General features: G+C 47.5%; 3 protein-coding genes across 3 annotated transcripts in view; all 3 read left to right on the top strand.

Moving 5' to 3' along the window:
* The window catches only part of LOC146645955 (ras-related protein Rab-29-like), a 4,410-nt gene extending 1,003 nt beyond the window's left edge, over window positions 1-3,407 (top strand). The window contains exons 2-5 of the mRNA XM_085393935.1: window positions 750-821; window positions 1,278-1,459; window positions 1,592-1,713; window positions 3,125-3,407. Of these exons, the coding sequence (XP_085250061.1) occupies window positions 750-821; window positions 1,278-1,459; window positions 1,592-1,713; window positions 3,125-3,254 (506 nt within the window). The 3' untranslated portion in view covers window positions 3,255-3,407. The remainder of the gene's footprint in view (window positions 1-749; window positions 822-1,277; window positions 1,460-1,591; window positions 1,714-3,124) is intronic.
* Window positions 3,408-20,118: 16,711 nt separating this feature from the next.
* Window positions 20,119-47,079, top strand: LOC146645954 (cryptochrome-1-like). Its single transcript, XM_085394973.1, has 15 exons — window positions 20,119-20,297; window positions 22,217-22,380; window positions 32,084-32,192; window positions 32,300-32,442; window positions 32,594-32,778; window positions 36,326-36,414; window positions 38,156-38,296; window positions 39,116-39,427; window positions 39,723-39,874; window positions 42,609-42,811; window positions 43,211-43,309; window positions 43,392-43,520; window positions 43,621-43,698; window positions 43,775-43,899; window positions 44,123-47,079. Exons 1-15 carry the CDS (start codon window positions 20,271-20,273, stop codon window positions 44,129-44,131), a joined length of 1,965 nt encoding a protein of 654 aa, XP_085251099.1. The 5' UTR covers window positions 20,119-20,270; the 3' UTR covers window positions 44,132-47,079.
* A 12,373-nt stretch (window positions 47,080-59,452) lies between these two features.
* On the top strand, window positions 59,453-65,064 carry LOC146645953 (uncharacterized). Its single transcript, XM_085392624.1, has 4 exons — window positions 59,453-59,518; window positions 60,291-60,435; window positions 60,835-61,212; window positions 64,958-65,064. The coding sequence occupies exons 1-4, from the start codon at window positions 59,453-59,455 to the stop codon at window positions 65,062-65,064; spliced, it is 696 nt and encodes a 231-aa protein (XP_085248750.1).
* The last annotated feature ends 5,690 nt before the right edge of the window (window positions 65,065-70,754 follow it).

Here is a 70,754-nt window from a genome sequence, read left to right as displayed (position 1 = left end):
AGATAAGATGGGGCCTGATTATTTAAGACCTTGTATGTGAGGAGCAGGATTTTGAATTCTGGATTTAACAGGAAGCCAAAACAGGAGAAATCTGCTCTCTCTTTGTTGAAGGAGCTCTGTAACTTGTCCTCTAGCACCACCGTCAGGTCAAAATGTATTTTTCATCTCAGGACCTCGGCTGTTTTTAACTTTATGATCTAAAACTTTGTTTCTTACACAAATAGCTGGAGTTGATTTTCAGACTTTGTCCTTTGGTTTGCTTTGACTGGCGACTTCAGTCCGCCGGTCTCTACAGCTACATTTGAACCCATCACATCAGGAGCGCTCCTCCTTTTAAACCAAAGCTCCAGGAAATAATGAGGTTCACAGTCTCTCTGCACGAGTTGAATCAAATGAAGAGGAGATCACTGATTATTTCACAGCCTTCAATCTGTTTGCAGATGGGGATTAGTCACTTGATTCAGACCCCAGGTGTACAAAATACTGAATGAATAATTACAGGATGAGACACGTTGTTAATTTCAATGTTTATACATACCTGGAAGCAACTGAGAATGAGTGCAGGTTCAGCTGGACGAAACCAGCTCTCACTTCTTTGCGCTTAATGAATAATTTCACAGAGGTTTCACTTCAGAAGAAGCAAAGTGAAACTTTGAGTTTATTTTCATATTTTCCTGTGTAGATGTGCCTTCAGTGGCGTTTCATTTCTCTCTTGCTGCGTCTCTAAAACAGACTGTTTCCTTCTGCAGTGGATTTCTCCGTTAAGCTGCTGCACTGGTCGGATAAAGAGAAAGTCCGACTGCAACTCTGGGACATCGCAGGTACAAAGAAAGTTTGGCTTCAGCTTTTTTAAGCTCAGTGGGTCAGCTGATGCTAAGACTGGTTAAATGACGTAAAACAAAAACTCGACTTGCAGCAGACATGACACGGTGTGCAGGTAGAACAACAGCAAACGTTTGAAGTTTGAGTCAGTGTGCTCTACAAGCTTCTGGAGGCTTTGGTGCACCTGTTTAGAAACTGCTTTGTCTACCTGACATAAAGGGCTGTGTTTGAACTGAACATCTTCAATCTGTTTAACAACAATACACTCAAACAAATAATGAAACAAAAAAACTAAACTGAACATTTTCAGACAGGAAGAAAACTGAAAGCAATTAAAAATAGTTCAAAATAAAATAAAAATTAAATTCAAAATATCTAACGCCTCTGCATTATTGACTGGGTCATGGATGGATGGATGCATTGGTGACACACTGACCTTTGCCTTGTCTCTTCAGGCCAAGAGCGTTTCATATCCATGACCAGGATCTACTATAAAGGGGCGCTGGGCTGTGTGGTGATGTTTGATGTCACCAGTTCCTCCAGTTTCTCCAGCTGTCGCCACTGGAAAGAGGACCTGGACAATAAGGCCATGCTGCCCAACGGAGACTCCATCCCCTGCATCCTAGTTGCTAACAAGGTGATTGAGTGCATCCAGCTAATGAAGGATCCACCAGGAAGCTTTGAGGTTCAGGCTAATGAGCACAGGCTGCTAACATGCAGTGAGTCACCTGACTATAAACTCAGTCTTTCTGCTTCGGTCTGTTTGCAGTGCGACCTCGCTCACAGGGCTGTCTCTGCAGACACCATCGACAAGTTCAGCAAAGCCCACGGCTTCATTACATGGATGGAGACTTCAGTCAAAGACAACAAGAACGTTGGAGAAGCCACGAGGTAGGAAGAGAACATCAGAGGCAGAGCTCAGAGAATTCATTTTTAGGAATTTAGAGTTAAACCTGGACCAATCCAGTAGAATCCCACATCTCAGTTTTGTGTTATGTGCAGTTTTATTCAATAAAATGTAACATGCAAGAAGGAAATTAGCTTATGTTAGCACCTGCTGAAGCTGGAATCAACCTGAAGAGTCAGACTACGTTCACTCTGCAGGTCTTGATGCTCAATTCAGATTTTTTGATCAAATCAGATTTTTTTGTCTGCTCGTTCACACTACAAATAAAATGCGACAGCAAACGCGCTCTAGTGTGAACGCTCAAAGCGGCCGCATGCGCAAAAGAAGACGTCACACACAACGCGCTCTGTTTAGACCCAGAGCAACAGTATGTTTGACTGATGGTCTTAATATAAAGACTTCGGACCTCATGTTTCCCAATTTTTGCTTTAAGTTATTTTTTTATTTACATAATAATGTAGATAACCTAATAATGATCCTTACTGCTGTTTTAGAGGAGCGGTGCTTCAAAGGATAGCTGCAGATTTCTGTCAGAATCTGCAGATTATACAGTACAAATAAAATGTTCACGTTTCTCCAACGTTGTCTTCCCAGCAGTTTCACTGGATGGACAGGAAGCGTTCACGATGTCTTCTCCGGCGCTGATAATTGGCGTCTGTCTTGTGTCAGTGACGTAAAAGACGGATTTAATGCGACGTGACCATCAAACAGCAGTCGCTCTCTAAAACATCAGATATGTATCGGATTCAGGACCACATACGAAAGTGACCCAGGTCGGATTTGGAAATATCGGATTTGTCACACCATGATCAGATATGGGTCGCGTAGGGTCAAAAAAATCGGATTTGATGCGCTTTCGCCTGCAGTGTGAACGTAGCCATGTCTGTAGCTCCTCTGAGGTCCTCCTCCTCAATAACACCTGTGGGGGAGGGGGCGTTTCTATAACTCACCAGTTTGTATTATTAGGGGCGTGGCCTCTTTCACTGACACAGCCAGCTGTAACTGCTAGCTGTCTGCTAGCTTTTAAATAGCTAACAACTTCATATTTGCTTCCCTGGTTTAAATGGAACGACGGCTTTATTCTTTAAAGATGATGCTCTGAATGTTGGAGGGACGTCCTGCAACAGCTTGTTTTCTCCGATCATTGAAATTACTGAAGCTCAGAGCGAGCAGCTCAAAGAGTTTCTGACCAGGTCATCCTCTCGCAGGTTTTGGTGGTTTTGGCTGGAAACAGCTGAGATGTTTTTGAACATTATCGAGGTATCCAGGCCGTCTTTCCTTTGACACAAAGATCTAAGATCTAAAGCAAGAGAGAAAAAGAGTATTAAACAGAAAATTCAATCTGATCAATCAGGAAAACACATCATTAAAGCTGTGAAATCTGTGGCGTTTCAGGATGCTGGTGCAGGAGATTCTGTCGGTTCAGTCCACCATGGACCCGATTCACAGACCTGAAGTCCGAGTTTATCCTCACCCGGACTCAGAGTTCAACAGAAGCTCAGGAGGAGAACGAGGCTGCTGCTGAAACCACGAGCATCACTCGGAGCACAGCAGGAAGTACTCTTCATGTGCACGTGAAGTGTAGGACTGTGAACTGTCTCGGAGCTGATTCTGGCTCTCCCACCTTTAATAGTTTCATTTTGAGTTAAAGGTGTAAATTAAACCAAGTTCAAATAAAGATCCGGGCCTCGCCTAAAGCGAGAAGCAACACTAAGGACAAACACGGGTATATGTTTCACTGCTGTGATCAGAAACAGGTGAGACACGTTAAAGGTCCGATGACGTGACGCCGAGTGGGGAGCACAGGAAAGGTGCTGGAGACAATGGTGAACAGGAAAAGCTTTTCAAACACACAGCACATGACCTTAGCGTGTTTAGCGGTTTGTACGCTGCACCCTGATGAGAACAAACCAGCCTCACACAGCAGAAACACAGTCGAGGCTTCTGCCACAACTTCACCTACATCCAAGGTGCCCAGAGAAGGAAACTAAGAGATTGAAGCTCCAGAAACACTCACATACATTCATATTAAACACCTTCGTCAATTAACTTTATTCATTTCAGCTTCGTCAGTCCTGATCCACATGAGTTTGAGAGTCCTGGGTGGGGACCCAAACCTGATCTTTGACTAAACCTCTGGAGAGTAAAAGAAGTCGAAGAAAAGAAGTGAAATGATGATGACATACTAAATAATGAATGACACACACCTCCAGCCTCCAGCAGAGGCACACGAGCTAACAAAAGAAAAGGTCTGGTTCAAACCTTTTAAACTGAAAAGGTTAAATTCGTGTTTGGGAATCAGCAGGTGTGCCACCCAGGTAAGCAATGCGAAGCAGAGGCTGAACACGGAAAGGTGGCGTTCAGCGTAGGCGTGGGGACCAGAAGGAGCACATGGAAGGTGAGTGTATCGTGAGAGAACGAGGTGCAGAGCGTGCTCGGTGCAGCCGTCCATCATCTCCCATCACGCTGAGTCGTCCCGACACGTGGCGTCCCCGTGCTGGCGGCGAGGCGTGTGTGAGTGGGTGCTGCACAGCATCAGTGGGACATGCACGGGAGCTCCGACCTGCTGCGAGAAATTCTGCTTTGAATTTTTACACTTTTACTCTTGCTGACAGTTTTTAGCTTCTTTTATTTTTCAGGTTGTCTCCTTGTTTCATTACCTGTTTTACTCTGGCAGTTACCTTCCCTCTGCGTTTCAGTTTGTTTACTTCCTGCCTCTGTCTGTTTCCCTCCTCCTGTGTTTCCCTTCTGTTTCTCAGTGCCTCAGGTTGATTCCTTTGAGCTTATTTGGACTTTCTGGGGGTTTCCAGGATAACCAGCATGCTTTGTGTATTTCCTTTTGCCTGACCTGATGTCATCTGCATTTGTATCCAGTTGTAGCACAGAAACATTTTTCAAAGAAGGCCTTCGGACTGTTTTTCTAGATCTGATTAATAAACATGCTAAAAAGTCAAATACCATCTTATGATTACCCAACTAAGTAAAGTAAAGATAATCAGGCTTATCCTCCCAGGGTGTCATTTGTTTCAGTGAGAGCCAGAGAAACCTGAGAAATTCTTAGCTTGGATTTGGAGCAGGTTCATAAAATGGTCATATTAAGCTTTGGTAAAATTACTTTAATCCCCCAAACAATTGCAGTGAGTAATATCAGGAAACCACAGCCACGTGATCAATAAACTACTTCAGCTTCAAAGAGACCCTCACCACCTCACGCTGTTTTAGTCCATCTGAATTTATGCATAAAGTCAATGTAAATTTCCCCGATGAACATTGATAACATCTGAATTCATGCAGGTTAAAGTATTTCAACTTTAAGCTACTGCAAAAAATGTCCCATCAGCTGCAGGACGACCTAACTGACTCCATCGCCAGCACTCTTTGGTTCACTTTTAAACAGAGCTCAGAAAACATCCAGTGTGACGGGGCGTGGGGCGGCTGCAGCTGATACACCTGAGCTCAATCAGCTCATCACGCCTCCCCTGCATAAAAGGAGTGGACTGGGTCCAGAGTTATTGTTGTTGCCGCTGAAAAGCTGCATCGCAGGCATGTTTAGACGACAACCAGAAATAAAAGGAAACTGCTGAAAAGTGTTGAAACATGGTTGGATCCATCATGCATCTTTTACATGCAGAAAACAGAAACCCTGGAAGCTTCTATAACTTCCAGCTGTGGGACTAATACAGGCTAAAGGCTGTCTTCTCTTATCACACTGGCTGAGTGGGCTTTCAACTCAAATGAATTCTCACGTTAGGCGTGAGGACGTCATAGCGGTGAGAAAACCATTTAATTCCAGAGTCAGAATCTTTGAGATGGTTTAATTCTATCGAAGTATAAAGTTTTTCTTTCCATGTTTTTGACCTGTCTTTGGGTTTAGCTGAAGAGTCCAACAATGATCTGCTCCTTTTCCTGTATGCTTGGATCGACTGGTTTTCCATTACAATCTGGTACTACCTAACGTGTGTGGCTGTTGTCATAGCAACACGTCTCGCATGTGCGATACAACAAAGGTGGACATCAAGGTGACGATATACCTGCTGCTTGGTCGTGCGGGTCGTTTTTAGCTCCTGAACTGGGTTTCAGGTAGTTTTTAGCATCTAAATCTGAACAGCAGTGGAAAGCGACGCAGAAGCCATAAAGGTGGAACCACAGCTATTAGCATCCTGCAGCTTTAAGATTTCATTGTTCGGTACCCCCATACTCCGGGTCGCGGAGTATGGGGGTGCCTACTGGGGTCAGCGGGGGAGGGGTCACTTGCCCCTCCCTTCCTTCCCACCCCATCTCCAGCTGCCTCCCTCTTCCCGCTCCACCACAACCACCCACACATGCAGGGCCTTGGAGTAGGGGTGTGTCACCAGGGGAGGCTACCCCCCCCCCCCCCCGTCCCCCCCCCCCCCCCCCCCCCCCCCCCCGTCCCCTTCTGGCTGCCTCTGCCTCAATTTTATCCCACAACTTAGACATTCACATTACTCACACTCTCATTACACATACATATAGGATCTTGGGGGTGGGCACGATACACGGAGTCCAAATTACCATCAGGGTGTACACCTCACCCCTGGCGTCGTTGCCCACCTCTCAATGTTAAATACACGTAGACATTGAGGGCTAGCAGGAGGGACCATGCGCTTACCTGCTGCTCTCTGGCAGGTAGCTCCATGCCCTCCTGGGTTTTAAATGCACCTTAGAACACACATGCATCAACACTACAATGAGTGGGTGGAGGGAGGTTTGGAGTCTTCTCTCACCCCCGTTCTCTGCGACCTGCTGGAGCGGGAGGGCTAGGAGGAGGAGATGGCCGTCCGACTGCGGTCTGGAGTGTGGGGCCTCCCTGCTGCTGCGGAGTCGGGGCGGTCTGCCTCCCCCCACCGCAGGGAAAAGGGAAACACCACCTGGGTCTGGGTGCAGTTCCCCCTCCAGGGGCGGGGGCACCTAGACCCGGTATGTAGAGTACGCTTGGGGAGTGTGATCGTGTGTACAGCGTCTCTTTATGTCTGTCTCCACGTTGGTTGAGTGTGGAGTAAGTGCATATGAGAGCATGAGGGTGGGAATGGATGTTTGTGTCTGTGTGTGCCTGTATGTCTGTGTCTATATGTCAGGTTGGGTATCAGACGCCACCTCTCTGGGGACATCTCAGGCCCTCCAAGGTTTGGAGGCCTATCTCCCCCCACCACCACTTCCCCTACCAGTGGCGGACTCCCTCAGACATCGGTGCGTTGGTGGTTCTTTGTGTCCGGGGATGGGCGTCCAGGTACACACCGGCTCACTCCTTGGTGGCTGCTTATCGGGGCCTGGAGCCTGGGGCTCGCTCGGGCCACTTCGGAGGTGGGGTGCCCCCGGCCTCTCGGCCTGGGGCTCGGTCACTCAGGCACGGCTGGCTGCCGGCGGAGCTCACGGGCGCGTTAAATAGATTTTAAAATTCTATTGTTTACTTATAAAATTTTGCTGCTGAGTGAGCCCTCATCTGGGACTCTCCTCAGCTCTTTCTGGGACAGTGGCGCGGCTGCCCCTCTGTTGGTCTTCCTTGGTCTCTTGTGTTCTGGGGGCCTCTGGATGTCTGGAGTTTTGATCTCCTCCATACCTGCTTCATGCCCTGGAGGACGGGGCTGTGGCCCCCCCACACCCTCTAGCAGATCATTACATGAAGGAACCTTTTAAAAACAAAAAACAAGCGCGTCCATGCTCACAGGTGTACACACGGGTGATCACACCCACAAACTACACCCTTTTTGGCTCCTACCTCAAAGCACACTGTGTTCTGTTGATCTTATGTGCTGCACAATAATGTTTAATATTTAGTATTTACTGTCATATTCCCATATAGGGCTTTGGAGTTGACGTCACGCCGCAATGCATTGTGGGAGCGCGGCGCCATTTTCGGGGTCTACGATCCAAACAAACTCACTGTTGGAACGGCGACGACGACAAGAAACATGTTTAAAAGCAGCTCAAAAGAAAACGGACGGTATAGAGACCGATTGCGTCCAGAGGCGAAGCAGCGGTATTTGAAAAAAAATAGAGTGCATCGCAAATCTGGACCCATATGAAATACGGCAGTGGAGTAAAGACCCAGACGACTTACCGCCACTGTCCTACCCCGATATCTTCACCTATCTTGTTTGTGGAGTAAGTGCTTACACAGCGAACCAGTTTCGTAATTACAAGTCACTGGAGGCGCACATCCAATTTACAAATGGCTGGGTGCAAGATTTGGCTATTTTCAAGCCGCCAAACTCTGAGTACGTCGTCAAAGGAAGTCAGCTGGAGTGCACCGAGTGAAATAGCCATTTTCCACCCCCCACCATAATTAATGTTATACATTTATCAGTAAACTGCTAAAATATCGTTACCATATTATATGCCCATAATTGTAAAGTAGATGCAAATTAACACATTGATAATCGGGCAAATTATTAACGCCAATTTGTGTCCTCCCTGTCTCCTCCTGCGAATCTTTACATAGCACATATGTCTGCAAAGTCACTCCATTTGATGTTTGATCGCAATTTCTATAACTTCCGAGACCACCAACGATGATATTATTCAGCTATAAAGTGTGATGTGAACATATTTAGAACTTACCGGAATGAAAATGTCTTGAGCACACCAGCTGATATCTGGAGACGTAACAGAACTTGATATCAGCTCGTCTCACGGCTGCTATCCAGGCTAGACGCCTTCGTTTGGTAACATCCGATACATGAGCTCCTTCATGTTGCTTCCAGGTTGGGAAAGCATAAAAAGACAATCCAAACTTATTCCCGTGCCGGTCGTAAGATCGAACATTGCAGCCGACCACACAGCAAGTACGAACCATGGCTATGCTTTGGCTCCTTACTTAGACCCCCAAAATGGCGGATCGGGCCAAAATCCTTTCCACGCCCACCCCCGTGACATCACGCTCCAAAGCCCTATATCATTGTGATGTTGTTTATTCTATTACTCTTGTTCTCTTCTGCTTGTTTTCTTTTTTCTTTCTCAGCAGGTGATCCAGGTGATTGATATATGCATTTTTTTTTCTCTGCCCGTTCTGTTGGTTTTTGTCTTTTGCCCTTCTCCCCCGTCCCTCTTCTCAGCTGTTTCTCTTTCCCTCTTTCTTTCTCCCCTTCTTTCCTCCAGTCAAGTCTGTCCCGTATTCAGTAAGTGAAAATAAAATAAACAATAAAAGGTGAATCAAATGGACCATTACGGCAAGGCTGGGATGGTCAGTTTGGTAAAGTAAATCCGTTGGGCATCTTTCTTTGCCTTTAGACAATAATTCTGATGACAAAAGAGCCAAACGGGACAGGCAAAAAAAAAAGAAAAAAAAATTTCATTGTTCAGACCCAGAAGATTCATTTATGTTTACACAGTCTATGGTTTACTTCCTGTTTTATTTTGAAGGTTTGTTGTGTGGTTTTCTTCCCTCCTTTCGTCTTCCTCCTGCTCTTATTAGCGTGTGATTATTATCCTTCCTTCTGATCTTCTCCTTTGGCTCCTTTAGCTTACTGTTCCACCCTCTCTGCGGTCCTCTTTCTAAAAACAATCAAACTGCTGCAGCTTTGGTTTGTCATAAATCAGGAGGCAACGTGACGGTCTGCAGTCAGTGTGAGGTTTCTGTAACTGATTAAACACACTTTAAATGTTTCCCCGTCACTGGAGGCGTTAATATTCACCAGTGAGCTCTGAGCTCAGAGCTGGAAACCCTCAGAGAGGAGGCCGAATGTTGGACAGATGGAGCTCCTGTCTGTGTGTCAGCCTGTCATGGCCACCCCACAGCTCACAGCAGGGGGGGGCAGTACCAGGCTCCTCAGAGGGGCTCTTTAGCCGTTAATGGACACAGTGTTGAGAGCGCTTTTCTCCTCCTCTCACTGAGGGGGCCCTGCTAAAGATGCTTTCGCCCATTTTACATGGTCGCAGAGGATTCATCATGGCTTCATGGACAGGTCGCCTCGCCCCACATATTCAGGTGGCTGGGCTGCAGGAGGCTTCTGAGAGCCCCAAATACTGGAGCTGATAATTATGGCCTATATTGTGCAGTGACCCGGCCCAATGCACTGAATGCACAGGTGTCATCCTGCTCATCGTCACATGACAAGGTGTATGTAAACAAGCCCACACAGGCAGCAGACTGCAGCTGAAGTACAGTTTATTAGAGGGTTATAGAGGCTGCAGTGCACACATCTGGGGCTTTATGCATTAGCAGCAACGATTTCTGGCACAACTTCAGCTACTTCCAAGGTGCATGGAGAGGATGAAAGAATTCACAATGCAAGAACTCCAGCAACACTTAAGGGAAGATGAACAACTTTAATAATTGACCAACGCGTTTCAGTTTATGGCTGTTACGGGTTCGGAAAAGTTCAGTCAAACAATGGTTTATTGAGTACATGCGTGGGAAGATGTATACTGCAACACCAGCATCGATCTTCCCCGAACAGCTCAATTCAGAATGGTTTCATTCATCAGGGTTACGCCCCTTCATGCGTCACAAATGAACATGATATGCATCAGTTACAGTAAATGGTCAATCTTAAACCCCTAAAATTAGACAAAGAAGGTCCTTTTTCTATCACACCTTCCAAACAAGGCAATAAGTTGCAAGCCTAAATGGTCCCTGAGGGCTTGTCCTTTTCTTGACTTGTCTTCTGTCACCTGTTACAGGAAACAGAAAAAAATTCAAATTAACCAATCAAAACGTCATAGATAGATCAGCTGACATATAACAGGTAGGTATTGGTTAATTGGTTAATAGTAAATACTGGACTAGATCATTAATGATGAGGGCAAGGGGAGGAGACATGACCCCCACCTATCTCAAAAAAACACATGCGCGAAATACATAATAATACTATGACTGTACAAAAGAAAAGGGGGGGGGGGGGGGGACAAAGGGCAGTATTTAATAATAAAAGGAGGTTGGGCCAGCAGTTGAATTAAAAACAAGAGGACATCATCACATGGGAACATATTTGTTAAAAGGTCCTAATTTATGTCTCTAAAATGTAGACTTAAGATGAGATGTAGATGCTACTCCTTCTTTGGCTGAAAAAATAAATACAATTAATTAAATAAACATTACCCGTGTGAGAACAATTTAACTGATAAAATTAGAATAAAAACATAAAAAATAAAAAAGGTTCAGTTCACAAAAACTCATTGATAGAAAAGTCCTCATTCATACCTCTGGGGTGCAGACTCTTAAAGTGGAGCATGCAAAATGCTTCTCTTTTTGTCTGGATAAAATTAATATGACCACCTCTTTGGTTTAGTTTAATGGCTTCAATGCCTAGAAAAAATAATGGGGAATATGGATGTTTATCATTGGAGCGTCTTGCAACAGGGCTGGTTCGATCACTCCTCTTGATCGAACTTTTGTGTTCATTAATTCGATCTTTCAGCGGGCGCGATGTTTCTCCTGTGTATATTTTATTGCACGGGCACTGTATCATGTAGATTACATTTTTTTTTGTGATTAATATTTTATTGTACTTTTAGAACACTACAGTCCACTGCGGAGACAGATTACATCGCATAAAAAAACATCAGCATAGCAGCAGAACAGTAGAGAATACCAAACCAAAATGAGGGGGGCAAACAAAGCAAGAGATAAACAAAAGCATGAAAAAAAAAAAACAACAACAAAAAAAAAAAAAAAAAAAAAACACGAAAGGAACAAAACAAAAACAACAACAAACAAAAAAGAAAAAAAGAAAAAAAAGAAACAAAAACAGCCAGCCTTTGACTATGTGGGTCTTACTGCATGCCACACTCTGACATCCCTGAGAGTGCTTCATCAGAATTCCAATGTCTGTCCCACTCTAAGGTCTAGTCTGTTCGTTTTATTCTGGACAGATATGGATCCCACTTCAGATGGAAACTCTCCACTTTATTCAGGAGCCTGTATGAGAGTTGTTCTAGTGCAGCGAGTCTCCCTAGTTGAATATGCCATACAGAGACAGGTGGGGTGGAAGGGGCCTTCCACTGGGAGATAATGAGTTTACGCCCCAGCATCAATGCAGCCTTAGGTGGAGCATAGTTAAGGAGTGATGGGTCTCCCAACACAAATAGTCTTGGTGAAAAAGGAATATCCCATCGTATGGTTGATTTGATAAAGTCATGTATCTCAGTCCAAAAGATTTGGGTTTTAGGACAGCTCCAAATCATATGGGTCAATGTGCCTACCCCAGTCTGACATCTCCAGCATTCAGGGGACTGAATGAGGTTCGCCCTATACAGTCTGTGTGGCGACCAGTAAATTCGGTGTAGTAATTTGAATTGGATTAGTCTCGTTCTAAGTTCCCTGGACACCTTTTTACTATTCTGCAACATTGCAGTCCATTCCTGATCTGTAAAAGCCACACCAAGGTCAGATTCCCAAGCTAACCGGAGGGCGAGTAGTCCTTTACTCGTGCCCGTAACAAGCATTGAGTAATATTTAGAGACTTCACGACCCCCCCCAAAGATTTTTTTGATGTAGCTGAGATATTCAATATTTGGAGGTGGTGTGGAGGAGGAACCAAAGGTTTTGAGCAATAAGTGCCGGAGCTGCAAGTACCTCCAAAACTGACTTTGTGGCAACTGAAACTGTGCTTTAAGGTCGTTGAAGGACTTGAGAATCCTCCCCTGATACAGGTCTCCGAGAACAAGTATCCCTCTCTGGACCCACAGTCTCCAGAAAAACGGCGATTTATTAATGCAGAGTTTGGGATTGAGCCATATGGAGGCCTCAGTATGAAGGTGGGAGTTAAAATTTAGTAGCAAGGCCACCTTCTTCCAGACCGTCTGCAGGAAAGAAAGAATGGGGTGGGTTTGTATATCTGGTGGGAGCTTGGTGGTTAAAATGTGCATCGGAGGGAGTGGTGAGCACAAAGTACTCTCCAGACTAAGCCATGGGGGGGCTCGTTCTGGAGGGAGGGCCAGTGAACCATGTGTCTCAGACTGAAAGCATAATGGTAAAATAGTAGATTTGGGACCCCCAGGCCTCCCGACTCCACTGGCTGCTGTAGCTTTTTAAGCTTTATTCTAGGGCGTCTGTTATTCCGTATGAATTGGTTGCACAATCTGTCAAATTGATGGAAATATTTTGATGGGATTTTTAGCGGGAGTGTTTGTAGTAGGTAATTAAATTTTGGAGCACAATTCATTTTGATGATGTTAACTTTACCCCAAAGGGTGAGGAACAAAGGGGACCATCTAATTATGTCGGTTCTGAACTTGTCCAATAGAGGTTCAAAATTAGCCTGAACTATGTTGTGCAACAAACGGAGGAATGTAATGCCCAAGTATTTAATACCAGTCTGAGGCCAGCTGAAATCCCCTGGCTGGAACAGGGTTTTGGGGCAGAAGGCTGTCAGAGGGAGCGCTTCAGACTTTGACCAATTTACTCTATATCCTGATATATTAGAGAACTGGTTAATAATTCTCAAGAGAGCAGGTAGAGATCGTTCAGGCTGTGATATTAGGACCAGGCCGTCATCAGCATAGAGCATCAATTTGTGGTTATTATTGTGGACCTGGATACCTGGAAAATCAGGGTCTCTACGTATTGTCGCTGCCAGAGGCTCTAAAGCTAAAGCAAAAAGCAGAGGACTCAGTGGGCAGCCCTGTCTTGTACCCCTGTGGAGGTCGAAGGACTGTGATATAATACGGTTCGTTAGTATTGATGCTCTCGGATTGTTGTAGAGAAGTTTGACCCACCTTATGAATTTTGGGCCAAAGCCAAATGCTTCCATTACACAAAATAGAAAACGCCACTCTACCCTGTCGAATGCTTTCTCTGCATCTAGGGAGAGGGCTATAGCTGGAGAAAAGTCCCCCGTAGGGGATTTATTCTGGGTTGCCCACATAATATCAATTAGGCGTCTAATATTATCGGCAGAGCAGCGAGTCCGAATAAAACCAACTTGGTCGGGGTGTATTAAGTAAGTCATGACCTTATCTAATCTGGTTGCTAGTAACTTGGCTAAAATTTTGCAATCGCAATTGATCAAGCTTATTGGCCTGTAACTCTTACAGTCAAGCGGGTCTTTGTTTTTCTTTAAGACAAGGGAAATAAGTGCCTCTGACAGTGTTGGTGGCAGGCTGCCCTTATCCAGGGCTTCCTCAAACATTTGCAGGAGTAAAGGGAAGAGCTCATCTGCAAAGTTCCTGTAAAACTCTGCTGTAAACCCATCCAACCCAGGGGCCTTGTCAATTGGGAGATCTTTGATTACCCTTAAGATCTCTTCCTTTGAAATTGGGGCGTCCAGGGAGTCCACCTGTGTCCTAGAGAGAGTTGGGAGGTTGAGGGGGGGAGAGAAAACTGTTAATTTCCTGAGAGTTTGCTTGTATTTCTGAGGAGTAGAGTTTCATATAGAAATCTCTGAAGGCTTCATTCACTTCAGAGGGTTTTGACACCATAGTGCCATCCTGTGCTCTAATTGCTGCTATGATAGTCTGAGCTTCTTTTTGTTTAATATATCTTGCAAGCAGTTTGCCAGGTTTATCTCCATCTTCGAAGTATTTCTGCCCGAAATAGAGAAAACTCCATTTTCTGAGTCAAAATTGAGTTAAACTCATATTTAAGTCTAGTTAGGTGGGTCAGATTTGCCGAGCTCATGTCTGCCTTAAAAGCGGCTTCAGCTATGGCAATCTTCCTCTCCAGGTCTATCTGCTTGGACAGAGCAGTTCTTTTCTTATATGAGGCATGCTGGATGATGAACCCTCTAATAAAGGCTTTCAAAGCTTCCCATGCTACACCCGCACTGGGAGCTGTAGAGAGGTTGATTTCTATATAAGAATTGATCTGCTCTCTCAAGGAGTGGAAAAAGTTGGGATCATGTAAAAGGCTTGAGTTTAGCCTCCATCTGGGAGACTTGGGGGGGTACCAAATGAGCTCAGATGCAGGAGCACCGAGGCGTGGTCAGAAACGCGTATACTACCAATAGAGCAGGACATTGCTGAGGGCATGATAGAATTTGACACAAGAAAATAATTTATTCTTGACAGAGTGTTGTGGGGGGCAGAATAAAAGGTGTAATCTCTGGTGGATGGGTTGAATACTCTCCATACGTCCACCAGACCCAAGGTCCTACACATTTTTATAGCGACCGAAGCTGATCTAGAGTGTCGCTGTGAGGGAGTGCTTCGATCCAGTATATCATCCATGACCAAATTGAAGTCCCCTGCTATCAGGATTGGGTAGTCGCCCATATCACTAATTTTGCATTCCAAGTTTCCAAAGAAGGTGGGGTCGTCGATGTTTGGTGCATAGACATTGCTTAAAATCATCCTATGGCCTTGAATCTCAGCCAAGAGTAGCAATGTCCGCCCATCTTCATCCTTAACCATCCGGGAGCATTTAAACTGTAACTGCTTATGAATTAAAATTGCGACACCCCTACTCTGACTGCTGCCACACGAAAAGAATACCTGACCCACCCAATCACGGCAAAGTTTATCTGACTCTTGGGGAGACAAGTGAGTCTCTTGAAGAAAGACAACGTCAACTTTTTTTGATTTGATAAATGTCATGATCTTCTTTTTTTTGATTGGATGGTTAAGGCCTTTTACATTCCAGGTCATCAAAGTAAGGGCCCTTTGTTGCTTATTCGCCATCATGCAATACGTATCAGACGCATAGCAGTGGGGTAACTTATTATTAGAACCAGGAGTTCAGTACCGAGTGGACAATATTTGGAAGGCTGGCTGTAAGAAAAATGGGGGGGTTTGGAAGTAAATAAAAATAACAACTGATAAACATTTAAACAGATACGTCTGGGGCAACCGAGAACACTAGTCACCCTCAGGTGGGCTATGAGCCCCAGAAAGCAAAACATAAACTTCATGGTCCGTGACTCTAACCAGTCGAACAGTCATAAACAGGACCCGTCGCCAGCAGCAGCAGCATATTAAGTCGTCGTAATATGAGGAAAACAGTCATTCTGGGACTTAGCTAACTGAACAGACCTCTATGCAGGTTGGTTAGCACTGTCCCCTGACAAACTGAAAAGGGCTTCATGACAACTGAATTACTAAAAGAGGAATTTAACAGTCTTAGTGAGCTTCTCTGCCAAGCAGATTGTGTTGTATTCTCAAAAGTAGCACAACTGAATAAATCAAATAAAGCTGTGAAGCCCTATAATATTGAAACTAAACAGTTAAGAGGTGCAAAGTATAGCGTGTTAATTAACGCTAGGGCGAAAAGAAAGAGAAAAAAAAAGGGTAGTGTTTAAATCCAAGCCCTGACTGTAAATAACTCAAGGTAAAGACAGAATGTAGTCCTGGGCTTTTTTGGGGTCAGTAAACTCACGTCTGCCCTCTGTCATTTCCATGCGACACGGATGCCACAGGGAATCTTTGAGTGCCTCTGAGAGACGAGCTGAGGACATGGAAAGTCTCAGTCAGTTAATAGATGCTGATTTTGCTTTCATCATGCTTTTATCAAAGATGGCGAGCACTCGCTGATTCCCACCTCTATTTGGAGCTTTGTTTCCCCCCCCAACAGATCAGACGATGACGTGCGGCCTGGCTCGCTGTGATGCTCGGAGGCAGCAGCGTGGGAAGTTCACATCGGCCCGTGTGGGCGGGCTCGCTGAGCCCCCTCGCTCTTGTCATAGTTACATCCCAGAGAGGGAGGAATGGCGAGCCTGAGTCACGATCAGGGCCTGGCTTCAGGCCACAGGAACTCCCAAAGCAGCGTCTGTTCCTCGTCTTATTTTCAGCACGCTTTTCCTCCGGTCTGTCGTCACGACCTGGCCTCAGATCTGAACATACTGGAGTCCCCGCTTTGCTGCTTCTCAGTGAGGGCGCCCATCCCAGACATTGGCCCAGTTTTATTTATACAGCACCAGGAGACTGGAGGTCTTCTCAGGAAGCTTTGCATTTTAAGGTAAAGATGCTGAAATATCAGACGATCTCCTACACGCAGCACAGGAAACAGCAGGAAGGAAGAACTCCTGACCAGCCCAGTGAGGTTGGTTTTCCAGTTCGTACGAAGCTCTGCGAGTGCGAGGGCCCCTGCAGGTTCCAAAGTGCTGGCTGAGCAAAGTTCTTCAGGCGGCCTCTGAGAGGACTGAGAAAACACAAGACTCAAAAACTCCCTCAGCTGTCGAGCTTTTATTCTGAATATCTGAATCCTGCTGTGCTCTCTCGTTAGCCTTACCTGCAAACAGGTGTACGTTTTCAAATTACACCAGGGATATCAACTCATTTGGCTCAAAACATGCCAGTTAACCTAACCAGTGGCTTATTCCTGTGAAGGGCTGCCTACCTGTCCAGGTTGAAGGAGGTGGAGCGCAATCACGCCTTGCGGCCTTAAAGTCTGTGCTCTCTCTGCTGTTGTGTTGTCGGGCTGTGAGCTGCAAAGCTACAGCCGGCTGTGTGCTTACAGCAACCGTGTGTGAAAAGTGGTCATCAAAGAGATGCTGAAAAGCGCGTTCATGGAAACATCGTCGGGTCTGCTGTGATATGTTTACAATAAGACTTATGGTCCCGAACCTCTGCGCACAGCGTCTGCAGGTCGGGGCTTTCATCTTTATGCAGGACTGCAAGCTGTCATCTGTGAGGCGTGAGCGGTGTTTGTTTTTAACATAGTTCACGGTGGAGAACAGCTGCCGACATAATGTGGATCCGAAGATCCATAACTGGCCTACCTGGGGTCGAAAGTCTCGATAAATGCACGGCGTTTCTGCGGGTACACCGGTGTTGTGCCAAAAAGTGATTGTCTGCCAAAAACTGATTTCCGGTATTTGCCAAAAACTGATTGCTCGTATTTAAACTGCTATAAGTAACTTGTTGGGCTATAATATGTGAAACATATGTCAAATGCATCCCTCACGGATGACATAAAGTCATCTTGAGCCACAAACAACATTTGTGTAACAAGGTAGTCGCAATCAGTTTTTGGCAGTGACTTTTATATAACCTTTATTTATGCAGTTAAAAAATCTCATTAACATTAAAAATGTCTTTTGTAAGAGTAAGTTGGCCAAGAGGACAGAAGAAATGGCAGCAAATATTACAATAGTTCAGTAAAAATATTTGAAGTGGGGATAAAGGACCGGATTGGTTATAATGTAAGTACAACAACACAGAGTTGTAAAGATACTTGAAAAACGGATAATTTTTTAATTCTATATATAACCTCTTTGTAAACCCTGTTCACCGAAGTCTATTTACGAACATACGTAAAGATATTACACATAAAAAACACACAGAAACATTGGAAATCAGTTTTTGGCACAACACCGGCTTCCGCAAGCGTGACGCTTATTTTGAGCGATGAAAAAATAATAAGATATAATTTTATTTTTATATTTCAAAATCACAATAATCTTCCAATTTAGAACTACAAGTTAAAAAAGAACTAAACACAAATAAAAGACACTTCAGCTAAATACTTCTAATTTATTTTCCCAAACCACCCGGAACCGCAGCATAAGGACTAAAGAACCGCAGGTTGCCGACCCCTGGTCTAACCCCTGCGAGTCATCGTACAGTTTGAGGAGGAGCTGATTAACGCGACTGAAAAAATCGCACAGTGGCTGTGTCCCAATTCAGGGTCTGCACGCTTGAAGTATGCATTTTGAGTGCGGTTACGTCACCGCCACGCGACGACGGCTGTCCCAATTTGAAGTGTACTCCAAATGCGCCGTCGATTTCCCCAAATATCAATCGTGGTCCGGTGCACGCTTCGTGGTCCCATATATCCCACAATTCATAGCGCGGCGGTGGGTGCGGATAATTTTGCCGCAAAATACGGCAGAAGGGAGCGGCCGAAGAGGGTTTTTTTGTTTTTTCAAAACTTTATTGAAATTATAAAGCAAACAGTCAGTCATTCCAGTTCAGTTTGTACAGTAGACATACAAGGCAAATAAGAGTAACAATATACAGCACAATGAAATAAGAAGGATAAATAAATAAAGGATAGAAAAGAAAAAAAAGGGGGGGGGGGGATGTGACAGACTTCATAACAACTTTGTACTTGAAAATTGTGACAGCTCATTCATTAAACATTTCTGAATGAATTTCAATCAATGATAAACCTTTTTTATTGGAAGTTAATTTAATAGAGTTTAAGTAATATTCAATTTCAATCAAAGACAAATTAAATGATGGGGTTGAGTTTTGAAATTGACATTTATGTATGTGGAAGTTCCCTAATAAGCGGCCGAAGAGTGAACTGTCAAAAGTACTGAATATGACGCCACTTATTTATGTGCGAATGTTTAATAATTAAAGTCAGTCATATATCCACAAACACAACAAGCTGAAAGTCAGTGATTTTATATATATTTATATATATATATATATATATATATATATATATATATATATATATATATATATATATATATATATATATATATGTGTGTGTGTGTGTGTATGCATATATATATATGTATGTATATATGTGTATATATGTATGTGTATGTATATACATACATCATAATAATCTGACAATACTATAATATTGGCCATATTATATTTACATCACCACAGTGAGATGACTTTAGTCTCATGAACAACATTAGCTGATTGTTATTTACTAGCTAATCTTAAAATGAGTGTTCAGCACAGAAATGAAGCCCAACAATCATGTTTACAGTCCTGTGGTCTCAGCCTCAGATACTCAACTAATCAAAGTGATGTCATGACAAAAATTAATGACCAACAAAACATTTTTCTCCTTCATTTCTGTCACACAAAGCTGTATGTAACGTGTCTCGCGGTTAGTATCATGGTTGCTAGGCAACCTGAACAGCGCGACGAAGCGTATACCGTCCCATTTCACAAGCCTCTCATTTCCGCACTTCGCGTACTTATAGTACGCACCGTACGTAGTACGCGTAGTGCGCGTACTTCAAGCGTGCAGACCCTGAATTGGGACACAGCAAGCGTCTGCCCAGCTTAAATGGACTTCCGGATCTCCACGCCTAATAAACGTGACTCGGCGTGGAGCACGTCACTGCTAACCAGCCACTGAGGAAGCCCGGATTTGGAGCACGTCAGCATGCGCGTTCAACAGTGCTTGTGTTGCATTCCAGTGCCGTAGGAAAGAATAGGACGACGGCGTATTAGTGGAAATGTGGAGATGACAGCTGTGGTTTCAGGACGAGCTGCTGTGTCCTCCATAAACGCCTCGTGTGAAACTAACTGATGTGGTGTGTAATACAGCATCGTTATTGTACGAGGCTGGAACCGTCGATAACCTCGCACCTGTCCATCACAAGACAACAAGACACTCCTTTGTAGAAATCCACCCTCCTGACTTGGAGTCTTTGAGTCTGGGCAGCTTCTGCAGCGTCTCTTCAGCTCCTCCTGAATACCACCCCTCATTTATTTTATGACTTTAATCATTTATTTTCTCGGTGCACTTTTTTTCCATCGTTCCATGAACGCAGCCTGAGCTGTGGGTAAGAGGGCGGAGCATGCGCACTGAGCCAAAGTGTTATGAAACAAAGTAGCGCAGCAGCGGCTCGAGGTGCAGACAGTCAGAGGGACCCAGCGCGCAAACACTTATACCCCGGCACAGCTCCCCGCTCTGCCCGAAGACATGCTCCCGTCCCTGGGCCTCACATAGATGTCACCTCCGGGGAGCCAGCACAAGGTGAGCGGGTGGGTGCGGGTTGGGGGGAGACGGAGGTCGGCGTATACAGCGCCACCGGTTACATAAGCTCCGCTCCGGTGACCCCGTTTCTGGGGCCGTATCGGGTGTGCCGTCCCGGGCAGGTGTGTGGGGGGTCTCCCCGGTGTGTGAGGGGCAGGTGGATGTGGTTTGGATTCGCACCGGTTTTATTCAGCCGGAGCTGCGCTGAGGCGGAGAGCCCATTCACAAAAAAACTCCGTGACCTAATTTCCATTTGGAGGGTCCGTGAACGCATCTCAGCCTGTTGGCGTGCCGAAAGCTTCAGCGTTTATGTTTTCATCTTCATCGCGTGGGCTGAGTGTGAGGATGAGAAGTTCAGGCTGGAGCCGCTGGACATCCTGAAGGTCAGAAACGTCTGAGATCCGCCGACTAATCACAAGAGCGGAGCTTTGACCGCAGTCGTCACAACCTGGATCCCAGGATTGATCCCACAGCTGATCTCTGAACCAGCAGCTTCCTGTGCTGGCTGATCGGGGGTCGGTGTGCTGATCGGGGGTCGGTGTGCTGATGGTTTGATTGAGTCGGGGGGAAAGTGGGTCAGTGGGAAGTTTGTGTTGTTGTTAGGAAGAAGTCGGAGCGGCGCTGCGGGTTGCACAGGAGGAGGTTCGCCCCAGAGATGATCCTTGAAGCCGCACATAGTGCAGACCCGCAGCACAGCTGGAAAGTTTACAGACCAGGCTCAGATTATAATCTAGTGTGTTTGGGACATCTGGAGGAACGTCTCCTCTGCTGCTGAGGAGGAGCAGCAGGAGCTCCGACCTGCAGCCCAGCGGCACTCCCTCACCCAGGTGCACCCTGGGAGTGTCGTCATCATTGTTAATATTCTTGATATTGAAAGTGTGATGATGCTGCTTAAAGCTGGGGGAGGGGACAGCTTGGCTTGTCATCTGACCTCAATAAGTTTTGTCTTTGTACGTTTATTTCAAATCAGCCTGCGTGGAAGCAGTCTGGACTCACTGAGCGATGATTGGCTGCTCTTGTTTTCTGGTGTTTGGTGTCGTCTGTATGTTTTTCATGCAGAACAGTAAAAAAAAAACAAAAAAACACTCAAAATATTTAAAAAACAAAGAAACGCATCTTTGTAAAACTGTGTCCTCAGTGAAAATGAGCCCACCACACTACGACTCAACCTCTGAAGCGAGCCTCCAGCTGGTGATTGGTTGAAATATCTCCTCCACGCTGATGACACTGTTTACATCACATTCTAAATAATGGCGTGTGTGTGATAAACAGGTGTGCAGTGTTAGGCGTGCAGCAAACGTCCAGGTGTGGAGACAAACACCACACGCTAACCGTGCGTCCATGTCTCACAGCTCTGTGTGCGCTCTGAGTCTGTCGTGAATCTTCGAGGCGCTGAGTTTTTGTTGAGCACGGCGAGTTCACCTTTGAAGACGAGCTCAGACGAAACAAAAGGCAGTAAAAGTTGTCCGCGCTGCAGGTAAAGCTCACCTGCTGCTTTGATGTTTCAGTGTCAGTAATCGGGTTAAGTTCTCAGCAGGTAAACACTCTGCTCACCGTTTCTCTCGCAGCTGACAGATCCTGCGAGCACCTGTGGGACAGGTGCGATGGAGGGGGTCGGTGCTGCCCGTCCTTCAGCTCTTTAGTCTGATTGGTTGTAGAACTCTGTGATGAGTGAGCTGCACTCACCGAGCTCAATATCAGATTATGAGGTACGACAGGAAGTGAGGAAACAGGAAAAGGTTTGAAGATTTTTTAACCTTGTGCTTTGAGCTTGTTGTGACTGTTTCTACCCACAGCAGAAAGTAAAAGCCTGCTTCTATTGTGGGCCCATCCCACGCCACTGCTCGCCGAGACGCGCCTCCCACCGCTCGGTTCAGTAGACTCACCGAAGCTTCTTCCTGTTTCCTCTTTCCTTTCAGAATAAAATGGCCCTAAATTCCATCCACTGGTTCCGGAAGGGCCTCCGTCTCCACGACAACCCAGCTCTGCGGGAGGCGGTCCAAGGGGCGTCCACGGTGCGGTGCGTTTACTTCCTGGACCCGTGGTTCGCGGGCTCGTCCAACGTCGGGGTCAACAGGTGGAGGTAAGAGGATTTAAGTTACAATCAGATTATCAGTTATTAATCTGTTATTGAGTCCTATCAGGATGCGATTTTAACCATTAAAGTTAACTGGACTTCAAATGATCTGATGCTGAAACTGAGTTTAAAATGGATGTTTTTAAATAGTTTCTGTTTTTCCATCATTCATGTCTTTACTGAGAAACACGCGGCGAGAGAGCGGCGTGTTGTTTAGGAGCACTTCATGCTTCTCTGCGGAGCATCATCTCGCTGTTTCTTCAGTAAGGACAGAAATCACCTCTTTATCCTTCCTGATAACAGCAGAGGTGTTGGAATCATGCTGCTCGTTGTTCCGCGTGCGTTTGACAAACTTGACATGTTTCCATGACGATCTGGTGGTCCTGTCGTTATGAGTCCAGCAGGAGGAAATGAGCAGACCGGTGCTGGGCGAAGCTGCAGTTCCTTAAGGCGCAGCATGATGTCAGCGTTTCTCTGATGTCAGTCACATGAGTTTTATTTAACGGCAGACGTTTTTTTTCCATGGGTCGGTGGTCTCTCTGCGCCGGGTTTCACCCGGAGACGCCCGCTCAGCTGCTTTCACAGTCGCTCACTTCTGCATAATCCCAGGAAAGGAGGTCAGCCGGCGCGATGAGCAGGTTACAGCAGAAGTAGGTTAGAGGATCGCTGTCCAGGCTGCGTGTGGTCAGACCAAGCTGCTCGCCGCTTGGCTTCACGTGCAGACCGGCGGGGTTGAACTGCTATTCATGGTCGCCGCGCAGCACGATCCACCCTGAAGGCAGTGACCCGCTCGTATCCAGCTGACTGCAATGCTAAAAGTGTAAACTGGTCAGCAGTTTCGGCATCGAGACAGGAAGTGCACATGGGTGACGCTCTGTGACTGTTTCTCATGGATTTCCAGAAACTTTCCAGAAATTCCCAGACGGACATTTTTCATTCAAACTAATGAAAATGAATAAATATTAATAAAAGATGGAGTTTAGAGTCCACGCAGAAACTGCTAATACAGGGAGTGCAGAATTATTAGGCAAGTTGTATTTCTGAGGAATAATGTTATTATTGAATAACAACCATGTTCTCAATGAACCCAAAAAACTCATTAATATCAAAGCTGAATGTTTTTGGAAGTAGTTTTTAGTTTGTTTGTAGTTTTAGCTATTTTAGGGGGATATCTGTGTGTGCAGGTGACTATTACTGTGCATAATTATTAGGCAACTTAACAAAAAACAAATATATACCCATTTCAATCATTTATTTTTACCAGTGAAACCAATATAACATCTCCACATTCACGAATATACATTTCTGACATTCAAAAACAAAACAAAAACAAATCAGCGACCAATATAGCCACCTTTCTTTGCAAGGACACTCAAAAGCCTGCCATCCATGGATTCTGTCAGTGTTTTGATCTGTTCACCATCAACATTGCGTGCAGCAGCAACCACAGCCTCCCAGACACTGTTCAGAGAGGTGTACTGTTTTCCCTCCTTGTAAATCTCACATTTGATGATGGACCACAGGTTCTCAATGGGGTTCAGATCAGGTGAACAAGGAGGCCATGTCATTAGTTTTTCTTCTTTTATACCCTTTCTTGCCAGCCACGCTGTGGAGTACTTGGACGCGTGTGATGGAGCATTGTCCTGCATGAAAATCATGTTTTTCTTGAAGGATGCAGACTTCTTCCTGTACCACTGCTTGAAGAAGGTGTCTTCCAGAAACTGGCAGTAGGACTGGGAGTTGAGCTTGACTCCATCCTCAACCCGAAAAGGCCCCACAAGCTCATCTTTGATGATACCAGCCCAAACCAGTACTCCACCTCCACCTTGCTGGCGTCGGACTGGAGCTCTCTGCCCTTTACCAATCCAGCCACGGGCCCATCCATCTGGCCCATCAAGACTCACTCTCATTTCATCAGTCCATAAAACCTTAGAAAAACCAGTCTTGAGATATTTCTTGGCCCAGTCTTGACGTTTCAGCTTGTGTGTCTTGTTCAGTGGTGGTCGTCTTTCAGCCTTTCTTACCTTGGCCATGTCTCTGAGTATTGCACACCTTGTGCTTTTGGGCACTCCAGTGATGTTGCAGCTCTGAAATATGGCCAAACTGGTGGCAAGTGGCATCTTGGCAGCTGCACGCTTGACTTTTCTCAGTTCATGGGCAGTTATTTTGCGCCTTGGTTTTTCCACACGCTTCTTGTGACCCTGTTGACTATTTTGAATGAAACGCTTGATTGTTCGATGATCACGCTTCAGAAGCTTTGCAATTTTGAGACTGCTGCATCCCTCTGCAAGATATCTCACTATTTTTGACTTTTCTGAGCCTGTCAAGTCCTTCTTTTGACCCATTTTGCCAAAGGAAAGGACGTTGCCTAATAATTATGCACACCTGATATAGGGTGTTGATGTCATTAGACCACACCCCTTCTCATTACAGAGATGCACATCACCTAATATGCTTAATTGGTAGTAGGCTTTCGAGCCTATACAGCTTGGAGTAAGACGACATGCATGAAGAGGATGATGTGGACAAAATACTCATTTGCCTAATAGTTCTGCACTCCCTGTAGTAATAGATTGCAATTATATAGCACTTTTCAAGGCACCCAAAGCGCTTTACAATTCCACTGTTCATTCACTCTCACATTCACACACTGATGGAGGCAGCTACAGTTGTAGCCACAGCTGCCCTGGGGCAGACTGACAGAAGCGAGGCTGCCATATCGCGCCATCGGCCCCTCTGGCCAACACCAGTAGGTGAAGTGTGTTGCAGGGGGATCGAACCGGCAACCTTCCGGTTACAGCTGAGCTTCCCAACGCCCTGAGCCACGGTTGCCCTGATAGTGTGTTTGATGCCAGTGAGACAGGTTTTATTCTTATTTTCAGACACCAGTTCTTAAAGCTGTCGTACTTTCCTGTGTTGAATATTCACTTTATGATCGCGTGGCATCAAAGTCTGCCTTGAATCTGAGACATGATGCAGGGACCTGGGATGAAAACCTGGAGAATTTCCAAAGGATTCCCGGTGGGGCAGCAGAGGGAATAGCAGTGAGTTTGTGTTGTTACAGCTAAAATCTGCGTTTTCCTGCCATTTCTGTTCATGTGACCAACAAACACATTTAAGGTTTTTCTGAGTCAGTCGTAAGGGGAGGAGAAGCAGAAGGACTCGCAGGGTTGTGCTGCAGCTGAGGGGATGTGGACTCTGAAGGGAGAAGCTTATTTTGTTGAGGTTTTGTTTTCGCGTCTTAAACTAAATCTGCAGACCGTGGCTTAGAAGTGCGCCGTCGCTGAAGCCTTCTATTATGAGCTGCTCTGAGCTTTAATGTCCTGCTTTGGGAGAAGATGAATGAGAGCCAGCAGATGTCTGTTCAGCTGCTGTGACACCTGCAGCTCTGTGATGGCAGCCCATCATCCCATTAGCTTCGTTATCTTTACCTGAAACCTCGAGTCACACCGGGATTAAATGGCTCCGTCTCCTGAATGAGCATGTTTGAAAGTAAACTTGATGGAACAGAACCCTCTGAAGCTTTCTGTGTTCCCGACCCACATCCTCTGTGTGCTGCAGGACTTCGTATAGAGGTCAGAGACGATCACGTTGGATAACATACGCTGAAACCAGAGAGCTGCCTGAGATGTAGGTTACTGTTAACCCAGATCTAATCTGTGCTGCAAGCTTCACTTAAACAAACCAGACTAAGCTGAAACGTCCTAAGATTTGACAGAATAAACACTTAAATCAGTTTTACAAACGACTTCTTTACAGATCATAAAGGTTTTTATATTTTCCACCAATAAACACAGATTATAACAAACATGTGTCAATCACATATTTAAGAGAAGAAGGATCCTGTGCTCATAATTATACATAGATTAGTGTGTAATTATTCTCCCAACAAACTCATTCATTCAACGTATATTTAATATAGGCAAAATACTTGGCAGTGTGTGGAAGCCGCCATGTTCCCCCACCATATTTGAAGGACATCTCCCTTCTCACTAATAACGTTGACCATCCAGCAGAGGTGATGGAGAAGAGGTTGTAGGCTTTGTGTGCCATCTTCAGACTAAAGGATCATATATTTTATTGTTGGATTAAACGTCTTCAAGAAACTTGAAGTCCAGTCACTTTCTCTTGCAGCTCCTTAGACCCCCATGACCTGGATGACGAGCCTGCACAGACATCTGGATAAAACGTCTCCAGAGAGCCAGCTGAACAACCACTGCTGGTTACGATTTAACATTATAACAGCTAATATTCGGCTGTAGTATCGTAGAAGTCACTCTTTCCCCCAATAAACAGTTTGATTATATTCTCAAATCCTATGAAAGTTTATTCAGTAAGAGTCCGAGTCCAACAGTTTCACTAAAGCCAGCTAACAGAGGCTAATGCTGGCGAACAGAGGCTAGCGCGGGCGAACAGAGGCTAGCGCTGGTTAACAGAGACAAGCGCGGGCGGGCGAACAGAGGCTAATGCTGGCGAACAGAGGCAAGCGCGGGCGAACAGAGGCTAGCGCGGGCGAACAGAGGCTAGCGCGGGCGAACAGAGGCTAGCGCGGGCGAACAGAGGCTAGCGCGGGCGAACAGAGGCTAGCGCGGGCGAACAGAGGCTAACGCTGGTTAACAGAGACAAGCGCGGGCAAACAGAGGCTAATGCTGGTTAACAGAGGCTAGCGCGGGCGGGCGAACAGAGGCTAGCGCGGGCGAACAGAGGCTAATGCTGGTTAACAGAGGCTAGCGCGGGCGAACAGAGGCTAGCGCGGGCTAACAATCCGGTTGTTCAGTGATGACGCGACGAATCCTACTTCCGGGTCTAAAGTAGTCTGCGTTTAATATGGCTTTTGTGTTGTTAACATGTTTAATGTTATGTATTTTCTTCTATTTGATCTCAAAAAGCTCCTAAAACAGTCAGTGATCCCTGTTGACCTCCCTCGGCTTTTATTACCGCTAATCATTTATTTAAGCTCAGTCTTTAAAACCTTAGGATGTAACTACAGCCCAGCCTATGCAGCAGTATATGAATGACTAACCTCGTATTGTGGATGGATTATCTCAGTTGTTCTCCTGGCTGAAGTTTGGTCCTTTTACAGCATCCTGCCATGCGATTACATTTGTTCCTGACCACCGAGAACACTCACGGTAACTTTTATCGAGTGGAAAAAAAGTTAGCTTGTTTATATTATGCTAACATAGCTGTGTCGCTAGCGGTCACCTAGCACATCGTTATATACCAGCTAGCCCAACTTAAGTAACCCTACAAACGTCACTGCTGTTTAGTTTTCCGTCTTCATTTATGCTGGAAGTGATAACAGAGCTGTACGTTTTAATTTGTTTCCAAAACCCCGCAGTCAGGACATGCTATATTGTATTTAGATAGAAGCTAGCGAGCTAACTCCCTGCTAACTTCTAACTCCGTTAAATGTCATAAATTCCGTTTTCATGGATGCCTGGATGTTAAACTCAATTCTTACACCTGGTAGAGCAGAACGCTGATCATTTTATTAAAGATGAAAGACTTTAGACAGTTTTTCAACTCTCAGTAATGCCATAGTGATCGTTTGATATATGGACCTGCAGCGGAGTTTAGACCCAGACACGGCTAGCGACGTCAGACTGAACAACCGGATAGTGCTTACTGATTCAGCGAGTCCTCAAAAGCACACCTCAGTATCGCTGTCATTGGTCAGAAGTGAGCTTCTGACTGTGTAAAGAAAGATGGACGCTGCTCACGTGCATTGACAGCTGAGGTAAACAGCAGACTGCCAGCCCACACAGCTGGGAAAAACACTTGGGGGTGGATCCAGATTCAGAAGCACGCCGGTGGTCATTAAAGGGCCAAGTTTAACGTGTCAGACTAAAACATGTTTGTCCTGTAGCAGCCACCATAGCTTGAATTATGCACTTGAGCTGCTGAGAGATTTCACACTCACCAGCCTGCAGCGTCTCATTCACACTGCTCCTCCGTGGCTCCTCTCCTCCTCTTCAGCTCACTTCTGCTCTGCTGCTGCTCTGCTCCACATTTCACTCTTTATTTGTTGGCATTGGTTCTCTGGACTGTGTTCAGCTTTGCCTCCCCTGCTGTGCTCAGCCAGAAACCCACTGGCACATCCACGACCCGTTCTGCAGCTTTCATTTAACTACAGTCCTCTTTGTATTTATTAATCAGTCACAACTGGCTCATGTTAAAGCTCCCTTTATATCTCAATGTGTGTAAAAAGTCACGCCATCCCTAAAAGTCCAGGATGTAAGTGGACGTTTTGGGGGGGGGCGGTCTTCCTAAGATTAAATCTATAGACAGTAAAGAAAGTGTCACATTTTGTATATGGACTCATTTTTACCGATACGCTTCTGTTACAGGCTTTTATTTTTCTGATGATCATGGAGATTTTTCTGACATTACCATCATCCTCACAGTAAGAGGCTCAGACACTTGTTTTCAAAGTCCTCGAACGTGCTCAAGTTTCCCGCTCGGTTCTGGTTCTGCTTGGTTGGCGAAGGACCGAAGAGGCGGAGCAGTCAGCGTGCACCAGCGCCGTGTGAGTGCAGAGGCTGAGCAGTGGCCTGTTAATGTGGGACCAGATATTTTGCCATTTTCAGGGAAATGTGAGAGTCTGTGCAGACATGTAGGTTAGTGTGCCAGTGCGGTAAACTTATGAGCGGTTATGTGATGGTGACCTACATGAGGGGAGGCTTTCCCACGTGGCTCTTATTCAATCGTACACACAGCTGATCGATGCTGGAGGAGCAGGAAAAGATAAAGGAGCATCAAACTAAATAACAGTCTGTTAAACTACGTAAGCGTCGGGCATGCCGAGCATTCCCTCTGAGCGAGGCTGGCGGCTACTCCATCAGGCCTGAGTCTCCCTCTCCCTGATGAAGAGCCAGCGAGCTCTACTCGTCAAACACAGCTGCCATACTGTCAAACTGGACTTGCTGCTTATGGGCTGCGAAGCTTTCCAGAATGAGTCCTGATCTGTTTCAGGTCTGTGATGGTGCTCGTAGAGCTGGGCGATATGGCCTAAAATCCATATCATATCTTCTGTAGAACGTACTTTACACACTATAAGGCGCACTTAAAATCCTTTAATTTTCTCACAAATCAACAGTGAGCCTTATGTGTGAATTCTGGTTGTGCTTACTGACCACGAACCGATTTTGTAGCACACGACACGCAGAGCTGTCAAAAATGTTTTAGTATGACGTTGCTAAGCTACGAAGCTGCACCGCTTGATTGCTTGTCCGAGCATTACAGCTGCCGTAGTCTGGAGCCTCGCGGAGTAATCTGGGTCCTAAACTCTGTCTGTTTCAGGTCCCAAAGTCAAACCAACACTGCGGCGTCACAAACTGTATGGCAGCCTCGCTTCTGTCAGTCTGCCCCAGGGCAGCTGTGGCTACAACCGTAGCTGCCTCCACCAGTGTGTGAATGTGAGAGTGAATGTGAGGGTGACTGGGTGTGTAAAGCGCTTTGGGGTCCCTAGGGGGGACTAGTAAAAGCGCTATACAAATACAGGCCATTTACCAGGTGTAACAATTAAGTTTAACATCCATGAAAACAGAATTTATTACTTTTAACAGAGTTAGAAGTTAGCAGGAAGTTAGCTCGCTAGCTTCCACCTAAACATGATATAGCATGTTCTGACTGAGAGATTTCTGAAACAATTCATCCTTACTGAACCAAGCCTGGGAACTCCAACCAGAGCTGGAGAGATACAGCCAACGCACTACAGCACATGAGCCCACCCAAACACAGTGGGAGGGTCTTTGTGCTCTTAAACGTGTTTGTGGCGTTGAGCGGACTATGGAGGATGAGAGTGATCAGGTCAGAGTTCACTCTGTCACCTGACTTCCTGTAGTGTCTGTGTTCCTGTTACTGCTGACAGAGAAACAAATGCTCTAAAACTCACACCTCCTGGACAACAATGATGTTACGCACAAAGCTCCAACACCTGATGAGGTTTCTACAGTTTGTGAGCCGTTCAGGCCTCCAGCTGATCAGATCTTCTGAAGTGTTAAAGTGTGAGCCTGCAGAGTGACTCGTGCTGAAGGAATCGGGGAAAACACAACGTCTGGATTTATTTCATGATAATTATCCTGAAGGTTTTGCGTGAAAGTGTCAAAGCACCAAATTCATCCAGTCAGGACAGTGTTTCTATTTGCTCTCGATTCAGCCTGTGACTCATTACAGGTGTGTGTGTCTCTGTGTGCACGCGTGTGTGTGTGTGTGTGTGTGTGTGTGTGCGACAGGAATGAGGTTACTGGGCTAAGGGATTGTGTTGTGGAGCGGTCGAAGCTGAGTGTGTCTGCTCTGACAGATGTAGGCCAGAACAGTTATATAAGGATGGCTGTACACACACACACACACATACATACAGTGACACACACACAGCGCCTCCCTGTGTTTTCACCAGCATGTACGTGAGCAGCAGTGCGAGCTTCCCCATCAAAGATACCAGCCTGCTTGAGTGCACGTGGTCATACAGGTTCACTCTCTGCACGTGTACGCTCATGAGGGTGCTCACGTGTGCACACATAACAGCTGATGGCACGAAGGAGCCGAGCGTCTGGCTGGTTTTCATCCAGTCAGATGGAAATGAGGATTTCCTCAGAACAGTCTTTTACTGTCAGTGTTCCTCCTCCAGGGGGCGCCGTTCTGCCATTTGTCTTTGTGACTGCAGACGCGTGGCTCAGGGTCAGGACTCGGGCTCGTAGCCTCTTCACTGTTTTGGTCATTGTCCTCTTTATTCTCACCATCTGAAAACGCAGAAACCTCAGTGATCAGAACGTGTTTCACTTCCATGGATTCAGGCACAGAATAACGGAGGCCACACTGAGGGCTGCACTGAGCCTCTGAGTCCCTGCACACATGAGCGCCGACTGCAGAGAAACCACAGCGCTGTGCTGTGTGAGCACCGTCGTCTTTAGCTCGCTCACAGTCGTTCTTGGACATCAGGTCCGGGGGACTTTTGCGTTTGACTGACTGAATCTGATGACTGCGCTGGTTTTGCGGCCTTGGTCGAGCCGTTTCTGCGCTCGTTGTAAAGTCAACGTCGGGCCGGTTTATTCTCCTGAAATCAGGCATCATGTTGCTCGGAGGCCCGAGTGGCTGCAGACTGAACCGAGCTATAAAAAGAGCAGACGGTGATTATAAAACCTCCTGGCTGAGTGTGTGCAGGCGCTCACGTGCCGCCGCACACAGATTGGGAGCAGGCAGAGCTTTGGCGGTTTAACGATGGGGTCAGACGGGGGGACGGAGCTGTAACGATCAGACTCTGTCTGGTCTGTTGGACCTGCAGTCACACCTGATCAGAACCCCAGCACGCCCTCAGAGCTCATCAGCTTCAAACACTACACACATGAATGCACGCTTTCTTTTCCAAAAACCAAGAAACTTCTCAGGGTTTCGCTGTGGCGCCCCCTAGAGGGGGCAGCTGAGAGGATTTGTGGATCATAGCCTGTCTCATTACAGCGAAATGATTTTTATCTGGGTCGGGTTTTAAAAGCGCGAGTTTCACCTGTAGGATCCAGCATCTTCCTGTGAGCTGTAATTATTACTAAAGTGTTTTTGTAGTGGATAACTCTGAGAGGGCATTTCCAGCTTCGCGGCCCAGCGGGGCAGGGGCGCAGGTGTTGGGAATCCCTGGGTTCCCGTCCTAGATGAGGGTCAATGATTTTCGCTTTGTCATGCATCTCGTTTCTGTCCTCCTGTCTCTCCTCAGGTTTCTTCTCCAGTGTTTGGAGGATCTGGACGCCAGCCTTCGCAAGCTCAACTCTCGCCTTTTCGTCATCAGGGGCCAACCAGCCAACGTGTTCCCGCGGCTCTTTAAGGTGAGATGCAGGAAATCCTACTCCGGGGTTAGGGCAGACATGTGACCAGGGCGCTCTGCTCTGCTGCTCCTGCAGCCTGTTGGGAATCCTCTCTCTCTGTTTCTCAGGAGTGGAAGATCTCCCGGCTGACCTTTGAATACGACTCAGAGCCTTTTGGGAAGGAGAGAGACGCCGCCATCAAGAAGCTGGCCATGGAGGCGGGCGTGGAGGTCATCGTCAAAATATCGCACACCCTGTATGACCTTGACAAGTGAGTGAGCTTTATTTAACGACAGCGCGGACCCTTGAGAACACAGCGACGCTGTAAGGACATTCAGGGAGGGTTGTTTCAAACCGTCATGGAGCCTGAGGTCACATGATCACGGTCATGTGTCATGAGATTCCTCTTTGCTTCTCCGCAGGATCATCGAGCTGAACGGCGGGCAGCCTCCGCTCACTTACAAGCGTTTCCAGACTCTGATCAGCCGGCTGGATCCTCCGGAGATGCCTGTGGAGATGCTGACGGACACACTGATGGGGCACTGCGTCACGCCCGTCCTTGAGGACCACGGGGACAAGTACGGCGTCCCCTCGCTGGAGGAGCTTGGTGAGAAATCAAACACACTCACGAGAAAACAACCACATAGATGGCCGACAGCGTTTCTCGTAGTTGAAGCACCAATCAGAATCTCCGTGTACTTATTCATCCACGCCCTAAAACCAAAATCCAACAACAAACAGGCGAAGATCTATGGGCTCAAATTGTGGTCATAAATATTTTGTACTTGTAAATCAGGATTTATATGTGTAAAAAGAATTTGTGTGTGCGTAAAAAAGATCTGTGTGTGGCCAAAAAATACGTGTGAAATTCTGCACTGAAGTTTCAGGTTACAAGTATGAATTTTGACCCTACTTTTCTTCCTTTCATCCGGTTGGTCAATGTCATGTCAATCACAAATTTAACAATCCAATCAGAGAACAGATGGGTTTGGCTATTGGAGGGGTGCTTTATGGAGCTTCAGGTCCTTGAAGGGAGTAAATGCCCTTTTACATGCCAGCCCAGCTTTTTCTGTCTGTGGCGGTCCGAGTTTGGTGATTTTTGTGTCACAGGTTTACGTGCTTAATAAAAGGACCTCCAGAGCCTTTTCAACAGTGCTGCAGACCTCAGGGGGGCAGGCAGTGCTGTGGAAATGACAGTCTTCACTAGTGGGGATAGTTACAAAGCTTTCTTTGTTTTGAATTAGCATACATGTTTTTATTGAACATTTGAAGATAAAAAAACTGAAACACTTGTAGAGGACGTAAAGTCAGAGATAGAAACGACACGGAGCAGGTGCATCTAGTACAGGTAAAACCCCACAGAGCTCAGCAGCCAGCGCAACAAATTCTGGATCCTTTGCTTTTAGTTAGCAGTTAGCATTAGCAGCACATGTTACGTCCGATGTGAAAGGACCTTCATGCTGCGCATTGTGACTCACAGCCATGGTCCCGGGTCAGCCCTGACTTTGTGTTAAACTAATCCTAAAGTAATGATGGTGTTTCTAACCACTGATATAGCACAACTTTATCCTTTCAACAGCTGCGGAAAGTTAGGGGACCTGACTGCTATCGGATATTTATACAGAGATCCTCCAGCTTCAAACTGTATCACCCTTCAAGGACCTGCAGTTCAAAAAAAGAACCCCTCCAACAGCCAAACCCATCTGTTCTCTGATTGGACTGTTAAATTTGTGATTGACATGACATTGACCAATCAGATGAAAGGAAGAAAAATAGAGTTTCACGCGTATTGCTTACACACACACAAATTCTTTTTACGCATACAAACCTGATTTACAAGTACAAAATATTTATGACTACAATTTGAGCCCATAAAAATCGACCAATGATCAAATCACACACACACACACAGACACACACACTCTCACAGACACACACAGAAACACTCTCACAGACACACGCACACTCTCTCACACTGAGTGTAGCTGAGCAGGCCTGCAGCGCCCCCTGTGGCAGCTGTGTGCATCACAGCTTCGGTGCAGTTTGATGGCGTTCCTGCACAGCGTCCGTCAGTCAGCTGCTGCTTTCACACCTGCAGGTTTTGTCCCAGAGAGTTTTAAAATCAAAGTAAGGGCCAGGAGACCTTAAACGTGGCTCCTGAGTGAAGCTGTGACGCTTGAAGCTCTTGAGTGTTGCACGTTCATCCAAAGCTGATGACACACATCAGCTTTGGATGAGTGTCTGGAGTGAAATAATATAAAAGATATTTGGCTGAAACTTTTTTCACTTTGAAACACTGATTTGTTTCTCAGACGACAGGGACCAGCCCACCCCAAACAGGGCTTTGGCTTAGTTGTCCTCTCTGCTGAGTCCCTCGACTTCATTGTCATATTTTATTTGTTCCTGTGTGTGACCCGGGCACCGAGCCTGAGCGAAGGCCTCTGCAGCTCCACAAACAGACATGAAACACTTGTTGCAGCGCCCTCTGCTGGAGCTGTTTTAAACGCAGGAAAAGAGCTTCCAGCCTGGTGGATCTGATTCTGGACTCATTCAGCTTTAAGGAGAAACTGCAGTCAGCTGATTGATGCCGAAAGAAGAACTCCTCCCATAATTAAACCCCAAACCTGTCACCTGCTCTCTAATTTAAAGCTCTGAGTCGGGTGAAGCCATCTGTCTCTGTCCATTCATGCAAGCACCTGCTGTGGAGCACCTGCTGTGGAGCACCTGACCCTGAGACATTTAAGGAGCTCTGTGCTCCTGAATGAACGTGCTGATCCTCAGTCTGCTCCCCATTCAAAGAAACCTGCTGCTCCACAAAGCTCCGCCTCCATCTGCCACTCACAGCTGCCGCTCAGGTCACTTGTAGAGTGATGCACACCTGCCCAATATAACTCTAATCTGATCCCAATTAAGTAACTTCTGGTGCTCGTTGATGACTTCTCCTCACTCAGAGTTGAATCTGTCACGAGTCGTAGCGTCAGGCCCACGCCGCTCTCTCAGTCCGAGTCGTCCTCGGGTTTGGCAGGTGGGGACATGGTGGGTTCGGTTTCTGCTTCATCCTACAGCAGGTTCACTGACGGGCCGCATCTGAGCAGATCTGATCAATAACGTCAATAAAGTCCAGAAATGAAATATTGAACTTTTTATTCTGGTGATAAAACATGAAAATAAATCATCTTCAGTCTTTATTTTCAAACCAATCAGACGTTTACTCTGAGCTCGTTCTCAAGAGGTTACAGAAGTGAAATGACGGGGTCGTTTACCCATGGGGTCGTGACGGGTTAGTTTAATCACGGGGTCGTTTAACCACGGTGTCGTTTACCCACAGGGTCGTTTAACCACGGGGTCATGGCGAGGTCATTTACCCACAGGGTTGTGACGGGTCGTTTACCCACGCGGTCGTGGAATGACGGAGCATCGCTCTTTTGTTCCTGAACTAGTCAGTTCAGTTCAGTTCATTTTTATTTCAAGCATTTCAAACATGTGGCTTCACAATCATTACAAAATATCATTCCATTATTTGTTTGAAAAGGAGTAGGCTGAAGTATTCACTTATTTGTCCCTACCCCCTCAAGTTTTACCTCTCATTCATTTATTTTTTTTGTCTTAAATTAAACAAACAACATATGAAACATATGAAGTAAAGCAAAACAAAACAAAACATACATAAAACATACATACTGTAACTTCGGTCGTTGCTGTGCTTTTTGGAAGTCGAATTTCCCAGAGGAACCCACCCAAGGGATTAATAAAGTTCTATCTTATCTTATCTTATCTTATCTTATAAATCAAAAACAAGAAATTAGCAAGCCCCACCACAGTATAGTTTCTTTCATATGAAAAATACAGAATGTGTATATTTGCAGATACACAAGTTATGGAAAAACAAACAAACCAAAACAAAAGAAACAAAAAAGAACCACAACACCATTACCAACAACCAGTCGAAGCTTATTTCTTTGTGTCTCTGAGTACCTTGGGTTTAAATTTCACCTGTGCAGGTGTGACTTAAAGGCACAGCGAGCAGGTTCAGGTAATCCAGCAGGTCTGGGATGGGAGACAGGTGGGTGGGGTGCCGAGTTCTGATTGGCTGTGTGTGTTTATGGAAGGTTGACCTGCTAAGGACAATGATGAAGGTGAACCGTCTCTTTCAGGCTTTGACACGGAGGGGCTGCCGTCAGCCGTGTGGCCAGGAGGAGAGACCGAGGCTCTTACCAGGATAGAGCGCCACCTGGAGAGAAAGGTGGGTACTGCAGCTGATGGTGGGCTGTGGTCATAGAAAGCTCTGAGGGGATGACGTTCAGCAGAAGCGCTGAGGACTTCTCAGTGACGCAGCTCCTATTTTCATTGGCTGTTATCTTTGATGGGGAAGATTAAAGATCTTCAGCATCACAACAGAAGAAACGCGCACTCATCTGTTTCAGTAAACACATTAGTAGGGCTGGGCCATATTATACCGTTCACGGTAATACCGGTACAATGTTAGGCAACGATAAGAAAATGAAATATGGCGATAGAATGTGGGTAAAATGCACATGCGCAGGGCCTTTGTTTTCATATGCACATGGCCGAAAAAGCATGGCGGCGACAGAGAATGAGAAGGGAGAAAGGAACATGCAAGCGGCCGTCGTTATTGCCGTATTTGTCGGACTAAGGTGCTCGTAAATCTGGGAGTAATCTGGGTCCTAAACTCTGTCTCTTCAGGTCCTAAAGTCAAATGAACACTGCGGCATCAGAGTTAAAAAACTGTCTAAATTCTTTCATCTTTAATAAAATGATCAGCGTTGCTGCTTTACCAGGTGTAACAGTTAAGTTTAACATCCAGGCATCCATGAAAACAGGATTTATTACACTTAACGGAGTTAGAAGCTAGCAGGAAGTTAGCGGAAGTTAGCTCGCTAGTTTTGCTAGTTACCTAAACATGATATAGCATGTTCTGACTGAGAGATTTCTGAACAAATTCAAACGTACAGCTCTGCTGTCACTTCCAACATATAATAAGACAGGAAACTAAACAGCAGTGACGCTTGTAGGGTTACTGAAGTTGGACTAGCTGGTATATAATGATGTGCTACGTGATCGCTAACGACACAGCTATGTTAGCACAACAAACACAGTGAAGCTGGAGGATGAACGCTAACACTTTTCCACTCGATAAAAGTTAACTTCAGGGTTCATCATGGTTAGAGACAAATGCAATCCTATGGCAGGATGCTGTAAACAGACCAAACTTCAGTCAGGAGAACAACTGAGATAATCCATCCACAATACGAGGTTAGTCATTAATATACTGCAACAACATGGGAATAGAGCAGCTGCCAGAGAATTCAACATTAATGAATCAATGGTACAGAAGTGGAGGAAGCAAGAAGAATGAGTTTAATAAAGTTTGATTTATCTGACTGCTTTGTTTCGCTTAATGTGCCTTATAATCCCGTGCAGTTTATGGTCCAAAAAAATACGTATTTGACGTTTTTATTTGGCACACTGCAGTTTAATATTGCAAAGCACCTCTTTTTAACTTTGGTGGATATTATACATGGTTATGCTCAGGATATGTCAGCCCATTTCTACTGGAAATGGCTTTTGGTTAAACCTTCAGCAAGGAATTTGCATTTGCACTGTTCAATTTTTATATAGCTTTAATGCACATAAAAAACAGCTGCTTGTTTAAGTGAAAATAAATGGATGGGTTTTTGCGCTAGTAAAGTTGTGGAGTTGTATTTTGTCTCTTGCGTGTTATCGCAAATTTTCAAATATATATCGTGATAAATATTTTTGGCCATATCGCCCTGCTCTAACAAACACTGTTCGCTTTCTTTTCTTGTCATGTTCTTGTCTGTCCGAAAACGTCTTTTGTTCAGGTTCACAGACATGTGAAACACTCCCTGCTTCTTTCCAAACCAGCCGCCTGTGATTTGGTGAATACTTTAACGTGGCCGTCTTACTTCCCCTCCTTTCTCTCTCCCTCTCTCTCTCTCCAGGCGTGGGTGGCGAATTTCGAGCGTCCGAGGATGAACGCCAACTCACTGCTGGCCAGCCCAACAGGCCTCAGCCCATACCTGCGCTTCGGCTGCCTCTCCTGCCGCCTCTTCTACTTCAAGCTCACCGACCTGTACCGCAAGGTCTGCGTCAGACCCACACGTTGCTGTTGCATATTTGTGCTGCCCCGAAGCATCGGTGCGACTGCACCGCAGCGATGATCTCATTTATGGACGTGTATGAAGCAGAGCCCATCTGCTACTCTGTTTCTGTACGAATGAACTCCATAGACGAGACAATGCTGTGCAAAAGTCTTGAGCCACCCCTCATTTCTTCACAAACGTTCCTGTAATCTTTGAAGTGCTCTTGAGCAACAGTTGTCCAGAGGTCTTTGTAATGTTAAACTCTGACCTCTGAATCATTCTGAACCAGTGTTGTAGTGTTAGGTTGTGCCTGTTGTGTGCAGACACAACCTAACACTACAAACACATTTGAATCAGAAGCTAAAACTAAAGAAGGCAGGCTGTCACACAAACACGTTATCTGTGAATCTATGAGACACGCCAAATATAACGCAGTTTGACATGAAATGGGATTTTTGGCCCAACAAGGCGATTCCCAAAGAGGAATAATATCATTTTATTATTTCCAGATCATTGCATATCAGTGCAGGTGTGAGCTATGAGTGCACTTGCCAGATGCAGTGATCTGATTGGTCAGATCTGAACCATCAGAGATGAAATATTGGCATGAAGGCCCCACCGAAAGGGCGGTGACATCACCGCTGGGCTCAGGTCGGTGCTGCTGAACCCACTGAGACGGTCGAACGGTGACTGACTGCTGTGATCAACAGAACGTCGTTGAAGTGAAACACTTTTATAAAACCGATGGCCGAGGTTGAAAGAGTTAACCCCCCCGAACGCTTTTAACCCGATGCTTTTGTGATGTTTCTACTGATGCAGGTGAAGAAGAACAGCTCTCCTCCACTCTCGCTCTACGGACAGCTACTGTGGCGCGAGTTCTTCTACACCGCCGCCACCAACAACCCACGCTTCGACAAGATGGAGGGAAACCCCATCTGCGTCCGCATTCCCTGGGACAAAAATCCTGAGGCGCTCGCCAAGTGGGCTGAGGCGAAGACGGGCTTTCCCTGGATCGATGCCATCATGACTCAGCTGAGGCAGGAGGGGTGGATTCATCACTTGGCCCGGCATGCCGTGGCCTGCTTCCTCACCAGAGGAGACCTGTGGATAAGCTGGGAGGAAGGAATGAAGGTGAGCACATGGGAAGCGGTCATGGTGCGGTGACGTGCCGATACTGAAACATGCCGATGAATCAGACGGGAACAGCTGACCGCATTACTGCCTTTATTTTTGTGCGTCAGGGTTTAATGTCGTAGGTGTTTTTCCTTCTTCGTGTCGGCCTTATTATTTTGGCACGTTTGCCAGTAACTTCCGTTCATGCTTAAGGAATAAAAACAACCGAGTTAAAACAAAGTGATGTTACTCACTCAGGTGTCGGCTTATTTTTGCACTTCCTGTTTTAATGGGCTGTGGTTACCTGCTGCAGGTGTTTGAGGAGCTGCTGCTGGATGCAGACTGGAGCGTGAATGCGGGCAGCTGGATGTGGCTGTCCTGCAGTTCATTCTTCCAGCAGTTCTTCCACTGCTACTGCCCCGTGGGCTTCGGCCGGCGCACCGACCCCAACGGGGACTTCATCAGGTGGGTACCTTTCCTTCTATCGCCCCTTGGTGCCAACAGCTGAGCCCGCACCTGGTTGGCGCCCTTCCTCCCTCTGTCTCTCAGGACTGCACAGATATTAGAGCGTTGAGGGTCATCAGAGGAGAGCAGTGAGTCACAGGGGAAGCACAGACAGATTTACCTGTTTTAAAAGTAACACCTGTTACACCTGATGGAACCTGCCAGTTACTGATGACGTCAGTGTCTCACACACAGTCAGCTCAGGGACAGGTCAGCTGAAGACAGCAGAGGGGGAGAGAGAGATGGGGGGATAAAGGGGACGTCCAGATCTTAGGGTAAGTCAACAAACCAGCGTCCTTCCCTCCTCGTCTTTGTCTGTGTGTCATCAGCTGTTTGTAGCTGTCTGTTCACACCTCAGCACTTAGTCTGGGATCCAGGATGCTAACGACCTCACAGTGTGTGTGTGTGTGTGACTCTGAACATGTATGCATCAGTAGACGTGTACCTGCAGCAGCGTGTTCATTACTGCTGCTCTCTCCCCCCTCCTTCCACTCTGTTTGTGATTTTTGGGGGTTGGGGGGAAAGTTCAGCGGTCCCTCTCCCCTTCGTAGATTGTAGCTGATTGCTTTTAAGGTGATTGGCCGGTCTCTCGCCCCTCCACCCAGGTGCAGCCTGCGCTTCCAGCCGGGGCTGCCGTGGATGGACGTTGTTGATGGCGGTTTGTTTCATGTACCTGTGCAGCCCTGAGGCACTCGCGCCCCAGCGGCACCCTCTGAGCAGGTTTATGACTCGGTGGCGTCTCATTTCGTCAAAAGGGATTCTGACCGCTTGGTAGGGAAATGCAAACGCCTCGCCTGCATTCGTTAGGTAGAGCGTTATGAAGCATTCCACGGAGGGTAGTGAGGAGAGGCGTTGGACCAGCTGTAGCTCTGCCATCGCAGTGAAGCACGATTGGCGCCGGTACTCGTTACCTGCGCTGTGCCACGCGAGCCGGTCCACTGTCCAGGCGCTGGGCAAAGCCCCTCATCAGGCCCTTTGTGAAATGTTCAGTGGCGCTCTGCTTTTGTGAATGCAGCCCTGCGGCTCAGGCGGAGCTGGAGCGGCGGCTGGCTCACTCAGACACATGGCGTGGATCACTAGTGCACATGTGCATCACGTAGGGTAAAAAACAGGCCGAGATCAGAGATACAGATCTGACTGCAGAGGATAAGCAGCCCTCGCATGGCTAGGCTTAGGCTTTTCCCCGACCATCATCCACCCAGTCACATCCATCCAACATCCAACCACATGCAGCAGGGAGAGTCAGCCCCACCCTTTATGTTTAAAGATGTCTGCATATCTGCCAGTGTAGGCGTGAGGTGAAAATCCAAAGCCGTGACACTAAATGTGGACAGCAGATTGAAGATTACATCATCAAAGATTACATGACAGGAAGAGGAAGCCCTTATTGCCCACGCCACCCGCCGCCCTCCATCGGCTCGCGTGCTGCCGGCAGGTCGCGGATCTTCCTGGCAAAAGGGTTGTGGTCCCTTTTGGTGAAATGAGGGGGCTCCCTAGTGTGCCGGCCCAGAGTATGGCGCTGTGGCGATGGGAGAGGACAGTCAGCAGAGGCTTTGGGCCCACTGACCACTTAAAAGACAACCACCACAGTCAGAGGGGCAGGGGGGGCAGATTTGAGCTCTTTTCTCAGTCCACTGCTGTTTGAAGGGGATGGAGGTGGGGTAAGGTTGGGGGAGGGTGGGGCCAGAGCTGGGAGGTACGGTGGAGGACTTCTGTCATCAACGGCGAGCTCACAGGAGAACTTCAGCTTCCTCTTCTGTTCAGCTGTGAGGAATGAAACCGAAGAAGAGCTTTGAGCGATGGACGGACAGGAAGCTCGATGGCAGATCTTTTCCACCGTACGCCAGCTCTGGTCCAGGTGGGGTGGGAGGGGTTGGGCGGGTGGGCTCAAAACTTTGTGCTTTCTAATGGCGTGTTGCAGTAGACGTCTTCCTAGCGGCACCAATCAGCAGTGATGTCTCTAACGACACGGCGCTCTCCGTCCGTCGAGCACGCGTGCGTCCACACGGCCGCACCGCTGCCTGCCCCCACTGTGCCGCTTCCCACAGTTCCACTCGCCCCTCTCCTCCGCCCCGCCTGTGTCCCCTCCTCGGACTCGGTAAGGTCGGACCAAGCGCAGTAGGTAGGTGGCTCTCTTTCCACGACAGTCCAAGGAATCTTCTGCACGTTGTGAGATGTTGACCTCTTGCTGCAGTCTGATTGGCTCTCGCAGCGTCGCTCTGCGTGTGCGTGGCGTGGCTGCCGTCACACCAGCTCACAGTAAATGTTGTTGGGACCACAGCCCCTGGTTTTCCACCACGTTTGGCAGCATTAACGTCTCTCTGAGCGCCCTGTGACGGTTACTGCCCGCAGTGCTTCTGACTCATGTCCTGTAGCCTTACTGTGCAGTGTTGTGCTTGTTTGTAGCTTCGTTCTGCAGCAGCTGACTTCCTTAAAACTTGTAAGCACGAAGGGCTGCAGACCAGCGTGCTCCGGCTGCAGGCCTAAACCTCAGCCAGCTCTTCACACAGCAGCAGCTAAAGTTTGGAAACACACATTTCAGCTCATATCTGAGACGGTAGCTCCGAAACATTCAGACATGACATTTTTTCCTCTTAACCCTTTACCTCCCTGCATCACCACCACCCCAATGCACTTTGTACCCCTCCTCGTGCTGACAGAAGCCAGCATGTCTAATGTCTCCATCTGCTTCCAGACGATACTTACCTGTCCTCCGAGGTTTTCCTGCTAAGTTCATCTACGACCCGTGGAACGCTCCAGAGTCTGTGCAGGCGGCGGCCAAGTGCATCATTGGAGTCCATTACCCGAAGCCCATGGTGCACCACGCAGAGGCGAGCCGGCTCAACATCGAGAGGATGAAGCAGATCTACCAGCAGCTGAGCCGATACAGAGGACTGGGTACGAGATCAGAGAACATGAAACGTTAGCCTTAAACCACAGCACAGCACGCCCCGGTCGCTCCAGGAACTAAAGCTATCAGTAACTTTAGAATATTTAATGAGGCCAAGTTCTGTCTTCGTGCTGCGCAAACTTTCAGTTCACACACTCATGTGATTCTTTCCAGAGGTTTGAGTCGTCGTAGCTTCAGGAGTTTAAGAGAGATGCACATGAAAAAAACGAATTCAAAGCTGAACCTAGTTTTTATTCTGCAGGAGTGTTTTTCTCCTCCAAACAGGTTTTATGTGATGGAATAACCTGCAGTAGTTTGATGTCTGTGACGTGTAGCAGCAGTGTTCAGATTTATTACAGTTTCAAATTGTCAAAGTTACGAGTAATAAGTGTGTGTGTGTCTTTCAGGTCTGCTGGCATCAGTGCCGTCCACCCACGGGAACGGGAATGGAGGAATGATGGCCTTTTCCCCTGGAGAGCAGCACCCAGGGACCAACAGTTCACACAGTAAGGCCTCTGGACACAGTCCGAGCTTCCAGCTGCTCTGGCAGCTCTGTTGTTGAGTCACGTCTTCTTCTGTGGTCTTCAGCGCCCGGAGTGTCGGGGAGCCCCGTTCCAACAGGAAATGGCAGCGGAAGCATCCTTCTCAACTTTGACAGCGAAGAACAGACCGGCCCCAGCGGCGTTGGACAGCAGCATCAGCGCCTGCAGCAGCATGGTACATGACGCCGCAGCTTCCTGTGTGGACTGAGGTCAGATTCACAGTTTAGTGGCACGATGTCGTATTTATAGTGTGTTTGTGTGTGTGTGCGATGCAGGATACCACTCAGTGCCAGACACCAGCCAGAACACCAGCAGCCGACTCTACCACGAGTTTGCTGTGCCTCAGCACCCAGGTACGCCGCGGGCAGGAAGCATTTGAAGTGTTTCACGTCAGCTTCGGCTCAGACCTTTCTCCTCCTTTTCCTTCAGGACTCCTCCTGCACCCCCGGGGCGGCATCACAGGGAAACGGGAGCGCGAGTCGGAGCGTGAGGGGTCGGGGGAAGAAGAGCCGGCGTCCTGCTCCGTGCACAAGATGCAGCGACAGAGCGCAGAGGTCAGCCCACCACTCGGCAGAGCTTCTGTCCAAATGCTGCCAAAACAGTCCTGACACGTAAAGCCAGGCATCCCGTATTTCAGGACTTATTCCTTGTTGAGGGAAATTTAGGCCGTGTGTGAAACAGGAAGAGAGAGCGGCATTCCACCCCGCAGATATGAAGAACTCCTGTGGCGTGCTCGGTTGCCTGCCAATAATCCAGGTGTGTCTCGTCTCATTGCAGGCAACCTAGAGCAGATGGAGAAGAGACCGTGCGGAGTCCATGGAGCCGGCAGAGAGAGGAACGCCCGACATCACCGCCTGTCCTCCAATCACAGCAGCTCCAGACAGGCGCCTCCTCCTCTTCCTACTTTTCCTCACACACAGAAAATCCCAGGGAGCACACACAGAGGTGAAAATGTGTCAGTTGGCTCGAATCGGTTGACCTCTGACCTCAGAGGAATGTGCAAAGAAACAAATGACCTCAAACTTTATTTCTAATAAAATAAATAAACCAATAAAAACTTTATTGTCTTAAACGGCAGCCACCGCCACGCAGCTGCCAGGCTACGACGCGGAGCCTTCGTCACAGGCTTCGGAGAGTCTTCTTCTACTCAAACAGGCTTAAACAGGGAAACGCAGCTAAAGCTCCGCCCACGAGCCACGCCTCGAACAAAGAGGTCATCCAGAGGAGCGCAGCTGTAACACGAGTGACCCGAAGCACCAAACGCAGCCTGCCAACTTCACTTCCTGTCTGTGTAAATAGAGCCTTTTTTTAATACTGGAGGTGCAGCGGGTTAATAAACACGAAACCTCCTACTTAACGGCACTGGTTGTGATTCCCCCTTTCACCACCTGGGGCAGCATTTCACCAGCACGTGTCTTCACGCTGTAAATGAGCGCGGCTCACCGCTCCATACATGCGCACGCACGCTACGCTGGGGCTTTGGATGTGGAGTTTCTTCACATCCTGGTGATGCTCCAGTTAACTTTGAGCATTTTTAAAGCAGTTTAGAAAAACAGGATGTTACACGTACTACCTTTATTTCCGACGCTGGCTTCGTGGGAACGTCTTCGACTGCCTGGTTTGTGCTCACTCGTATCGGCAGCTAACATCGAATGCAAGTGAAATTTGGATGCATTAAAGTCACAAGTGTCAGAGGTCTCTATATATTTATAGCCGAGCCCGTTCCTGGTCTTTGAGTCGTGTTTACAGTGACGTTCTTAGATTAGAGCCTTCGTGCCGTGGCGTCGTTTAGCCCTCTGTGTGACGCCGTCATGCACGAGGAGGCGAAGCATGGCTGAACACTCAGGTCCTGATCTGAGACTTGTTCTGTTTCTGTTGTTGGACCATCGTCCTCGCAGCTTTTCCCACATTTTTACTGAGGTCGCTGCGCTTTAGCACTTGTGTTTGGTCCGACCTGGCCAGTCACATTTTCACCTCTCTGTTCCCCTCACACACACCTCCTTCTGCAGATGTGGTGGTTGAGCTAATGGCTGCGTTCAGACTCCTCTCCAAGGCATCACATTTTTCTAAGATTTCTTATAAAAACCAAAAACCTGCTAAACAAAAATGAAGGAAAAAAGACTAAAAACCAAGTTGAGTCAACGCGCTGAGACGGGCGACCCAAACGAGCCTCATTCTGTCACAGACAACATTCCTCACACGGTTTCCTGCGGCGCTGCACGGAGGGACACGTGAAGCATGCACGGCTGTTCGGGATCATTAAAACTGTAAATCTGCCCAACATCTGCTTCATGGCCGACAAACAAACGGTCGCTGGCGTCCAGGGGGGTGGGGATCCTCCACCCTCCACCAGCACCGCCACTCCCACTCAGAGAATGTATGATAAAATCCACACAACAGCATCGGTGGCTGATGTTAGCACCACCAGCTACACACACACAAACAAAGATCTGCACATACACAAAGATACGCACACCTGTTATTACTGCGCAGTTTCATTACAGTTACCCTGTTTTCTTTTGAGTTTACAGTGTGATTACCCGAGTATTTCTCATGTCATTACAGAGTAAATATATACAGTAAATATGCTTTTTTCCCACAGGAAACGTAGTAAAGTACAGAGTAAATACTTGTAAACATCTGGTAATTTCACTGTATTTGCGTACAGTTACATGAGTAAGGACCAGGCTTCATGTGAGTTTGAATCCGGGCTAATTTATCTGTATTTAAACTGTAATCACACCCACAACTGTAAACTCAGATAACTCACTTCCTGTTGTTTCACAATAAAAGTCTTCTTCTACTGAACAGTCAGAGGCCTTTATTGTGAAAAGTGTTCATTAAAAAAACAATAGTCCATATCTCTCTCTCTCTCTCTCTCTCTCTCACACACACACACACACACACACACACAGCCTTCTTGATGATTAGCCAGGAGAGAACATCCCAGCCTGCCCTCTGATATCAGCGCCCCCTTTTGTTTAAGCAGTGTAACTGCGATCGCTGACGAGCAAGTTGGCTGTTTGGAACTTTGTCGCATTTATGTGTGCGTTGTTGGCCAATAATGCTAACAATAATAATAATGATAATAAAATATATGTTTGACCTAAATGCCCAAACCGACCTTGGTATTGATGATATCTGACGTGTTAATAAAACAAGTGTGGGAAATGAGGCAGCATTGCCCCGCCCTCACAGAGCCCAGGTGTTTGAGGTGTTTTACAGGATAAATTAAAGTTCTTTTCTGGCTAGTACAGGAATATAAAGCATGTGAGGCTGAAATCAGAATGTGGACTCGAGTCGGTTAAATGTCCAGCGCACAGGTGAAGAACTGAAGACGCGGCGGGGCTTCACACAGCACCGTTACCGGACCCAGGGGAGGGGCGGGTGTACAGTAGTCGGCATTAGTGCGTCGTGGTCGTGCGCCCTCGGCTTCAGCAGTCACGTGGGGGGCTGATATCGGGGAGGGAGGGGGGGCCTTTAGTATTGTAGTGTTTCTGTATTATAGCTCTGTCTGAACATTGTTAGGTTTGATCGCTTTTATCACTGTGGGGGAAAAGTTGATCCAAGTTTTTATTCTCGCTCTTTGTTATGTTTGGTTTCCCTTCGCGAAGGCGAAGACGGACGCCATCCTTCGTCTCTGTAACCTTCTGCTCTTTCTGTCTCCTCGTGATGTGAAAGGCTTTTTGTGATCAAGTTCATGGCAGGAAATTAAAGTTATTACAACCTGAAAACGTCTTGTCATTCTCCACACTGATCCCAAACACCAGACGCACTCGTGGCCATCCAGTGTCATTCTAGGACGGTGAACATGGCTCATGTCTTTCCTGGTAAATCACCATGGTAACTGATGCTAAAGACCTACCCTGTGAAGAAGGGGTAAATCTGTTATTTTCTCTGCCCTGTTGGCCCTGACGTTAGATCTGCACTCGCACTCATCCTCATTTCAAACACCTGAAGCACCTTCAGGCTGATGATCTGAAGAAACCTGCAACCAGGAGCTCTTTGATGTGGACACACCTGTCTGTGATAAACATGTGACCCAGAGTTTACCTTTATTCAATTCAGTTTTATTTATATAGCACAAAATCACAGCAACAGTCGCCTCAAGGTGCTTTATATTGTCAGCAGGACCTACAATAATACATACAGAGAAAGACCCAGACCTTACTCTGGGAGCTCTCACTGAGCTACATTTACAGAGCAAAAGCCTGCAGGTGTGAATAATGTTCCTGACTAAACTCCAGTGTAAACACTCGTTTTTGTAAGTCATGACGCGCACCTCACGTCGCAGCGTGGAGCTGCACAGGCAGGACATCTACTGCAGAAAGTGACTTGGCTCATACACATCAGCCTTTCAGCTTTCAGCCCGACTGTGTTTCAGAGGTGTCTTTGGGCAGACAGTGCTGTGGCTCTGGTTTGAAGGAAACACCGGGCAGAATGTTAAAGCTGTGTTTTGTAGAGTGAGTACAGGGTTGACGTTAGTCTCTGTGGGGTTTCTCCATGGCTGACCTCTGGTCAGTGATGTCCATGTGTGATGTGCCTCTGCCTGTCGCTGACACAGACGTGTGCAAGTTTACTGTGAAGCATCTCTGTTGGAAAGGCTGTCAGCTGTGGGGGGGGCTTGTGGCGAGAGAGCACAGTTGCACTATTGAGCACATGTTCAATTCAATCACAACATAAGTCGCCTCAAGGCGCTTCATAGATACAGAGAAAAACCCAACAATCATATGACCCCCTATGAGCACTTTGGCAACAGTGGGAAGGAAAAACTCCCTTTTAACAGGAAGAAACCTCCGGCAGAACCAGGCTCAGGGAGGGGCGGGGCCATCTGCTGCGACCGGTTGGAGTGAGAGAAGGAAGACCGGATAAAAGACATGCTGTGGAAGAGAGACAGAGGTTAATAACAGATATGATTCAATGCAGAGAGGTCTGTTAATACATAGTGAGTGAGAAAGGTGACTGGAAAGGAAAAACTCAATGCATCATGGGAATCCCCGGCAGCCTACGTCTATTGCAGCATAACTAAGGGAGGATTCAGGGTCACCTGGTCCAGCCCTAACTATATGCTTTAGCAAAAAGGAAAGTTTGAAGCCTAATCTTGAAAGTAGAGATAGTGTCTGTCTCCTGAATCCAAACTGGAAGCTGGTTCCACAGAAGAGGGGCCTGAAAACTGAAGGCTCTGCCTCCCATTCTACTTTTAAATACTCTAGGAACAACAAGTAGGCCTGCAGAGCGAGAGCGAAGTGCTCTAATAGGGTGATATGGTACTACAAGGTCATTGAGATAAGATGGGGCCTGATTATTTAAGACCTTGTATGTGAGGAGCAGGATTTTGAATTCTGGATTTAACAGGAAGCCAAAACAGGAGAAATCTGCTCTCTCTTTCTAGTCCCTGTCAGGACTCTTGCTGCAGCATTTTGGATCAGCTGAAGGCTTTTCAGGGAGTTTTTAGGACTTCCTGATAATAATGAATTACAGTCGTCCAGCCTGGAAGGAATAAATGCATGAACTAGTTTTTCAGCGTCACTCTGAGACAGGATATTTCTAATTTTAGAGATGTTGCACAAATGGAAGAACGCAGTCTTACATATTTGTTTAATATGTGCGTTGAAGGACATGTCCTGGTCAAAAATGACTCCAAGGTTCCTCACAGTGTTACTGGAGGCCAAGGTAATGCCATCCAGAGTAAGAATCTGATACCATAGATACCATAGATACCATATTTCTAGGCTTTTCAGGGCCGAGTACAATAACCTCAGTTTGATCTGAATTAAGAAGCAGAAAGTTAGCGGCCAGAACTGAGTAGACGTGGAGCCATGCCTGAAAAGGACAGTTTTAGTCTTTTATGCCAATTAGACATTTAGTGGATGTAGAAGTGCAATGTGTATCGACCTGTTCGCTATGTGGCTAGTTCATGCTACTAATGCTTCCTGTTATGCTACATACCTGCTAGCTGTAAGCTAAACGATTTGGTGTTTGTGATATATTGTTGTTGGGTGTATTGGCAATCAATGTCATGTACTGTAAGGGTTTGGGAGTAGTGTATGAAACTCGTGCATGTAGATGTTCATATAGGAATTCCCATTTGTAGTTCTGGTGAGATTCGAAGAACGCTAATGCATCATAATTCATGACTTCGATGTTTATTACATTCAGTATTCTGTATATGTTCTGTTCACAGACCACACACACCCCTCACCACTCTGTAAGCCTGCGGTTGCATTACTGTGTTGCTGTACTGTGCTGTTAAGCTGAGGAATCACAGTAAAGACGGTACAACCTTTATCTGTGCGTCCTGTGTGTTCTGACCGACACCCCAAGGTGAACACCACTGCTATTCAGCCAACGCCTATACAGTCCTGCGTTCAACCCAAATGAACAATCTCATCCCTTCTGCAGGCGGGCAGCCTGGTTGTTCCTGTTTTCAGGGCCGCTGCCCGAGGGAGATTCGTTATTCATGTTTTTCTTCTTTAGATATGAACCATTAGATGTTCCCAGGTATAAATTAAAGACAAAGGGAGAGAGGGCGTTTGCTGTGGCTGCACCCAGACTGTGGAACAGTTTACCTCCTCATGTCAGACTCTCCAAAAGCCTAGAAACTTTTAAAACCGCTCTTAAAACTCACCTCTTTTCATTGGCTTTTAGAAAGGTTTAATTTATTTGTTTTATATATTTTTATTTTATTTTTATCAGCGAGGTGTTATTACGAAATTGTGTTCTATTGTATTTTTATCTGTATTTACTGTACAGCACTTTGGTCAGCCTTGGTTGTTTTTAAATGTGCTCTATAAATAAACTTGACTTGACTTGACTTGACATAAACTGACACATGCAGGGAAGAAGTACACTGTTGATTAACAGCTCCATAAATGCTACAGACGTGTGGTCAGTGAGCCAGTTGGAGGAACTGACAGCATATCAGATCCTACGGCAACAACAGCTGTGGCTTTACTGATGTCACCACACCTGCACGAATGGGAATGTGCACGGTGAGAGCAGCAATGAATAACAAACGGGAGGAATATATGTGAAGAGGAGAAAGGCACACAATGGGACAACTTCCAAAGGACTTGGTGTTACTCTTTCATCGAATGTGGATGCTTTGATTTAAAAGAATCCGCTCACATAAACAATTTCACTGAAACTGCGGCGGCTGAATCATTCGCTGTAAACGAGCTGAGACGGGTTGCACGGTTGCAGTAGATCTGATCTGCCTCCACTCACGATTTCAAAATCACGTTGGATCATAAGAAATGAGCCGCTTTCGTCAGCGCCTCATCACAATTCGCCGATGTCAGGATGTTATTGCGCCTGGAGCAGCACGCCAACTCGTTCAGCAGCTTGTAGTGTTAAATCACCTGAAACCAAATACAGAAGCTGCGGCTTCAAGCTGGTGTCAGATTGCACACGTGTGCTTTCATAACGTTATCTTTGTACTCAGCTACAAACCATTGTGCTCATTTAAGCTGTGAGCTGATAAACCACGGCATCAACACTGCACACGGTGCTTAAAACAAACACAACTGCTATGTGGTTTATATATGTTTATATACTGTATATAGAAAATAGCAGAACACAGAGCAGCCGATGAACAGATTGTGCACAGTGTGAAGGTCTGGGGTGACTTTTCGTTCCCTAAACCGAATCACTCCTGTAGGTGTATATTTATACATTCTTCTGCTTGTGTCGGTGATGGCCTGCAGTCAAAGATCCTGAGAAACAAACAGCCAACAACATTCGTGTTCCTATTGGAGTCATAAAGTCCTGTGGTTTACTTTCCAAGTGCGTGGGAGTGTTCGGAGGGATTCCCTGCCTGCACACAGGCCTCATATCTGGACAACAACACAGAACAGCGCTGTGGAATATGCTTTCCATGCTGCATGTGGGATCGCCTTTTGTCCACTCTCCCATTGTCCAGCCCTCTCCTGCTTCCTCCATCCACCCACCTGTTTACCTTTCATTATGCAAATACGACATTCGAGGTCTTCCCCAGGATTCCCGAACACAGAGAGCAGCGCGACATTTGAGGAACAAAGGAAGGGAATACACAGAAAGATGTTTCCTTTATTTTATTCTTCCAACGAGGGGAATTATCAACATGTTGACATGTTCTTCAACACCTGAAGTGTTCAGAAAACACCAGCACTTAGAGCAAATTCAAATCCACAACATTCGTTTTATATGAGAAGCTGAAATTCAGTTTTTGTAGGTTCAACTTTACAGATTCTTTATGTTAAATAAAAGGTAGTTACCTGTGTATAAACAAATCTCTGCTTTCAAGATCAGGCTCAAACTTTCCTTTTTGCTAAAGCATATAGTTAGTGCTGGACCAGGTGACCCTGGATCCTCCCTTAGTTATGCTGCAATAGGTGTAGGCTGCCGGGGATTCCCATGATGCACTGGGTGCTTCTTCTTCACTCACTATGTGTTAATAGACCTCTCTGCATTGAATCGTACCTGTTGTTGATCTCTGGCTCTCGTCTTTGAGCCTGGTTCTGTCGGCGGTTTCTTCCTCCCCATATGATTGTTGGGGTTTCTCTGTGTTATTGTAGGGTCTTTACAATATAGTGCAGCTTGAGGAAAATTATTCTGACTCCTGCAATAGATAATTACTTCAGTTTATGAGTTTGTGCAGGACAACTGAGCTGAAATGTCAGGGAGAGTTGCTGTTGGAGTAATTCCAGGTGTGCTGTGGGGAAACCCAAAGAAAGGACTGATGTACAAACAGAGGGACTAATTCAGCATCAGGAGAATCAATGAAGCTAAAAGAAGGGGCTGTGCTGTGAGGAGTGTGGCTGTTACTGTTGTTCAGATTTGGTAAGCATCTTGGCCGTCTTGTACAAACGTGTGTTTATCCGTCTCCATGTAAACTGGAACCATACAAGCTTTGATTTAGTCATTCGTTGTTTCCTTTGCCTGAGGAAATCATCCCTGGATCACTTCCAGATGGTCCAGGATGCTGCTGTGAGGCTGCAGAAGGCTTCGGCAGGTCCTCCTAAAGGTCCCACGTGACCCTGACTGTGTCCTCTTTACACCGGCTCCCCATAAAGTTCAGGGTTACTGTCAGATTTTGGCGATCACTGTTACAGATCTTGGGGAGTATTAATGAGGTCCTACATCCACTCCTGACTGCGAGGTCTCTGAGGTCTGCTCATCAGGACTTGCTCGGTCCAGGTGACTAAAGGAGACTGTGCTGCAGACCCAAAAGCACTTTGCCACTTTAGTTCTTGAATAAACTTTACTGACTTCCTACAGAAGCACAGGTCACACTGGCTGTTTGGAGGCTGTGTGCATGTTAGTCAAAGCACACTCACCTCCACTCGTCTGCACTGATGAAGCAATCGGTGACATTCAGGAGACACCCGAGCGATGAAATTCATCAATACTGTGCTTCATGCTAAGAAAGGTCACAGCTATGACATCTTACAATAAATATGTCCAAATATGAAACTATCGTGAAACCGCAATCACTCAGAGCTCACAGGAGGATGAGCACAAAGGTCTGATTACAAATACAAGTCGGATCATTGCAATTATTTTTATGACAATCCCAGTTATTCCACAACTTAGACATCCACATTACTCACACTCTCATAACACATACATATAGGGCCTTGAGGGCGGGCACGTTAACGGCGTCCAGAGGACGGTCTGTGTATTCAACCCCACCTCTGACGCCGGTGCCCACCTGTAGGCATTGAGGGTTCTCGGGAGGGGCCGTGCTAACACCTGCTGCTCTCTGGCAGCAGCACCATGCCCTCCCGTGTTTTAAATGCACTTTAGAACAACACGCAGCAACACTACACATGAGCGGGAGGAGGGAGGTATGGGGTCCTCACACACCCCCGTTCTCTGCTGGCCATCGGGGCGGGGGGGCTGGGAGGTGGTGTTGGCCGTCCGATTGGGATCTGGGATGCGGGGCCTCCCTGCTGCTGCAGAGCCTGGGGCGGTCTGCTTGCCTCCACCCGGGGGAAAGGGTAACATCTCCTGGGTCTAGGTGCCGAGGGTACCTGGACCCAGGGTATAGAGTTTGTTTGTTTGTTTGTTTGGGGAGTGTGATTGTGTGTACATGTCCATTTATGTCCATCCTTACGTTGGGTGAGTGCTGAGTGTTTGTATATGTGTGCATGAGGGTGGGAATGCATGTTTGTGTCTGTGTGTGCCTGTTTGTCTGTGTCTATATGTCAGGTCGGGTCTTAGACTCCACCTCTCTGGGAACTCCCAGGCACTCCAACGGCCTGTCTCCCCTCACCACACTCCCTGCCGGACTGATGCCCTCAGGGGTCGGTGCGTTGGTGGTTCTTGGTGTCCGGGGCTAGGCGCTCAGGTATGTACCAGCTCACTCCCGGTGACTACTTGGCGGGGCCTGGTGCCTGTTGCTTGGTCAGGCCTCTTCCGGGGCGTGGGGGGCCCTCGGGCCTCTGGGCCTGCGGCTCGGTTCACTCTGGCACAGCTGGCTGCCGGCAGAGCCGATAGACGCACCAGTGCAGCCCCCTCTGGCTTCTGCTCCGTGGCTGCTGGGTGACCCCTCGTCTGGGGCTCTCCTCAGCTCTTCCCAGGAGGGGGGCACTGATGCCCCCCTGGTGGTCCTCCTTGTGTCCTCGTATTCTGGGGCCTCTGGATGTCTGGAGCCTGGACCGTGCCTGATTCATGCCCTGGGAGACGGGGCTATGGCTCTCTACATCCTCTTGCAGACCGTTACATGGGGAAACCTTTTGAATACAAGCGCGCTGATCCACACAGGTGTGCACACGGGTGTTCACTGTTCATAGACATAAACTACTACACAAGCACATTGTGCGCTGTCGGTCCTGCTTGCTACACAACAACATTCAGTATTTAGTATTTACTGCTGTTTACACTTAGCTAGATTAACGTGACGGTGTTGTGTTTAGTATGTTGCTCTGTTTTTCTTTTCCTTTATCTTTCTTTCTCCCTTTCCTGTCCCTCAGTCATGTCTGTCCCGTCTGTAACAACTGAAAATAAAATAAATAATAACAACAAAGGTCGATCAAATGGACCAATACGGCAAGGCCGTGATGGTCCACTTGGCAAAGTAAATCCATTGGGTCTCCTTGTTGGTCTTCAGACAACAATTCTGACGGTTAAAGAACCAAATGGCACAGGCAACAAAAAAAAGACAATCCCAGTTAATCTGGGGATTCAAGTTAATCTGCACTATAAGGTTCATTCACAGAAAACTGTTGCTCTCACTGTAAGGTGTGTGGGATAGTGATGAAACTCAGCGTGTGCAGCTTTGTTCATGAACACGCACATTTCCTGAATCCAAAGCTGCTTGGCTCCAAAGCCTGTATCTGCTTGGCCTCCAAGATTTCTATTTATAGCTTTGCCTGTTTGGAATTTCATTAGGTGAGCGCTTCAGGTGTTGTGAAAGTAGTGAGAGTAGGCAGCAGGCTTGTTCCTACTTGTTCCAACCCACACTTGCATCAGGACTTCTATCGGTGTGTGGGTGTCAGGCCGGGTCAAATTCCAGGAAAGCTGCGCTTTGGTGATGTAGCAGAAGACGAGGAAATCCCTGTCACGGTGTCCCGAGCCTGGGAATTTTGAACCTCGAGGGAAATGATTGGATAACGAGACATTTGAACACTGACGCTCAGTTTGGACATGAAACCAAACGCAGGTCGTATCAGTTGTAGCTGCATCAGGTCAAATGTCGTTTCCCTTAAGCCGTGATAAATGTCAGTATTTATTCTGACTGATCATCCCAAAGGCTGACTTGACAAAATAAGAGCCTGAAAACCAGAGAAGAAGTCTGAAAGTGCTCAATAATCCAGGATAACTTCAAACTGATCAGCAGGTCAGGAAGTCAAAAGCCAACTACAGGATATGATAACATATCTAAAAGAGCTCAATTACATGAAATAATTAAATGTGTGTTTAATTCTGTTACAGCCTTTTTACCTTTTGAAATATCATGTTATGTTTTCACCTTTGATTTTCTCTCTTTGCTTTGAAACTTGAAAGTTTCCCTCGGGAACAATGAAGCTTAAAGCTGACTGAAAGCCTGCAGGTTCAGACTAAATTTAGCCCCGACACAAAACAAACTTCAACCACGTACACACTCGCTGACTGATGTGTACGCGCGATGATGACATCCCGCTGACACGGCTCCGCCACCTCCCCCGCACAATGCAAATGAGCTTTCATCAGCGAGTGACAGGATAAAACAGGTGTGCTCAGACAGGGAGACACCAGCAGCTCTGTGCCAGCAGAGAGTTTACACAGGTGAACAGGAGGAGACGCATTCCAGCTCAGCAGCTTCAGCATGAACTCCAGCGCTATTCTGGTGAGTACGAGCCGTCACCTGGAGAACAGGTGTGCAGATGCTTTGTACGCTCTGGCTTCACCTCACAGTGACAGCCTGGAAACAGCTTTGGACTGCACAGCTCATTACTACACAAACCTGTGTGATGTGTGTGTACAGAGCAAAGCGTTTTCATCGAGCTTCTTTTGGAGGGACGTTGGAGACAGATCAGTCAAAGCCTCTGATCGGTGTCATTGTGTCAAAATGTGTGCTTGTCTTCCAGCTCTTCCTGGGACTGATGGGGACAGCGTTCAGCAGCCCGGTTTGTCCTCAAAACTGCAACCATGCTCAGCACTATCACAGGCAGTACTTCACTCATGTGTCCGACCTCCATAATTCTTCAGTCGCGCCCTGGAAACTACAGTGAGTTTACTTACTTAAAGCCAGGAAAGAACAAAAGTTTAGGCTTCATTGATCATACAAACACAGCTGTATATATACGACTGGTGCTTCAGGAGTGTAAGGATGCACTTTCAGTGGGGGCCACTCTAAACTGCCCTCATGACTTCATGGTCTCAGTCGCTGGTTTCAGGTCTTACTGAATAAAACACAATGTTCATTTTGTAAATTATGATCTCATTACTGTCACAAATGAGCAGGAAGTCGTGGAGGATTACTGGGTAATGCCCTGTCAGTCCAATCTTGCTGCAGACTTTATGCCACCCAGCCATAAAAACTGGATTTCAACATTGATTTTAGCAGAGGAAAGGTTGGACACAGTGCTGGGACAAGCACATGTGTTAGAGCTAAAATTCACAGGCTTTTGAGTCCAGCGTGAGCAGATCTTAATGTCTGACACTGTCACACCTGAACACTTCCGTTTATCCGTGGACTTTGTTTTCCTGTGTTTCAGAAACAACTCTAAAGCAGGCCGAGAACCACAGACGATCAAGGAGGCCAAATGCATGCCTTGCAGTGTGGAGAACATGGTGGCCAGACCAATCTTCGTACAGATTCAGGTGTACGAGAGCATAGGCACGCATGGGTATTGCAGCTGTCCGTTCGATCTGGCGGTCGGATGCACCTGTGTCGCGAAGGAATGACGGCCGGACGCCAGGCTGTGCTGAATGTGCCGTAACAACCTGCTTTTAGTTGCTGGCTGTGCCTATATTGAATGTATTTATTTGTAACTAGGAAATACTGTTTATCAGGTTATATATGAGTGTGCATGTAAAATGCGACCAAGTCATCGTTTTTTTAAACTTACCTATATGTCAATGACATGTTTGTTTACATGAGATAAAACTTCATGAATTTTGTGGCAGTGTTGCTCGTTTCAAAGCAACCTGAATCCTTTTTTCTAGAAAAATTCAGTGTACTGATCTGTTCAATGTGCATCTGAATATCACATTTTATTCTTTACATGCATCATGTAATATGCAGTAACTTGATAATATCATAGTCATTTCAGAATATTTCTGGTCAGTACCAATGTGAAAATGTTTGTTTTGTATTATCAAAATGCTGGATTTTTATGTACCTCACTGAGCTTCAGTAAAACTATTAAAGCCTCGTATTCATCAAAGGATTTGTAGTGCACTAAATGTGTTTTAATTGCTGATGCCTGGTTTTACATATAAGCACAGTGCTAATAGACAGATAAAGCAATGAAAGTGTATATATAGCGTTATATAATAATATTGCTTAGCAGAACCTAGTTAAATGTAAAAATAAATGTTGTTGTAGCACTGAACCCTGTGGAACTTGTAACAGTCACAATGGTGTGGTGTCTCTGTAATAATAACATAAGTCAAGGGGTTATGAGGTCATTAGTGTGCGCCACTGCCCTCTCTGTGATTTATGGGAGCGACGTGCTTGCACGCGAATACATGGAGAGAGACGGACTTATATGTTTCCCCCCCAGAAACCTTTTGGTTGTGCAATAGTTTTTTTAAATCTTTTTTTGCTAGCTGGCAGCTGTCTGCTCCCACAGGCCAGGATCCATCCTTCAACCCCTCATCTTCCGGTTCCGGTACGATGGCGCCTGTAGCTGTGTCCAAATTCATGGGCTGCATCGGCCCTGTCACTACCTGATCCGTACCGGAAACCCGATCCGTACCCCGCATGCGCCAAAGGTGTCTACTTCCAGTCGAAGCGTTTTACGATAGTTACGGGTCAGAGTACCTGTTGAGATGTTAAGAATAATAAGTATCTCTTAAAATGTTTCCGATAATGAAACATTTCAATATAATGTAGACAAAAACGAAAAATAAAAAGATAGTGACAGATCAGGACTCTCGATCCTTACTGCGCATGTGCAAAGTCTGACCGTACAAATCGGGTCTACCCGATCCGTACTGCGCATGTGCAGATGTTTTCTTCTTCTTCTGTTCGTTTAATGGCAGTTTACTCCCAATGTACGAGGATACCGCCACCTGCTGACTGAGCGAATAAAGCCTATTATAAACTGAATTAGCGTCATTACAAACGTGTGTTAAATCTGATTTAGTGATAGTCGAGTGTGTTTATGCTTGTCTGTGAGGAGAGGATTGTTGGAATAGTGATGATGATGTGCGCTATCACTGTCAATTGTCAGTAAATACTTAATCTGGCTGATGAATCTACACGTGAGATATTACAAAATCTGTATTATTAACTCTGTAATTAGGCGCCATTCTTCTTATTTTACGGCGCTGTTGTTCAGTCGGGGGACGCTCTCTGTTGAGGAGAAAAGCATGAATTTCTTTGTATACGGATTATCCATTGCTTAAATGTCCCGGTAGTCGAAAAGGAGGCAGAGCTGTTGAGAAATGCTAGGAGCTAACTGGGCGCTAACCGTGTCATTCAAATATATTGAATGTCGCAATGTTGGCAAAGAGAGGAAGTGACGTAAGATTTGTGCATGCGGGGTACGGATCGGGTTTCCGGTACGGATCGGGTAGCGACAGGCCCACACAGACCGCGTAAACTCTCGACCGTCTCACACGTCTGTTTAATCAGTTTTCTGTTTGACGTTTATTCAGCTGTGTGAAAACCAAGGAGGAACCCACCCGATGGATTAATAATGTTTTATCTAATCTAATCTAATAACTTTAATCTCAGCCAAACCGATTTACTCACGAACAAACAAAACACTGAAAAAAGCCCAACAGTAACATTTTAGGTTGTCTAAGTGACTTATATATTACGTTTAACCCGAGTAGCGAAAGACCGCGGTGATCTGAAAATGATGTGCCGGAGTTGTGGCGTTCTCAGCGGCTCCAGTGACACTCGAGCTCTCGGCTCGCTATCGAGCTGGTGGGTAGCAGACGTCTCCAAAAACGTCGATATGGTGGATATGGCGGGCCACGAAGGACACACCCGACCCATCCTTCAAATTCGGGGAAAAGGAGGACGCGTTTGTCGGCTGCATTCAGAGGAGTCTTTGAATTTGGACAGCCTGCGTCACTGTGACGTAATCGGCCTACAAATGCGTCCTCAGGAGGTTGCAGCCCATGAATTTGGACAGCTTGTGTCTGGCTTTGCCGCTGCCGGCCGTAGTTTCTGTGCTGTTTTTCTCGGCCTTTCTTCTTTTGCTTTTTGTCACTAATGTGTTGGCTGCCCTTGTCTGTGATCGCCTGATGCTGTCATCCACCCGATCCTTTATGTTAAGTCAAGATGCCTCATCCTCCTGCGGTATTTTCCATCCTCCGCTGCCGACACCAGTGTCTGGATCTTCGTTAGGTGTCATCTGTGGAGCCTTTCTGGGTCCACGCAAATCACGGAGGAGGAGAGGAAGAGCAGGTGTCCAGGTAAAACTCAGACTGTTCTGGAAGCGGGGACTAGCTGTGCCTGGATCTATGAGGCGGCGCTACCTCAGGAGTGTTCATCCAGACTCTCCGGTTGTTTGGCCTTCCATCCCCGCGGTGAGTGGAATTTATGAGCGTCGCGGATCAAACTCTCTGTTTCTTCGTCCCCTAAATCGGGCCGCTTCTGTTAATGAGATGTCTTCTACTTCGCTGAGAGTGGCGCTTTTCAACGCTCGATCAATGACTAATAAAACGTTCCTGCTGAACGATTTTATTCTTTCCAAAAAAAACTGGACTTCTTATTTCTAACTGAAACCTGGCAGCGCGATTGTCACGGTCGGACGGCCCTTTCCGGACGACCCTGCTTGTGTTTATGTTTTCTGTATGTGTGTTTGCTTCTCCCTCCCTGGCCCTCGGGGTTGTTTACGGAAGTGTGCGCCGTGGGAGAGGCGTGTCCTGGCGACTGTCGTCATTGGGAGTCCCTCTTCACTGTTGCCGGCCCACCTGCAGCTGATTACCTGACCAGTGGTTGGTAATCATTCCTCCAGGCTAGAAAGGGGTATTTAACCTGGACTCGCGGCGACAGTCGACGTGGGATTATTACTCCGAACTGGTATAGTCTGTGCGAGCAGTGTGAGTGTGTTATTCGGCTAGCGTGTGGCTAACGCTGGATTTTCCTTCTTCCTCCAGGAGGGGCGAGCGGAGAAGCGAGTTGGGGAGCACACACACTAAGGGAGTTACTACACGGAACGCACTGGGAGCAAGGGACGAGCACGATTGGAAAATTGCACTTTTGAATGGATTGTTGGACTTGTCTGTTTCACTGTAAATAAACGCACTGTGTTTCTGTGAGCAAGAACCGCGCCTGGGTCCCTCTTTTCCGTGACAGAATAATCCCACCACCGTGGACCCAGCGGATTCTGCTTCACGCCAGCTGTCTATCCAAGCGGAGGTTTTGGAGCGACACGAGGAAATGCTGAAGCACGTTTCAAAGGAACAAACCGCGCTTCTGCAAGCCATGACAGAGCTTAAAGGTATGTTGATTTCCTCACCTAATACGGCTCCAACGCAGCCCGCCCCTTCGCTGGAAGCCGCGGCAGCCTGTCCGCTTCCTCCTTCACCTCCACCGCGGCAGCGAGAGTACTCACTCCCCGCACCTGAAAAATTTGACGGCGAGTTGGGGAGGAGCCGGGGTTTTTTGACGCAATGCTCTCTTGTGTTTAGACAGCAACCTTGTGCCTTTGCCTCTGATTCTGCTAAAATCGCTTATTTGGTGCAACTTATGACTGGGCGGGCGCTTCAATGGGCTCAGGCAGTTTTAAATACCCAGCCCTCTGTGTCATATGACGTCTTTCTCAGCAAGTTTCGCTGTGTGTTTGATAAAGGCGCTAGCTCGGATGCTGCAGGTCATCGCATGTTTTCTCTGAAGCAAGGTAGGAGGAGTGTTGCTGACTTTTCCGTGGAGTTCTGGATCCTGGCGGAGGAGTCGGGCTGGGAGGAGAAAGCACTGCGTGGAGCCTTCCTCAACAGCCTTAATGAGAATATTAAGCGTGAGTTAGCAACCAAGGAACTGCCTAAAGCTTTGTCTGCTCTAATCAATATGTGTATTGACTTAGACGACCACATGCGGGAGTTCGGCAGAAGAGCCGGGGATGGTCGGCGGCCTGCTGGGGGCACGGGTACATCTAGGGACCTTCCTACTCTGATGTGGAGAAGTGAGGAGGAGGAGCAACACGGGGATGAAGAGCAACCCATGCAGCTCGGCGGAGCCAAGCTTTCCTCCTCTAGACTGGGGCGCAAACAACGGACTGGTGAGTGCTTTCTTTGTGGAAAAAGAGGACATTTTGTTGACTCCTGCCCAGACCGAGTAAAAGAGTCGGCCCGTCAGTAATTGTGGGGATACTGGCGGGCGCCACAACAAAAGTGTTCCCTTACCTCAGCTGCCCTGCTAAATTAATGTCTCACTCCCTCACTCACTCCTGCTGCGCACTCATTGACTCTGGTTCTGAACAAAATTTCCTAGACGAAGAGTTAGCCAACATCTTAGGCCTGCCCCTACTTCCCCTTCCAGAGGTCCTGAAGGTCTCAGCCTTAAATGGCGGCCATCTAGCCTCCGTCACACATCGCACTCAGGAGGTTACACTCATTATTTCGGGAAATCACTCTGAGAAGATCAGTTTGTTGGTATTCAAAGCCCCCCACACCCCACTGGTACTGGGATTTCCTTGGCTCCAACATCACAACCCCCAAATCGACTGGAGCACGCGGTGTCATGAACAATGTTTACTTGCCGCTGTCCCGGACAATCCTGGGACCGCCTCTGCGAAAAGCTCCTCACCCCCCGACCTTTCCTTGGTGCCCGCCGACTACCACGACCTCGGCCAGGTATTCAGCAAAAATAAGGCGTTGTCTTTGCCTCCACATCGGCCTTACGACTGTGGAATCTACCTACTCCCAGGCGCTCCCCTGCCAGCAAGTCGGCTCTACAGTCTGTCTAAACCGGAACGCGAGACCATGGAATGCTACATAACGGAGTCTCTGGTCACAGGTATTATTCGCCCATCTACTTCGCCTTTAGCAGCAGGATTCTTCTTTGTAAAGAAGAAAGATAAGAGCCTGCGTCCCTGCATTGACTTTCGAGGGCTGAACAAGATCACTGTTAGGAATAAATATCCACTCCCCCTGCTGGCCTCGGCATTCGAACTATTACATGGGGCAGTCCTGTTCACCAAACTGGATCTTCGGAGTGCCTATCATCTGGTTCGCATCCGCAAGGGTGACGAGTGGAAGACGGCTTTCAACACCCACCTGGGGCACTTCGAATACTTAGTGATGCCCTTCGGTCTCACTAACGCCCCCGCGGTCTTCCAGGCCCTGATTAATGATGTGCTCAGGGACTTTATTAACCATTTTGTCTTCGTGTATCTGGATGACATTCTGATTTTTTCCAGGTCGCAGACTGAGCACATCAACCATGTACGTCTGGTTCTACGGCGCCTATTGGAGAACCGCCTTTTTGTGAAAGCGGAGAAATGTGAGTTCCATGTGGAAACTGTTTCTTTTCTGGGTTTCATTGTGGAACAGGGGCGTTTGCGAGCTGACCCGGCCAAAGTCAAAGCCGTAGTGGAATGGCCTATTCCCAAGACCCGCAAGGAGGTGCAGAGGTTCCTGGGCTTCGCCAATTTCTACCGCCGCTTTATCAGGGATTTCAGCAAGGTAGCCCTTCCTCTAACCAACCTAACTTCTCCTAAGTTGTCTTTCCAGTGGTCCTCCGCAGCCCAGCAAGCGTTTGATCGGCTCAAGCACCTGTTTTCCTCGGCTCCGGTCCTCGTCCAGGCGGACCTCGGCCGGCCTTTCGTCGTCGAGGTGGACGCGTCCGATTCGGGCGTGGGGGCGGTTCTCTCCCAACGGATCGACGGCAAGTTTAATCCCTGTGCGTTCTTCTCCCGCAGGTTGTCTCAGGCCGAGAGAAATTACGATGTGGGCGACCGGGAGTTGCTCGCCATCAAGTGGGCCCTCGAGGAATGGCGACATTGGCTGGAGGGCACTGAGCAGCCTTTCGTGGTGTGGACGGACCACAAAAATCTGGCGTATCTCCAGGCAGCCAAGCGCCTCAACGCCCGACAAGCCAGGTGGGCCTTATTTTTTACTCGTTTTCACTTCTCCATTACTTACAGGCCCGGTTCTAGGAACACTAAGCCAGACGCGTTGTCGCACCAGTTCGCACCCGTGACCGATGAGGACGAGAAGGAAAAACCCATCCTGCCCCCCACCTGCATTGTGGGTGCACTAACATGGGAGATTGAAAAGGTGGTCAGGGACGCCCAGCGACAGGAGCCCGACCCTGGCACGGGTCCGAAAGGGACGCTTTATGTTCCGGCCGCAGCGCGTAGTCAGGTCATTCACTGGGCACATACTGCCAAGTTTTCGTGCCACCCAGGTAAAAATCGCACTGTCTCCTTTCTACGACGTTTGTTTTGGTGGCCCTCTCTTGTTCTCGATGTCCAGAACTATGTTGCGGCATGCCCGGTGTGCGCACGGAACAAAACCTCCAACTCACCTGCTTCTGGCCTCCTGCGACCGTTACCCACTCCAAAACGCCCGTGGTCGCACATCGCCCTGGACTTCGTCACCGGCTTGCCTCCCTCTGCAGGTAACACCTCCATTCTAACCATTATTGACCGTTTTTCCAAGGCCGCCCACTTCATTGCTCTGCCCAAGCTCCCTTCTGCCTTGGAGACGGCCCAGTTACTGACGCAGCATGTGTTTCGGCTCCACGGCATACCCCAGGACATTGTTTCCGACCGTGGCCCTCAGTTCACCTCGCGGGTTTGGAAGGAGTTCTGTGCAGAATTGGGAGCTCAGGTCAGTTTGTCCTCCGGGTTCCACCCCCAAACTAATGGTCAGACCGAAAGGGCCAATCAAGAGCTGGAGGCCATGTTGCGTTGCGTCGCATCATCGAACCAAGCGACCTGGAGCGAGCAGTTGGCCTGGGTGGAGTATGCCCACAACGCAAGCACGTCATCAGCGACTGGACTCTCGCCCTTCGAGGCGTCGCTGGGGCATCAACCCCCTCTCCTCTCCATCTCTGAGGGAGAGCTGGCGGTTCCCTCGGTCCAGCACCATCTTAGGCGCTGTCGTCGGGACTGGCGGGCCAGGCGCGCAGCACTCCTGAGAACGGCCGAGCGGAACAAGGCATTGGCGGATCGCCGTCGCACTCCTGCTCCGGATTAACAGGTCGGCCAGCGGGTGTGGCTCTCCAGCAAGCACATCCCTCTTCGGACTGAGTCCAAGAAACTGGCCCCTCGGTCTCTTGGCCCCTTTGCCATCCAGGAGGTCCTGAACCCGGTGACGGTCCGGCTGGCCCTTCCGCCTGCTATGAAGGTACATAACGTCTTCCATGTTTCTCAGGTTAGGCCCGTCCGGACCAGCCCTTTGTGCCCGCCCCCTGGGCCCCCACCACCCGCCCAGATTATCGACGGCGCCCCGGCGTATTCCATTGCTCGCGTAATGGATGCCCGGCGCCGCGGTAGGGGCTTTCAGTTTTTGGTGGATTGGGAGGGGTACGGTCCGGAAGAACGTTCTTGGGTGCCGCGGTCTGCCATTCTCGATCATCGCATGGTGAGGGAATTCCGCCGCCGGCATCCGGACAAGTTTGCCAGGTCGCCCGGAGGCTCCCGTTAGAAGGGGGGTACTGTCACGGTCGGACGGCCCTTTCCGGACGACCCTGCTTGTGTTTATGTTTTCTGTATGTGTGTTTGCTTCTCCCTCCCTGGCCCTCGGGGTTGTTTACGGAAGTGTGCGCCGTGGGAGAGGCGTGTCCTGGCGACTGTCGTCATTGGGAGTCCCTCTTCGCTGTTGCCGGCCCACCTGCAGCTGATTACCTGACCAGTGGTTGGTAATCATTCCTCCAGGCTAGAAAGGGGTATTTAACCTGGACTCGCGGCGACAGTCGACGTGGGATTATTACTCCGAACTGGTATAGTCTGTGCGAGCAGTGTGAGTGTGTTATTCGGCTAGCGTGTGGCTAACGCTGGATTTTCCTTCTTCCTCCAGGAGGGGCGAGCGGAGAAGCGAGTTGGGGAGCACACACACTAAGGGAGTTACTACACGGAACGCACTGGGAGCAAGGGACGAGCACGATTGGAAAATTGAACTTTTGAATGGATTGTTGGACTTGTCTGTTTCACTGTAAATAAACGCACTGTGTTTCTGTGAGCAAGAACTGCGCCTGGGTCCCTCTTTTCCGTGACAGCGATGGTGACTATTCATCCTTCATCGAACTTTGCCCGAGTGGGTACTCCTTCATCAGCCGGCCTCGGACGTCGGGTCGAGGAGGTGGTGTCGCTGTGCTGTTTGGAAGCTGGTTTTACTGTCGCTCAGTAATGGTCAGATACGTTTCATAGTTTGAACTACAGCTGGTTAGAATTGGAAATAAAGATCCGTTTTACTGCGCTGTAATGTATCGTCCACCTGGCCTAAACAGCATGTTTTTAAAGGAGTTCAGTGACTTTTTATCCTCGACTTTGAAGCTGTCCAGACTGGTTATAGTCGGGGATTTTAATATACACGTTGATGATGACTCTGACCTCTTTGCCAGAGGTTTCCTTAGCGTCATGGATTCTTTTCATTTTACTCAGCATGTGTCTGGTCCCACACACACCCAAGGACACACACTGGACCTTGTTTTTACTTTAGGTTTAAACATTGATTTTTTTTGTACTGAGGACATTTTTATTTCAGACCATCGCTGTATTCTTTTCATCTGTCCCTCTCTCCTATTCGACATGTGGTTAGCTCTCGCATCTTAAATTTAACTGCTGTTAAATTTTCCGATGCTTTTAATTTAGTTTTATCTCCTTATAACAATGTTCATCTGTTAAGAAATCTTTTTAATAATCATTGTCTTTGTATTTTAGACAATGTTTGTCCTGTCAAAACTAGACTAGCTCCGGTAAATGACAGCATTCGCTTCTTAAAGCGTTGCTGCCGTAAGGTTGAGCGTTTATGGAGGAAAACGCGTTTGCATGTCCATCTCCTTCATCTAAAGGACCTTTTAGTCTCTTTTAACACTTCAGTTCGAGATGCGAGGGCGGCCTATTTCTCAGATTTAGTGTCTAAGAGCAGAGGTAACCCCAAGGCACTATTCGACACCATTAGTGATATTGTTGCTCCTGCTCCACTTGCTGTCCCAATTTCATCAAATGAAGATTGTGAAAAATGTCTTTCTTTCTTCGTTGAAAAAGTGAGGAACAGTTTCTCTCCTTCTGTGTCTCTCTTGTCTGCTCCAACTCAAGCTAGGCCTGTAATTTTAGAAAGATTTTTACCTGTGTCCTTACCAGAGCTGGTCAAGTTAGTTAATTCGATGAAAGCGTCCTCCTGCTCTCTTGATATTTTACCTGGATCTGTGTTTAAAAATGTCCTTCAGTCTATCGGTCCGTGTGTTTACAATTATCAATACCTCACTGGTTTCTGGTCAGGTCCCTGTTTATTGTAAGAATGCTGTCATTCACCCACTGTTAAAAAAAACCTAAGCTTGATGCTTGTCTTCTCAGTAGCTACAGACCGATTTCAAAATTACCGTTCATTGCTAAGATTTTAGAAAAGGTTGTTGCTAAGCAGCTTATAGCTGTTCTGGATGAAAACAGCATTCTGGATAAATTCCAACCTGGTTTTTGTAGAGCTCACTCTGCTGAAACTGCACTCCTTAGAGTCTCCATTTTGATGAGATGTGATGCAGGCGAATGCTCCGTACTGTTGATGTTGGACCTGCGTTACAGAAAAACACTGAAATATACACTACAATGGGAAAGTACAAGAGGAAAAAAAGAGACCTCTGCTCATGCTGGGCTCCTGGGAGGACAGCATGAGAACAGGAAACAACAAAACTCCTCTGCACAGAAAGCACATAAATGTCCACAGCACAACATTATGGAGCACGTGACCAGCCACAGGGTCGGGTGGGGGGTGAGGAGTAAGCCAAAGCAAACACAGCAGCCATCCTGCCCTGCGCTATTATTCCAGCACGGGCTCAGACCCGCCGTGTTCCCAGGAGGGAACAAGCATCGAAGGCGTTTGGAAAGGGAGGGGGATGAGTGCGTATCAGTGTATGTGTGTGTGTGTGCGTGTCCAGAGTTCAGCTGAGACAGTGTCCTTCGCCCTGCCAGGCTAAGTAAACAGTCTTCCAGCCAACCCAGGTGGCCTTGCATGGAATGGGAAGAACAGACTAAACACAGTCGTTATCAGGGTGTTGTTGTTCAGCTCCAGCCTTGAGACCGCAGCTGGCGCCGAGAGGGTCTCCGCATGAAGTGATGGTGCTTTTTACTTTAGTGCGAACAACTCATATGAATTTCAAAGCTGTTCTACAGTCCAACACTGGTCTCTCAATCTCCCGTTGGAGAGCCGCGAGGTTCTCCATGATGTTATCAAACTTACGCTCCGTGATGTTGTCGTTCTTGTGCTCAAAGAGACGATTCTGAGAACTCACGACCGCAGTGAGCTGCTCCAAGATGTGATCCAGAGATCTTATTCTGAGTGTTCACGGCAGCCGTAAGCCTCTCCAAGATCTCATCTGTGCTGCACTCAATGAGCCCATTCAGCCAATTCAGCCACTCCTCCACCAGCTACACCTCCACCACAATCGTCACTGCTGCCCGCAGCACAGCCCTTATCCCCGCTACCCATAGCTCCGTCTTCAGTGTCCCCTCTCCCTGTAGCTCAGCCATTGGCTCTGTCATCAGCAGCTACATTTGCACCTGAACCATTAGCTCAGTGGCCGCTAGCTCAGTCATCTACTCAACCACCAGCTCCACTTTCTCCCCAACTGTCATTACTACCTCTAGCTCAGTTTCCTGTGCAGTCATCTACTCCACCACCTACTCTACTCTCACCACAACCGTTACAACAGCCGCCAGTTCAGTCTTCAGTTCAATCCCCTAGTCTGCACACTCACCCACCTGGTCGGCTACACATTCTGCCAGGGGTCCCAATACCCTCTGGCCCTGCATCTGCTCCTGCTGGAAGCTCGGGTGAGCCCGGCCAACACCTGTGGCTCCCACGCCATCGCCTATGGTTTCTCCAGCCTCCGTGTCTTCATCTGCCTCGCCTGGTCCTGCAGTTGTTACACCGCCGTCCAAGGTACATCCAGCACCTCAGCATCGTCCACTTTCTGGGCCTCCAGCCGGACGTCATCGCCGTCGTGGGCGGCCTCCGGACCAGCACTGTCGCCGCCGTTGCCGTCCGCACGGTCGGCCCCCAGAACTGTTTCCATGCCGCTGCCGTTGCCGCTGCCTTCCGCGCGGCCGGCCCCCTGAACAGCTCTGTCGTCGTCGTTGCCGTATAGTCTAGTGTCTTAGTTTGGCTTTCTTGTATTCTGTTTAGTTTTCTCAGTATTTGGTAGCCGCCCTCTATGTCTCTTTGTTGTTGTTCTCTGTGTTTCTTAGTTGCTCTGTCTCCCCTAGTCAAGTTCGCGTCTCTGTGTTATACTTCCTGTTTTACTTTGAAGGTCTGTGTCTTATGTGAATGTGTCCTGCTTTGCTTCCTTGTCTCGTCAGTTCTGATTTCTCCCAGCTGTGCCCTCCTTCTGTGTCTCATTCCCCTCGTTACTTCCCAGTGTATTTAAACCCCGTGTTTCTCTGAGTCAGTGTCGCGTCGTCCCTCATGCTGTGTGGATCTCCCTGTGTTGTCATGGTCCTGGGTCAAGCGACCCAGTGTTTGAGTTTATGTATCTTTTGTATTTATTTTGTGCCTTAGCTTAGTGCACCTAGTTAATTTCTAGATTACTGTGTAGTCCTGTTTCTTAGTTATGTCATCTCCCCTGTACTAAGTCTCCCTGGTTCATGTGTCATGTCTGTGTGGTTATGTTTGGTTCCTTGTCTAGTCTGTCTGTGACATGTGTCTCCCAGTGAGTTTAGTTTGTGATTTAGCAGTTTAGTTTAGTTTGCTTTTGAATGACTTTCCCCTGCCAGCAAATTACGCTGAGTCTCTCAATGCAATTTCAATTGTATTTACAAATGCATGAAAGCTGGAGCAGCAACGGGACAATTATAAACGTCACGGCTCCCCGAACCTCAGTAAGATGCCAGCCGAGGGAGCTAACAGTAGTGATCATCACGGCCGTGTACATTCCACCGGACGCCAACATAACCACGGCGCTCTCTATCCTGCTGAACACCATTAACAAACAGCGGCGGGCCCACCCGGACGGTGTTCACATAATTGCAGGTGACTTTAATAAGGCCCACATAAAGACTGTGCTCACAAAGTTCTATCAGCATGTCAAATGTCCCACCAGAGGAGAGAACACTCTAGATCAGGGGTCTCAAACTCCAGGCTTCAAGAGCCGGTGTCCTGCAGGTTTTAGATCTCACCCTGGGTCAGCACACCTGAATCAAATGATTAGTTCATTACCAGGCCTCTGGAGAACTTCAAGACATGTTGAGGAGGTCATTTAGCCGTTTAAATCAGCTGTGTTGGATCAAGGACACATCTAAAGCCTGCAGGACACCGGCCCTCCAGGCCTGGAGTTCGAGACCCCTGCTCTAGATCATGTTTACTCCAACATTAAGCATGCATATGGAGCCATACCCCTCCCACACCTCGGTCAGTCTGACCACCTCTCCTTCCTGCTCTCCCCAGCCTACACCCCCCTCAGACGCAGTGCAGGCCCACCACAAAGACTGTTACAACCTGGCCTGAAAATGCTCACCAAGTTCCTGGAAGTTCACATCTCAGACGACCTCACCTGGATGACTAACACCACCTCCATCACCAAAAAGGCCCAGCAGCGCCTAAACTTCCTGAGACGCCTGAAGCGGGCCAACCTCCCTCCTCCCATCTGGCAGACGCTATCGCAGCATTGGAGTCCGATCCTCCAGACTGCGAGATAGCTTTTACCACAAGCCATCAGACTCCTGCGAATACAAGACATCATCAACCACAGAGGCTGTGAAAACAGAAAACCTGAGTGAGCAGCCGGCAGAGGAAGTAAACAGCTTCTTCACCCGCTTTGAAACACCACAACAGCAGCGCTCATCTGCCTCAGCCCTGCTCCCATCCTCATCCTCACCTTCCTGCACCGCTCCACTCACTGTAACAGAGCACGAGGTCAGACGTGTGCTCCTAGCAGTGAACCCCAGGAAGGCGGCCGGTCCAGACGGAGTACCTGGCAAGGTACTAAGAGGGTGTGGCCACCAGCTCACCCTCATCTCCACCAGACTCTTCAACCTCTCACTGGATGACGCAGCCATCCCATCCTGTCTAAAATCAGCCACAATCATCCCAGTGCCGAAGACGTCTCCCATCACCAGCCTGAACGATTATCGCCCTGTGGCCCTCACACCGGTAATCATGAAATGCTTCGAGAGACTAGTCCTTCAGCACATCAAGGATTACCTCCGCCCAGAATTCGACCCGCACCAGTTTGCATACCACGCAAACAGATCCACAGAAGACGCCATCGCCCTCCACTCTGTGCTGAGTCACCTAGAGCAGCGGCAGAGCTACGTCCGAATGCTGTTTGTAGACTACAGCTCAGCCTTCAATGATCCGGACATCCTCATCATCAAACTGGTCACTCTCGGCCTCCCTCCTCTCACATGTGCCTGGATAAAGGACTTTCTCACAAACCGGCCCCAGACTGTGAGGCTCCGCCCTCATCTCTCCTCCACTCGCACACTGAGCACCGGCTCCCCACAGGGCTGTGTGCTGAGCCCCCTCCTGTATTCCCTCTACTCCCCACGACTGCAGTTCGACCCACAACAACAATCTCATCATCAAGTTTGCTGATGACACCACGGACTCATCTCAGAGGGAGACGAGGCAGCCTACAGAGAGGAAGTCCTGAAGCTGGAGG

Source organism: Rhamphochromis longiceps, linkage group LG20 (genome assembly GCF_057381845.1).
Source record: "Rhamphochromis longiceps isolate RC_006_pf linkage group LG20, R_longiceps_female_GT1.1, whole genome shotgun sequence".
Classification (NCBI taxonomy): domain Eukaryota; kingdom Metazoa; phylum Chordata; class Actinopteri; order Cichliformes; family Cichlidae; genus Rhamphochromis; species Rhamphochromis longiceps.
The sequence above is the reverse complement of the archived record's forward strand: the minus strand, read 5'-3'. Positions and strand labels throughout refer to the sequence as shown.

What these genes read in the sequence shown, in the direction of transcription:
- LOC146645954 (XM_085394973.1), top strand. Translation starts at nt 20,271, where the DNA reads ATGTCACCTCCGGGGAGCCAGCACAAG. An exon ending in CCCCTCGCTGGAGGAGCTTG is followed by an intron (nt 32,779 to 36,325) that starts GTGAGAAATCAA and finishes CGTCTCTTTCAG; the next exon opens with GCTTTGACACGGAGGGGCTG. An exon ending in AGGGACCAACAGTTCACACA is followed by an intron (nt 43,310 to 43,391) that starts GTAAGGCCTCTG and finishes TGTGGTCTTCAG; the next exon opens with CGCCCGGAGTGTCGGGGAGC.
- LOC146645953 (XM_085392624.1), top strand. Translation starts at nt 59,453, where the DNA reads ATGAGGCGGCGCTACCTCAGGAGTGTTCATCCAGACTCTCCGGTTGTT. An exon ending in AGCCATGACAGAGCTTAAAG is followed by an intron (nt 60,436 to 60,834) that starts GTATGTTGATTT and finishes CTCTGAAGCAAG; the next exon opens with GTAGGAGGAGTGTTGCTGAC. An exon ending in GGGGCGCAAACAACGGACTG is followed by an intron (nt 61,213 to 64,957) that starts GTGAGTGCTTTC and finishes TTCTTCCTCCAG; the next exon opens with GAGGGGCGAGCGGAGAAGCG.